At 37.0% G+C, this 71,711-nt stretch overlaps 7 protein-coding genes and 1 pseudogene across 9 annotated transcripts; 5 read left to right on the top strand and 3 right to left on the bottom strand.

The window, feature by feature from the left end:
• The first annotated feature begins 10,234 nt into the window (after window positions 1-10,234).
• On the top strand, window positions 10,235-10,897 carry LOC140809525 (monooxygenase 2-like; annotated as a pseudogene).
• Window positions 10,898-13,035: 2,138 nt separating this feature from the next.
• Window positions 13,036-15,063, top strand: LOC140809524 (monooxygenase 2-like). The gene is made up of 6 exons (XM_073167179.1): window positions 13,036-13,228; window positions 13,352-13,501; window positions 13,577-13,645; window positions 13,779-13,938; window positions 14,042-14,267; window positions 14,383-15,063. Exons 1-6 carry the CDS (start codon window positions 13,155-13,157, stop codon window positions 14,922-14,924), a joined length of 1,221 nt encoding a protein of 406 aa, XP_073023280.1. The 5' UTR covers window positions 13,036-13,154; the 3' UTR covers window positions 14,925-15,063.
• A 736-nt stretch (window positions 15,064-15,799) lies between these two features.
• Window positions 15,800-16,926, top strand: LOC140809080 (probable 26S proteasome non-ATPase regulatory subunit 3). Its single transcript, XM_073166562.1, has 2 exons — window positions 15,800-15,905; window positions 16,574-16,926. Exons 1-2 carry the CDS (start codon window positions 15,800-15,802, stop codon window positions 16,924-16,926), a joined length of 459 nt encoding a protein of 152 aa, XP_073022663.1.
• A 299-nt stretch (window positions 16,927-17,225) lies between these two features.
• On the bottom strand, window positions 17,226-19,246 carry LOC140810005 (uncharacterized). Its single transcript, XM_073167794.1, has 5 exons — window positions 19,106-19,246; window positions 18,888-18,984; window positions 18,102-18,180; window positions 17,915-17,996; window positions 17,226-17,617 (listed from the first exon to the last, which is right to left on the bottom strand). The coding sequence occupies exons 1-5, from the start codon at window positions 19,136-19,138 to the stop codon at window positions 17,477-17,479; spliced, it is 432 nt and encodes a 143-aa protein (XP_073023895.1). The 5' UTR covers window positions 19,139-19,246; the 3' UTR covers window positions 17,226-17,476.
• A 417-nt stretch (window positions 19,247-19,663) lies between these two features.
• LOC140810003 (uncharacterized) lies at window positions 19,664-23,949 on the top strand. 3 transcript variants are annotated; one of them, XM_073167791.1, is made up of 6 exons: window positions 19,664-19,816; window positions 19,963-20,117; window positions 20,351-20,553; window positions 20,704-20,944; window positions 21,836-21,972; window positions 22,059-22,459. In XM_073167791.1, the coding sequence occupies exons 2-6, from the start codon at window positions 19,994-19,996 to the stop codon at window positions 22,284-22,286; spliced, it is 933 nt and encodes a 310-aa protein (XP_073023892.1). In that variant the 5' UTR covers window positions 19,664-19,816; window positions 19,963-19,993; the 3' UTR covers window positions 22,287-22,459. The 3 variants fall into 3 exon arrangements, with proteins under 3 accessions (XP_073023892.1, XP_073023893.1, XP_073023891.1); XM_073167792.1 differs by adding an exon at window positions 23,018-23,949 and having other exon boundaries at window positions 19,690-20,117; window positions 22,059-22,287; XM_073167790.1 differs by having other exon boundaries at window positions 19,691-20,117.
• A 3-nt stretch (window positions 23,950-23,952) lies between these two features.
• Window positions 23,953-25,366, bottom strand: LOC140810004 (probable aquaporin PIP2-8). The gene is made up of 3 exons (XM_073167793.1): window positions 25,054-25,366; window positions 24,683-24,978; window positions 23,953-24,530 (listed from the first exon to the last, which is right to left on the bottom strand). The coding sequence occupies exons 1-3, from the start codon at window positions 25,346-25,348 to the stop codon at window positions 24,270-24,272; spliced, it is 852 nt and encodes a 283-aa protein (XP_073023894.1). The 5' UTR covers window positions 25,349-25,366; the 3' UTR covers window positions 23,953-24,269.
• A 14,162-nt stretch (window positions 25,367-39,528) lies between these two features.
• On the bottom strand, window positions 39,529-40,020 carry LOC140809084 (uncharacterized). Its single transcript, XM_073166566.1, has one exon. It carries the CDS (start codon window positions 40,018-40,020, stop codon window positions 39,529-39,531), a length of 492 nt encoding a protein of 163 aa, XP_073022667.1.
• Window positions 40,021-52,122: 12,102 nt separating this feature from the next.
• LOC140809085 (uncharacterized) lies at window positions 52,123-53,200 on the top strand. The gene is made up of 3 exons (XM_073166567.1): window positions 52,123-52,258; window positions 52,362-52,633; window positions 52,736-53,200. The coding sequence occupies exons 1-3, from the start codon at window positions 52,123-52,125 to the stop codon at window positions 53,198-53,200; spliced, it is 873 nt and encodes a 290-aa protein (XP_073022668.1).
• The last annotated feature ends 18,511 nt before the right edge of the window (window positions 53,201-71,711 follow it).

A 71,711-nucleotide genomic window follows, 5' to 3' on the forward strand; every position in this document is an offset into this window, starting at 1 on the left:
AATCTTGTTTGATTTACTGGATTGTACAGATGAACAGAGAGTTAAAATGGTGCCTTATCAGTTACAAGAAGCCGCCAGGAGTTGGTGGATTACCAGTAGAAGAATGTGGGCACAGAGGGGTACAGTGATTTCGTGGGACATATTCAGAACTGAATTTTATCGAAGATTTTTCTCAGCGTCATACCGAGAGGACAAGAAATTAGAGTTTGAGAATTTGAGCCAAGGGCAGCTCAATATTGACGCATATATTGCTAAATTCTCTACTCTACTGCATTTTGCTCCTCAGATAGCTGGGAATGATGAAGCTATAGTAAATCAATTCATCAGAGGGTTGAATTCAGAGGTAGTTGCATTTATGAATCTGCAGCGACCTTACCATTTTGCTGATATCTTGAGTAGAGCAAAGAGAGCTGAGGCGAGTCTGATTAGACAACTGACGAGGTTGTGTGTGAAACAACCCCAGACACAGCAATCCCCTCTTCGATATGATCACGGCAGTACGAGTGGGAAGCAAGATTTGCTGAAAGCTCGGAAGAAGCCATTCAAGAAGTTAGGAAGTGGTTCCTCGAGTTCCAGTAGTTCTAGTCCGAGCTATACTGGAGTGTATTGCAGGAGTTGCGGAGGGAGACATTTCACCGAGCAATGCCAGGAAGTGACTGGTAGATGCAATATTTGTGGACAGCCGGGACACTTTGCTAAAGTCTGTCCCCAGAAGCGTTCCCGAAGAACGTAAGGAACAGAGTTCACTTGAAAACACAGATCCAGAATTCACAACAGGTACTATTCGTTATGATTTTATTGCATATGTATTGATATATACTAATGCATTTGTTACGAATATCTTTGACTGAGTGGCATGGAGATATGTTGTATCTGTTGGGTTTGGTTGTGCTGTAGTATTGATTTCCTTACTGTTTGGGGGAAATATTGATATCAGAGATTTCTGTATATATTGTATACTACAGTAAGATGAGAAGGAAATAGAGATAGATTATGATGTACTTGTGTTTCCTGATTTGAACGCATTATTGATATGTATATGCCGAACAAGTACAGACATATTGTAGAATTTGTCCAGAAATGGTAAGAGTCAGACCAGAGATGACTGATCAGTGGAGATACCACGATAAGGACTCTAGATTTAGAATTCCTTTGATATTTGTATTGTATATGACTCGATTAATACAGAAAGGAGCATATTGCATCCCTATGTATTCAGTAGATCTACTGAAATCGAGCCTAGCATTGACAGATATGTCAATGATGTATGAGTTGACTGATGTTGTCAGATAAGATTTTAAATTTTCTTTACATCAGAAAGATAGATTTCAGAATTGAATTCAGATCAGAGACTGATTGTTGTTTTAGAATTCAGTACAGAATGATATTGAATGTACAGAATGATACAGAATGAATTGAAAGATCAATAGAAGGATATCGACCAGGAGTTACATCTGATTTAGTGTTTCTCTTTGGCATGTTTCAGTATATTCAAAGATGTTCTGTTGATTTCATGCTTATTATATCTATGAGATTTTGATATAATTACAGTATTTGATTGATTGAATAGAATATTTGAAGATTTATTGAATATTCTGAGAATTGTGATAATTGTATACAGAAATTGTTCAGATAAGAATCTTGCTTGAAACAGATTGTATTCAGAATATGTGTTATCTGAAGTTAGTATACAGATTGATTTTGATACAGTTGAGATTTCGATCAGTGATTGATAAGATACCGAGATCAGAAAGTTCAGAAATGTCAGAGATATATTTTGTCTGATTTGGCAGATTATGTTATACGACGGTTGCTTTATATCTGCTGAGTATTGTGATTGTTCTAAATCAGTATTTGAGACATCTTATATTGTTTTAGGGAGCATATTTTATTTGCAGATGAGATATAACAGTTGATCAGAATGACATGAAGACATGTTTGATTAATCAGAAGCAATCTTATTGCCAGAGATTACCGTTTTATGAGTTCAATGAACTCACTAGATCTATATAGGATATTGATATTTCGTTTCTGATTTGATATTACTGTGTTTTGAATCCGTATATGCTACAGATTATTGTGAACCAATGAAAGTATATACAGTTCCAACGGAATCAGAGTTGAATTCAAGAGTTACAGTAATTCAGAAATGTGATCAGAATGTTCAGAACTAGATTTCAGTAATCAGAGCCGAGTAACAGATATGTGATTTTGTGTTTTGTATGAGACTGATTATCTTGAAATGTCAAAATGTTTCAGAATTGTATAACAGAATTGATATTGAGAATCAGAGCCGAATACCAGGTAGGCATTTCTTCCTTAATTTCTTTTATTAACTGATTGGTTGGTACCGAATAGTTTGAATCAGATATCACAGATAGTGTCAGACATGCACAGTGATGGAGTCAGTTTTCATTCGGATAGCAGACAGTTTTGATATAAACAGGTTAAATCAGTTAGAACAGAATTTGTACGAAAATGTTGGCAGAAATCATACTGATAAATCTGAATCGCTAACAGAAAAAGACAGAAAGATTGAAATCAGAAGATTCTATGGCTTTAATAATGACATTACCGCCATTTTTCTTCAGATGGTAAGATGAGATGATTATGATTGACAGATTGCTCAATCTATATCTATTAGTTTGTACCAGATAACGTACAAACTGAACCAGATGACACAGATTGATGTCAGAGGAATTATCAGAATCAACAGAATGTTGAGATAGAATATATCAGATTGTGATTTTCTGGTTAATTTTGTACTTGTGATAGAGTATATCATGAGTCTCTTCTTAGATTGTGTCACAGACTGACAGACAGTCAGAGTATATTTTATCCAGATATTGGAAGACTTTGGTACAGCTTTAGTGCTGGATGTTAGCACTAATGGATATGACTTAGTATCACTATGTGACAATACCTATCAGCTTATCAGATTGGTAATGGGATAGTTGTAGTCAAGACAGTTTATAGTGAATACTACAGATTTCTATTTCTTTTGAAGAGAATTCAAAGGAAGATGAGGATAGTTCAGAATGAACAGATTCAAGAAACCAACGTCGGATGATGACGATTGGTCTTTGGAGCTAAAGACTGTATAAGTCCTTAATTGGGATAAACAGATTGGATAACAATTACTAGTATTGTTTTGCTATGGACGGTGATTGGTTTATACGGATGTTGTATAACCAACATGGCAAGATTGATTCAGTCAGAGTTAGTTTGAGAAGTATTATGATAGTATACTTCATGAATTCTCATTCCAGATTTGAAATCAGAGGTTGGTACAAGAAAGAGATTTCAGAAATGGGTTCATTGAGATGAGCTTTGATTTAAATTCTATATACATTTCTTCTGAAATATCTGAATGGATTGCTTGTGAGTTCGAGGACGAACTCAGATCTAAGAGGGGGAGAAATGTAATGACCGAAATTTAATCATTTTAATCAGACGTTGATTAATTGTCATGATTGAACTCAAACGAACCAATATGCCGAGACCGAGCGTCGTTGCATAATTAGCCAAGGATTTGGGCAGAACCTCCGGCGCTCGAGCGGTAGAAAACAACCGCCCGAGCGCCAATGTTTCGGTAATTCATCGTTCGGGCAGAAGGTTCGGCGCCCGGGCGGTAGATTTTGACCGCCCGAGCGCCAAGGGTGCGACTTGAAATTTCTGGACAGAAGATACCGCGAAGTCACGAAAAGTAAACACGTTTCTTCAACATGCAGATGGATATATATAAGTATATTACGTTGCAATCCTCAGAAAACGAGAAAGAAGAATCGAGAAAGGGTCGAGAAATTCCTCCAGAAAATCCTTACGCCTTTTGTGAGAAATCCGTCCGTCAGATTTTGAATCCGACTTCAGTACTGTGTTCCTATCAACACAGGCTACAACTGGACGTAAGTTTTGTTACGTTTAGACATGATTTGAAATTATGATATTGTCATAATTGAATAGGATTCATATATGATGTTCTTGTCATGTTAGACATCATAGAATCGAAGTCAGATCGAGAAACAGACTGCTTATGTAATTGTTATGAATTTCAGAAGATCTTGACTAAGATTTAGCACTAGACTTGTAGTGTTCTTGATTTAAGAATAGAAAGATGATTATTTCTATGAATTCCAGTATTATATTGGTGATGTTCAGATTGACGGGGTTATTCAGATTGTATTGTTATGCCGTCGAAACATCAGTTGATTTAGATTAATCAGATTCAGATATGATTCAGATTGTATTGTGATATCGATGACATGAATTGAATGGTATCTTGTTCAGATATTGATCAGATTATGTACTGAGTTGAGTATTGATCAGAACAGATTGTGTATTGAGTTATTCACTGACACAGCGTATTCGATATTGTCATTTCAGATTTGATATGGACAGAGTTGAATACCAGACTTCGTCTTCGTCAGACAGGGACGACAAAGGTATAATTCATGTGATATCTGGGAAGATACAACTCAAATCAGATCTAATTTGAGTTTCCCAATAAAATCACATACTTGATTATTGTTTGTCTGTTGATATCATTATGATTTGTTTATAGACTTTATATTCAAATCTTTTGGAAATGAGCATGCTTTGTTTACAGATTGTTATACATTGCATTTGAGATAGGAAAGTTTGACAGATAGTCAGACTTCTAGACGTTCGGTGTATCGTACATAGGAGCAGACACCCTCCGATTGTAGCACCACGATACAGCCATGGCCGAAGTCTAGGAATAAGACGTACAGTTACCACGATCGGTTGAGTAGGTAACAGCCATTGACGTCTTATTCATCACGGGATCCCTAGAGTATAGTTGAGTCGAGTCTAGACATGATTTGACTAGAACTGCATGTGTTTAGAGATGTGGTTTCATAGACTATGAAACCCAGATTTATTGCTTTCAGTATGATAGCATGGTTATATGATTTGAGTTGAATTGCATGTTTATCTGATTGAGCTGCATGCTTATTTTGAGTAGATTTCATAGAGTATGAAATCTATTACTTTTGAATATGTTCATGATAGCATGTCTTATGATTTAGATTAATTATATACATGCTTACCATGTTTTATACTGGGATTTATTCTCACCGGAGTTATCCGGCTGTTGTCTTGTTTTGTATGTGTGCATGACAACAGGTGGGCTGGATCAGGGTCAAGATGAGAAAGAGGCTGGACTAGATAGCGTGGTGATTCCGGACTTACTGTAGATTGGGTTTATTACTTGAACTTAGTAACCGAACCTTAGACTTAGATTGTACAGTATTGTACTTTTATACTGAAATGTATTTTATACTGAGTTGTATATTATTTAGATTCCATTACCTTCCGCATTTACATTTTAAAAAGAAAAATTTTTAGACCCTGTTTATCAGAACTGATAATTAAATCCCAACGACGATTAAGAAGATGATTAGCGTCCGGGTCCCCACATCGACATTGTCACACTATAACTTCATTGGAAATGAAGTGTTTCTTAGCATGATTATATGACCAACTGTATGTGGTGCTCGATCGAATACATATTGTACTCAATTCATGTGTACTGTGTGCTCGATTGGTATTCAATCATGTGTACTGTGTGCTCGATTGGTATTCAAAACAAATTTTCGTAAAGTTTTAATAAGTCATGTGATATATATTGACTTTAAAAATCCTATAAAATTCGAGATATATTAAAATTTGTAGTAGAATTTTGATAACTACATAAAATTCAATAACATACAAAAAAGAAAGTTTAAGTCACTTTAGTGTTTGGCGTACATCATATCATGTGATACTACTAAACAACGATAAATATTCGTCTACTTTACTTGTGAAGTATTGTATCTCATATGGATTCATCTATATTGAACTTGTTGTGTCAATACCATCCTGATTAGTTTGGAGGTTTGATGACCATGATTGTGTACATATATTATATTATATGACTAACTCTATGTGGTGCTCGATCGAATACATATTATACTCAATTCACGTGTATTGACGCGTCAAAAATATGGAGTCCAATTTCAGGTCCAAGTCAATTGGTTGACCACTATGATGTAGGCCGAGAACAACAGAGAAATCAGATGACTTGAAAGGGTTGATAATGTCATCACCAACAACAAAAGAACATGAATCAGCCTGAAATCTGTTTAGAAAATAATAAATCCGGCCACTAATCACAAAGTCTGTCATATCAATCCATTTAGCGAAAGGAATCCGACTCCTCTATTGCTCGTCTAGGATTGCCTTCAATTTTCCCATAACAGTTTTAAAATAAGGAGGGAAAATTCGTGAAAAATATTCCTTCACTCTCTCCTTCTTCTCATGATAACATTAACTGGTTTGTCTTCTACAATATTTTCTATATTAAAAACAAAAAACAAAGTTATACAAATAATTAGTATAAACACAACTACGGAAAAAAAGAACCTAAGTGTATATCTATATGCAACAAAAAAATTAGCTTTAGACCATTGTCTTTCATCTACAAATCTAGCCATGGTATTATTTTGTCACATCATATATACCATAAAAAATTTGGATCGTACATTCCAAATGTTGATTGTGCTACTAATAAAAATCGTTTTGATTTTGAATTCATTGAGTTTGCTTTTCTCCACTACAAAAGCCAGCCTAAAAAACTCTAATTTTTCTCGTACCACGGTCATTAGTAGCCGCTCCAAAAATTAAATAATAAATACTCACCCCCTTCTTAGCTCGGCCGGGGAAGGGGAGAGTGGCCAAGAATGGACGGCAGTGGTCCGCCGGCAAGCTCGTTTTGATCTTAGATTTAAGTGTACATAACACAAGAAATTTGGAATAATTGCCTCAAAATAAAACACTAAACCTAATTTCTGAATTTCAGCAAAGTTTCAGAAATTCATTCCCGTAAAACTAAACAATCTATTCAAAAGCAATACAAAGAACAAACCCAAGAAATTAGGGGAAATCGGTTGCCAATACCTTATAAAAAACAATAACAGTTTCAAAACCCAAAAAAAAAAAAATAAACAAATAACCAACCATAGAAATCAAGGAAAATGGGGTTCTCCTTCGTATCTTTCTTCGATTTCTTCTTATTTATAGTTGTTTGGCGTTTCTTCTCTGTTGTATCTTCTATCGATTTCTCCACTTTTTTCCCCTTTTCATGCGTCTCAGTCGAAAGATTCTTTCTTCTTTGTCTTATTCTTCTTTCACTTCGTTGAAATCGATTGTTGAGAAATGGGGAGATAAATAATAATAGAGATAATATTATAATAAATACATGGTTATTACTGGTTTTTAATTAAAAATAAGGGCAATTGAGTATTTTCATCTTCATTATGGAGTTAACAATTTGCTGATATTAAAAACTATAAATATTATTTAAATTTATTAATAATATAAACATTATTCATAATTAAAATATATAAAATAAAATATAATAATTAATATATATAAAATAAAAAAAATATTTCGAGAATATTTTTGTGTGTGTAAGATTTGAATTAAATATGTTTGAGATGAATGTTGTATTTGGTGAGGAAATCGCACTATTTTAATGTAAAATTTGTACCAAAATAGATTTTGTGGTTGGAGATTACCTTAGGAACCCGAGATTTTAACTAATAAATTCTTTAATGCATGTGTGTGTGTTCTGGAAAAGTTACTCAAAAATATCATAACATTTAAGCACGTGATAATCTATACTATATTATTAAGTATGAGAACAAGATAATAACTACTTAGAGACACCAATTTTTTTTCCCAATTTTACACTTAGTGATTGTTAGCGTTGGAATTGCTGGCCAGGTATCTTAATTTTCAGAAAATATATAACAATATAAAATGAATCACGGGTTCTACGAAAAATCGAAACTTTTTGCGATCTATAACACCTTTTGTGCATAATATATGTTTGATCAGTTCACAGGTTGGTTATCCGGAGTTGGTGTTGGAATCAGAAGAGTCCCTGAGAACGACCGGAATCTATCTTGGATTGTGGCCGAATGCTTGGAAGGCAATAGATGCACTTGGTGGCATTGGACAAATTCTTCGTGCAAAACACAGGCAGCTTACTGGGTATATATAGCCAAGTGTTAATTTTCCAAACTCGTTCAGATTGTTTGCCTTGTTGGTTTCTAAAGAATCGTGTGTTTCCTTTTGTACAGCATCATGACCAGATCTATAATTTCTGGGGATGTCACTGCAGACGTGCATATTAAACCCGCCGACTCACAATAATTAGTGCTATATGTGGCTTTTCCATCGATGGATTTCCACTACAACAAAAATGGTTTTCCGCAGCGCGCATATAAGCTTTCCGCAGCGCGCATTGCACGCTACAAAGTTACAAGCTGTTAAAAGTTCAAGATTATCCAGCGGCGTGCATTGTACGCTGTTAATACTATTATTAACGGCGTGCATATGGACGCTGTTAATACAACTTTCCGCAGCGTGCATGCGTACGCCGTTACTAGTCATAAAAAAACAAAATATTAGCGACGGTTTTGGATCAAACCGTCTCCTATCAGCGACGGTTTATAAATTAAACACCGTCGCTAAAATAGCGACGGAATTTTAAAAAAAAGACGGTTAAAACTTCGCGACGGTTATAAAAGCCGTCGCTAAATTTTGTGTAAATATAAAAAAAAATTAAATTATAATTTAATAAATTTTAACAAATAAAAATTAAAAAATTAACCAAAAATGGAAACAAAACCAGGTATCTAAATCGAAACTAAAATCATATAAGTATAGAAAAATTTTAAGTGTTGTTAAATAGTGTGGAGGAAATGAAACGGAGATCGGTTTAAATAGATAATATGCGTTTTGTTGCGACGGTAATTTATTAAACCGTTGCCGATTTATTTCTTTTAGCGACGGTTATCAGTTAACCGTCGCCGATCTACATCGGCGACGGTCGTAGATAACCCGTCGCTAAATGTGGCCTTAAATCGTGTAAGGCGGCGACGGTTATAGATCAACCGTCGCTAATTGTGACTTTAAATCGAAATTCGGACTCATTTTCGGCAGCGTGCTAATAATATGCATGCCGTGAATAATACTATTAACGGCGTGCGATTAATGTACGCCGTTAATATCTGAACACGAATTTTTTTTAAAAAAATGATTTAATTTTAACAGCACACATAAACTTGCACGTCGTTAATAATTTTATTAACGGCGTTCGTTTATTGTGAGCTGTCGTTTATATAATTTATTAACAGCGCACAAAATTGCAAGCTGCAAATATTACTATCCGCAGCGTGCGTTTAATGCACGCCGTCCATAGTAATATCCGCAGCGTGCTTTTAATGCACGCTGTTCATAGTATCAAGTTACTATCCGCAGTTTGCTTTATATGCACGCCGTCGATAGTACTATCCGCAGCGTGCTTTTAAAGCACGCCGTTAATAGTATCAAGTGTAACACTATTAACGGCGCACAGGTCGGTGCACACCGTGAAAAGTCGTATTCGCAGCGTGCTTTTAATGCACGCTGTTGATGACGTGCTGCGGAAAGTCATTTTTCTTGTAGTGTTCATATGATTATCTTTCAAGTGTAATCTAAGTTGTATGGATTTGTTCTATCTATGTAAAGATAATATGCAGGGGTGATTCGGGCTTGTACGTGGCAAATAGAAAGACGCTGCTAGAAACACTGGAAAATGAACTTCCTAGGGGAACAATCAAGTATTCCTCCAAAGTAGTTGACATTCAAGATTCTGATTTCCACAAGACTTTACATATAGCTGATAGTACATATAGCTGGTAGAACCATTCTAAAAGCCAAGGTAGGGATCCATGTTATTGTGTGTGTTTGGGGGATGACAAAAACGTTGTTACAATCTGAGAATGAAAGGAAACACTAAGCCGCGTTATGTTATTTGTGTACGTAGGTGTTGATTGGGTGTGTTGGAGTGAACTCAGTTGCGGCAGAATATCTAGGCCTAAGTAAAGCTTCTTCTGCAGGCCGATCAGCGGTTAGGAGCTTCGTAAAATTTAAGAACGGTCATGCATGGCTTGGAACCTAAGGCTATGCTATTCTTCGGAAAGGATGCCTGATTTGGTGTCATACCATGTGATGATCACATCATTTACGGGTTTTACTCCTTTCGTCCACCTCAAGGTCTAATATATATACTCATGTTCCCTCGAATGAAAATTTATGATTGAAATTATTTATAAATCTAAGAGATTTCTTTTGTTTCTTGATGGTTTTCTGAAATTTTATATTTTCCAAAAACAATATTGCAAACAAAGAAATAGTTGAAGATCGGATGAAGCTGAAACAGCATATCATCAGCACTCTTGGAAAAGTTCCTGATAAGATCAGAAGTGTGGTCAAAGAAACCGATGGAATGCACCCCCATAAGATTTAGACATCCTTGGAATATGTTGTGGGGAATCATCAACAAAGAAAATATTTGTGCCGCCGACTATGCTTTTCATCCTATGACACCTGATTTAGCCCAAGGGGGTAGTTCAGCACTTGAAGACAGTATCGTTTTGGTCTGGGTTCTAGCCGCTGCCTTGCGAGGAGATTGGCGAGAGAACGAGCAGAAAAGAATCCAAAGAGGGTTGGAAAATTATGCCAAGGAGAGGAGATGGAGAAGCATTGATCTTGTTTGGTCAGCATTAATGTTAGGTTCAATATAGATGAGAGATGGGGTTGTGATGAGCTTTATTAGAGACCGTGTATTGGCTAAGTTCCTGGGTGGCCTTTTCCTTAAGAAAGCTGCTTTTGATTGTGGCAAACTTAATTAGCGGCATCAGCTACAAATTTTGATATAAATGGTCTTTTCTACTTCCATGTGAACAACAAACATTCTCAGGAAATGTTGATTTCTTGTTTTGTGAAAAGAGGGAGAGGGGTTATTGTCAAAAGCTCGGCTGATTATTTACCATCGCAATATACAAACAATAAATCAATCACATACTTCAAAAATGTTTTATCACCTTAATGAATACTTCATTTAGAGTAGATTTAGTCAAATATTATATTTTTTATGTCAGCTTTCTTTAATAATAATGTGAAGAGATGTAACAAAGTTTTTTTTTCCCAACGAAACAAAGTTTGATGACTGCTTAATCAATTGTAGGGATGGTATCTAATGGTCAAATCAAATCAAATGTCCTTGCTGATGCCCACAAATTCAAATCAAAAAATAAATTGTCGGTATAGTACATGGTGGTAAAATCAAATCCCCTACTGGTCAAGACCCGTGAAATTCCAATCAAATAATCAATTGTCGGTACAGTACCTAGTGGGAAAATAAAATCTACCTACTGGTGGAGTGTAATTCAAGACCCGTCTGCGGTAGGGATATCACTCCCACGAGTTCCAATCAAACTCCATTTGAAAAGGAAGGAATGTCTTTTAAACAATTTCTAATTATAATTAGATTTTCTCAATTAATAAATACTATTTAAAATATCACATATCTCTAACATTATTTAATTTCCTTTAAATTTTGGTCAAGAAAATAATTAACTAATTTATTTAATCTGACGTCAGATTCTAAAACTTAATTTAGTGTTTATATCTGTAAGGTATATATTTTAGAATTTCATCTTATGTAATGAAACACAACTTTGTTAAGTTTATTGTAATTATTAGGAGTTAGTCTCATGTGAGACCGTCTCACGGGTCATAATCCGTGAGACGGGTCAACCCTACCCATATTCACAATAAAAAGTAATACTCTTAGCATAAAAAGTAATACTTTTTCATGGGTGACCCAAATAAGAGATCCGTCTCACAAATACGACCCGTGAGACCGTCTCACACAAGTTTTTGTCAATTATTAGACACCCTCCAAAGCGTCTCAAGACACTGCCAAAAACTCACCATGTTGTTCGAATGATGGAGAGTAAATGTCAGTATTGTTATATAAATCTCATCACTCGTTATTTTACCCAAAAAAAAAAATGTATTTAATTTTATGTTATGTCTCTAATCGATTTAAACACTTTAAATTGCTAAGCCCGTATAATTTTAAACTATTTAAAAATATAAATAAATCAAATTCGGGGTATAGAAATTAAACACTTAATTATATAAATTAACATTTAAATTTTGTGCGAAAAATTTAGATATTTTATATTAAAATATAAAAGTTGTTTGTATAATATTTTTTATATTACGGATGATATATGATAATTTTAAATTTTAAATGTATAGATAAAGATTAAAAAAATGTTTTATTATGATATCATAGATATGGATAAGATGCACATTTAATTAAATAGGTTTTATGATTTTTTTACTAAATAAAATGGAACTTTTTTGTAATTTGAGAAAAAATATTTTTAATTTATAAAAAAAAAATATCATAGATCAAAGTTAGTTACTCTAATTTTTTCAATTTTAATAATACGGTATAAATATATCTGTGAACGTGCACACACGGCACACCAAATAAAATAGGCACAACAGGCAATATTCCTAAAAGGAAAACAAAATGTCGCATGCATGATGCATCGTGCCAAAAAATAATTCAACATTCATCGTGGATCACCCATCCAACAGTACGTGGTAATTCACGAGCCACAAGAAACAAGCATGCAATGTGAGATAACAACTTAACAAGGTATAATTTTTAAAAAAAAAACTGATTTAATTATACCAATAAAAAAAATTTGTAGTCTCCCTCCTTTTACTAGAGTACTACTGAATTTCTCAAATTCAGATGGATGACGTAGATTTCCTAAATCAAACTTCGGTTACACGTACATATAAATTTTACGTAACTTTTTTTATGATATTATCTTACAAGTCAGTTTTGTAATATAAATCTCTTATCCGACTCAAAGCATAAAAAAATATTAATTTTTGTCTCATAAAATACCTTCTCTAAATTGGATGTGCATCATATATATATATATATATAATCATCCTACGTGTTGAAGATCTAATAATTTTCTTTTCGATGCAAATTAAAAGTAATTGGATAGGAGACCGTAGAACCAAAAAAAAAAAAAAAAAGAAGGCATGCTCTTTGCAATAGATAGTCTTAAGATTATAAAGAACATATATATATTCATAATAAAATAATATAATATAATGAATGGAAACATAATATAACGTAGACTCCTTCTCAAGCGTATATATATTCTGGAAGAGTGAGACTCAAACATGATCGAATTTAATTTGTGCACATAAATAATAACGAAGATATGGAAGCTGTGGAGGATGTAGTGATTGTTGGCGCTGGAATTGCTGGCCTAGCAACAGCCTTGGGCCTTCACAAGTATCTTAATTTTCAGCAAATATATGCTCTAGAACAATATAAAAAGAATCATGGTTTCTACAAAAAATCGAAACTTTTTGCAATCTATAACCCCTTTTCTGCATAATATATTTGATTTCACAGGTTGGGAATCCGGAGTTTGGTGTTGGAATCAGCCGACTCCTTGAGAACGACAGGATACTATCTTGGAATATGGCCTAATGCTTGGAAGGCAATAGATGCACTTGGTGGCGTTGGACAGATCCTTCGTGCGAAAAACATAAAGCTTACTGGGTATAGCCGAGTACTAATTTTCCACATTGTTTGCCTTGTTGGTTTCTCAAGAGTCGTTCATTTCTTTTTGTGCAGCATCATGACTTCATCTCTAATTTCTGGTGATATCACTGCAGACATACCTATTAATACCGCGGGCTTGAAGTAAGTATTATGGCTTACTAGTCTTTGCTTGTAGTGATGTATTTCAAATTATTATATTTAAAAAGTCATCAATCAGAGTGTAATCTTGACTGTTGCAATGATTTATTCTTTCTATATAACTGGTAATATGTAGGGGTGACTCGTACTTGGTAAATAGAAAGACGCTGCTAGAAACACTGGAAAATGAACTTCCTAAGGGAACAATCAAGTTTTCCTCCAAAGTGGTTCACATTGAAGATTCGGTTTACCACAAGTCTTTACATCTAGCTGATGGAACGATTCTAAAAGCCAAGGTAGGATCCATGTTATTTTGTGTGTTTGGGGATGACAAAAATGTTGTTACAATCTGAGAATAAAAGGAAACACTAAGCCGCCTTATGTTATTTGTGTATGTAGGTGTTGGTTGGGAGTGATGGAGTGAATTCTGTGGTGGCAAAATATCTAGGCCTAAGTAAAGCTTCTTATGCAGGCCGGTCAGCGGTTAGGAGCTTCGTAGAATTTAAGAACGGTCATGGATTTGAACCTAAGGTTATGATGTTCTTCGGAAAGGGTGTTAGATTTGGTGTCATACCATGTGATGAACACAAAGTTTACTGGTTTTACACCTTTCGTCCCCCTCAAGGTGTAATATACATACCACATGTTCTTTCAAATGAAAATTTATGCTTAAACGCAATTTATTTTGTTTCTGGATTGATGGTTTTCTGAAATTACAGTTTGCATAAACGATATTGCAGACAAAAAAATAGTTGAAGATCCAATTAAGCTGAAACAGCATATCCTCAGCACTCTTGGAAAAGTTCCTGATAAGATCAGAAATGTCTTCGAACAAACCGATGCAACAAATCTGGAACACTCCCCCATAAGATTTAGGCATCCTTGGAATCTGCTGTGGGGAAACATAAGCAAAGGAAATGTTTGCGTTGCTGGCGATGCGCTTCATCCAATGACACCTGATTTAGCCCAAGGGGGTTGTTCGGCACTTGAAGACAGTGTCGTTTTGGCCAGGGTTCTAGCCGCTGCCTTGCGAGAAGAATCACAAGAGAACGAGCAGCGAAAAATCCAAAAAGGTTTGGAAAATTATGCCAAGGAGAGGAGATGGAGAAGCATTGATCTTGTTTGGTCAGCATATATGTCAGGTTCAATACAGATGTGGGATGGGGTTGTGCTGAGTTTTATCAGAGACCATATATTAGCCAAGTTCTTGAGTGGCTTTTTCCTTAAGAAGCCTGCTTTTGATTGTGGCAACTTAGTTAGCAGCAGTAGCTACGAAAATTGATAGAAATGGTCTTCGTTACTTTGAAATGTAACCAATAAATTTTGTTGTGTTTGAAAATGGGCTTTGTACCAATTAATATTCAAAAAATAATTGTTGTTTGAATAAAAAGTTGAAATTGAATGAAAAATTGTATTATTTATAGGTAGAGTAGTTTTAAAATATTTATATTATTTATAGCAATTAATGAGGTTGTTTTTTTAAAAAAATATTACTTTTGACAAAAAAAAATTTAAATTTTATGACGAAGTGACATATCTATCACGTAACTTATGATGGATCGTGAAACTTCCTTTGTTTATTATATTATATAAATAATACTAGAATTTTTTTTGATATCTTCATAGAGACTGCACCATACCAAAATGATTTTTTTTTCGCTTTATGAAGTTCACACACTGGAAAATGAACTTCCTAGAGGAACAATCAAATGTAGCATCTATCGTAAAAATATCATAAATTCATCATAATAGTTTTAAAAATCATTTAACATGTTTTAAAAATTCGATACTTGTGTGATATTCAATGTTTCAAAGATACAACTAGTCGTGGGTTCACATCTCCATGTAATTCAAAATAACATTTATTCTTATTCGTGTCACTTCAATTAGCCCCCTCTTTTCATTAACATCTTGATCAATAATGTCTGAAACCCATTTCTGATTGCACCCATCGGATCATGGTAAGAGTGTTTAGTAAAATCGCATCATCATCCCCTAGGTATCCTTGATAGTGCCTGCAAGAATCTTAAGTTATGTTAGTATACAATACATTTCATTCAACTCATATATCCCGATCGAATCTGCAATCATTGATATATCGAGAGTTGCATATAAATTCGATAATGATGTGATGTATATTTGAATAATAATAGTGACATGGTATTTGCAACTGAGAAAACACTTTTCCAAATGCACATGTCTTACTCTGACCAGAGATTTCTTGCACTGTTAACTAATCAGACTACATATGATAGTTTCGCACGTAGGCAAACAGTTAATCCCCGAGTAGAATGAAGTTGCTCCTACGTATTTTGAAACTACACATAACTTTGTCACATGATGACCCTCAATGTAGTTAGTAAACGGAGCAAAGTGCATGCTGATACATAAAACTTCTACATTGTCCCGGGTCAAAGAACTAATGGTGTACAACCATAACCACAGAATATTCCACTTGATAAGTGAGAACCACTTGGACAGTCTGAAGGAGGGTTTTTTAGTGTATCATCATATGATCACTCATCTGTATGAATGGACATCTTCATGTCCTTACCAATGAAACATGACGTTTCCATCACAGATGCTAATCTCGAGCTCAAGCGACATTTATCCTTAATTTAGGCGGTTGATTCGACTAGGAACATATTTAGAATATATGGTACACTTCCTAATGCGTTTTATGATTATGTTGAGAAGCAAACCTCGTGGTACCTATTATATATTCAAAGATTTTATCCATGCAGTTTGTATTTGTATATAGATAAAATTAAATGTCATAATTGGATAAACTATAAAATATTGTTAATTTTTTTTTCTATTAGAGTTAATAAAGCTCAAATCACAAATTGACTCGTTGAACACTTACTCTTGCAACCTTCACTTCTGATCTAGCAAACAATTTAATTGTTCACCTATGTCACAATGTTATAGGGACTGGTTTACGCAACATTCGTATGTCGTACTCGAAGATCTCAACTGCCGATGTAGCTAAGAAGCTAAGATTGGAGTCTCCAAATCCTGTTGCTCATGTGGAAAGCATCGTATCTAAAGCAATTCGAGACGGTGCAATTGATGCTACAGTAGATCATGGAAATGGATTGATGGTATCAAAGGAGACCGGGGATATTTACTCTACAAACGAGCCGCAAATCGCATTTAACTCGAGAATTGCTTTCTGCCTCAATATGCACAGTGAAGCAGTTCGTGCCCTTCAATTTCCACCTAATTCTCACAAGGCAAAGGAAAGCGTGGAGAAGAGGAGAGAGGGGCAAAGAAACACGTAGCTGAGGAAGATGAGGATGAATTCTTACTATAACAAGGTTGAATAAGGTTCTCACTAAAAAATTTAAATGAGACCCAAATATCAAATTTTTGCAAGGATGTTTCATTTTCTAAGGAGATGGCTTTACATATCTTTCTGTAGCCTTTTCATTCATTATTTATTGCTCTGAGTTCCTGTTTAGGCTCAGATTTTTGTTATTTCTTTTACACCGTAGTCCTATATTTCTTTTATGATCTCAACAGCAAGATTTGTTTTTCCACGTTAAACTTCAGTATTTTCCCCAAAGTTAATACACATGGATGATATGCATGACTCGACTTACTTGAAGAAATATTAATTCAATACTCGAATAACAAACAACTTTAGTCAGTTGGCACACACGAGGCATCCAGTATGATATCCATTTTGATAGGATGGCAAGCTCGGTTAAACCAATATAAGATGTATTTATCCTGAAACTCAGATGTGATTCAAATGTAAGTGTACCAAATGGAACTGAGAGCGGAGAAATTAAAAAGGCTTCAAGGTAGGAGAAAACGAGCAGTGGCATTTCAACCAGCAGCACTTGTTCCGAATGATTTGACAATTGCGCTCACTCTTTCAGCAAATATTTTGGAAGTTATCTTTTTACCAGGGACGTGAAATGGATTTGAAACTGCATCAACATAAGCTGTATGGAACCTCCTGAAAAACTGCACCAATTTTCATGCCAAACACAAATTTGATGACATATCATGGATTCCGAACAATTGCGATAAAACAATTCCAATATAAAATTCTCAAATGAGTCAAAAGTTATTAGAGCTTCAATACAATAATGAGAACAAAGATGTCCCGGCAACAGAAAGATAGAGTTAATTGTCAAAATTTAAGAGAAAATTTGAGATTTTATTTATGATGTGTTTTCTAAGCTATATGCATGCTACCACAATTCGATTAAATGAAGAATATTTTTTGCAGATAATCTCTGGATTATATATAACACTTACATTTCTCACATCTGCATCACGTACATCAAGATCTGTTGTCACTAGAATAAACTTCACCTTTGTATTGGTCAGGTAGCCGTACCTGAGAGCATCAGATCATGAGCTACAAAGTACTTGCCAGGCAAGAAGAAATATACCCGCATCATGTTCACTCGCAATCAGAGAAAAGAAGGAACTTCATACTCACACTTTGTAGTTTTCGGTTGGATACAGCAAACCAAGAAATGTCTCATTTAGTGTTGGAGCAGCCTTTTTCGGATTGTTCACTGAGGTACAAAAAAAAACCGAAGTCGACAAAGAGAAGTATCCATTTCGACCATGATAAAAACACGTAAAAGGCCAAATGGACGATGAAAAAAGGTTAGGATTTCCTTTAAGCAAACATCCCGACAAAAGGATAATCTATTCCAAAAATGCATTTTTAACGGAATATTGATTGATGAGGTCTCGTATTATATTTTGGGTTCAGCTGCATTGATCTGAGATGGGTCAAAAATCCATTGCAATAACTATTTAATACCAAGTAGTTTTAGGCTGCATCATCTTCGTTTCAGCATTCTCATCTCAATTTGGCCACTGATACAAAATATGTTTCACATTTATTTAAAATAAAGTCTGGCACATGAAATTACCATTGCAACTTTTCTCTCAAGAAAAATGATAAATCCTAATTGTCTGACGCTAAGACACAAAGCAATTAGAGCAACTCAACCTTATTCACTACTTCAATCTTTACTCCACAGATTTGACATCTACTATAACGGCTCGTCGAATTTAATAGAAATTACCACGTGCAATACAATTTAGGGTTCCGAATGCAAATGTACTCAGATGTTCCTCTTAGTCATAGTCGCCACCGGTACACTGACAGGCAGCCGGAATAGGAAAACTACAGGTTTGGCCTATCTCTAAGCAGTAATAACGAGGTTTCACCTGAAAAAAAGAAGAAGCGAGATCTAGCAAAGAAATCCACCTCTTTCATCGACGACGTCAAGAGAACAATGAACAATGTGATGAAGCTTGAGCGCATCATCTGCCTCGGTAAAACTCTGTATATACAACGGATTGTTCTGACAAAAAAGAAAAGAAATCGAACAACAGTAACGAATTGAATCGATACTCATCAGCAGAGCCAAAGTCAAAGATCGATCGAATCAATAGAGAAGCGTAAAAAGAGGTATAGCGGGGTACCTGGTGGCCGACGACGGCGACGCAGACAATCATTTCTCCGATGAATTAGGTGATAACGCGAGCAGATGCTTCTTTTCTTCCTCCCCGTACTGAAAAGGCCAAGGTAATATATTTTCCTCGAAAAGAAAATTTAGATATTACAGTTTAACTGATCGGAAATTCGACTCCTCGGAAAATTTTTGTGGTCGCTCGTTATTTAATAAATAATTAAACTATATACCATATATATATATAGAAGAATAAAGTCATTGAATTTGCAAAGTTTGAGGTAACAAATATTTTATTTTAGATATTAAATATAGTTATAATTGAAATATGGTTTTTACGTTTTCCGATAATTGTTTCAAATCTATTTTTGTTGCCTTGAGGAGTTGGTGGCTACTATACTCGAATCCAAATTTCAAATTTAATCTCAATTGAAAAATACTCCCTTCCATCTTTAGCTTATCTATGATGATTGAATACTCCACGGAAGAAATTAGTTTAAATTTATTTCACAAAATTTTTTTTAATTTTTTTTTTATTTTTGGTTTTCATCAGCAATCAAATATGTGTCGAGCTCTTCATTATAAGAAAACAAATTGTTTCAAAATCTCAAAAAGAACACTCGTCTTTATCAAATTGTGCCTGGCCCGAAATCTACCGTCCGATTCCTCATCTTCCCTGAATCAGCAGGAGCTTCCTCCACCTTCTTCTCCTTCGAGACTCCAGGCATGCCCATTTTTTTCAGCGTTGATTTCACATCAACGTTGTTTCTAACAGCGACGTACAGCCCACTGATTGACGCTGCGGAAACTGAAATTTTAATTTTTCTTGTGCTAGGGTAATTTTTTCTATTATTATACTTCTTTTTCTAGGTATTTATTGGTTTTCCGGAGTTAGTAGACGATGGCGAAAGAAGGGAGGGTTCATCCAGGTTGCAGAAATGCATCAAACCCGTATCATGAATGTAGTGATTTTTGCTTCAAGATTATTGCTGAAGCGAAGAAAAAGATGATTAGCGGAGATGCAGGTATGCTTCTGAATACCTTAATAACTATTTCTTCAGATTATTTTTGCTGAGGTAAAGGGCTGATCAAAGGAATTCTATGAATTTTTTGGGTTTAATTTTACGATTATTTACTTGCAATATGCTGATGCTTGTTGAACATGTGATGTTGCTGTTAATTTGGTATGTTACACTACATGGCTGCCTAGATGTCGTGTATTGCAAGGTTGGTCATTCTTGTTCGTGTATCTTCCTAGGGTTACTAGCTGTTGATGACCACATACGGCCTTATGTGGACTCTAACCAGAATCAGGCAGTAGTCTCGGGTGATGAAAGAGATGTAGGTGAGGATCATTCTGATGGGGAGGCTGGTGGTGATGATGAAGATGATGCTGCAAATGGGTTGGCTGCTAATCTTACAGGGAGGCAGAAAAGGTTGTTTGAGTTGAGGTTGAAAATGGTGAGGATCAAATGTAAATTGTAAACAGTCTATTTTTCTTTATATAGACATTTTGGGATTGATGCAGATAAATACTATTCTTTCTTAAGTTCCTTGCCCTTTTAGTCTGTACCTTTCTGTGTCTAATATATCTTTCATTTTTCTTTATAGAATGAGGCAAGAAAAGCCAATCAGACTGCCATGGTCACAGAGAAGAAAAAATCTGAAGCTCCAACGGAGTCTAGAGGGATTTCCAAGCAAAAATGGTTGGACGAGAGGAAGAAGAAAATTGGAAAACTTCTAGACTCCAATGGCTTAGATATGAGTAAAGCATATATGCTGGATACACAAGATATGGCAGAGGCAAAGTATAAGAAATGGGAGAAGGACCCTGCTCCGGCTGGTTGGGAAGGTAAGTGGCCAGTCTTTTCTTTCTAAATGTAACCTCTATTTGCTGCACGGCAGCTTTTGACATGATTTTTTCTTACCCAGGCTGTTTCTTATATATGTTTTCGGGCTACGGTTAATTTGTTTATCAATAGCCATGCTGTTTGGAACCTGAATTTATCAGTTCATTTGAATCTTTAGCTAGTTTATGACATGTTTCCAATCATTGAAATGTCTAAAAACTCACCATACCTCCAGTTGAATTAAAAACATCATTTGAGTTTTCAATTAGCAGCAGTAATCGAGCACGACCCACTCTGCGCGCACTTTACACTGAAGAAGTTTTATTCACCAAAACCATGGCATCATCTATATGTTAGAAAAACTGCACTGTGACCGTGGAAAAAAAATTTGGTTTCAGCTTTGTTTTGGGTTGTTTAATTTCAGAAACTTCCAATATAGTGTTTTGATAACATTTGGAAATGATATGAGTTTATCTACAAGTGGCAAGCGCTCAATAAACTCTCTTTTTCATTTTTTCAGATATGAGAATCTATAAGCGCGCTATAAACTTTCTGTTTTTCATTTCTTCAGAGCTTTAGCACTTCTCCTGTTGTTTTCTGCGCTGCATCTTTGTGATGGTTTTAACAATTAAACAAAGTATGTCGGAAACATGCTCAGTAGGAGCTCGAAACTGTCACTTTCCATGGAAAACTAGGAAACGATTACTGTGTTACTGAATTTTAGAATAAATGTTGAACAGTGATGCTGGTGTACATCTGCTGTTAATTGATAAGTTTTCCCTTTTTATATTCACGAATTTGTGTTTTGCTGGTGTTTCTTTGGACAGTAAAGTTTATGGCATTTCCATTAACGTGTTGTTTCTTCATACAATTGACCTCATGATCATATACAGTTTTTAATCAAAAAACACTCTACAATGCATACAAGAAAAGGGCTAAGAATATTGACGTAGATCTTGACGAGTACAACAGAATGAAAGAAGCTGATTCAGAGTTCTATCGAGGGGCTTCAAGTCTACAATATGGAAAAGTAATCGTCAACTTATGTTTTGAGCTGAATCATGTTTACTTCTGTTACCTATCTGGAGAGATTCTCATTTTATTTTTATTTATAAGGCACCGAAGATCTCGGAGAAAAAGGTTGACAGAATGGTCAAGGAACTCAAGGACAGGGAAGAGAAGTCACGGTCCTTCAGCAGGAGGAGAAAGTTCCGGGAAGAAAAGGATATTGACTCAATTAATGACAGAAATGAGCACTTCAATAAAAAGATTGAACGTGCCTTTGGTAAATACACATTGGAGATCAAGAACAACCTTGAAAGAGGAACAGCTTTGCCAGATTAAGGTACTGCTATATCATTGAAGCATCCTACTCTACTTTATACCCTGGAAGCCTAAGTATCCTTTGAAAGCTGGATCATGCCCTTTTTTCTGCTCTTCATGTATAAGTAGACCTGGGTTGAGATGTACAATGACTCATGGTGCTTGATTTTATGAAAGCTCACTGGTTCTTATGACCACAATATAACAGAAAAAGATAATAGAAAAATACAGTATGCCACCAAAACTGGAAGCGATAGTTATATATTGATAATACGAACCAAAATTAAAAATGTTAGCTCATCTAGTCTCTCTCAGTAGAAAATGATGATTGAGGACCGACCCTCAAGGCCTCAACAAACTCTCCACTCCTATTATTCCGCTCCCTTCGCACTGGCAGCCCCCTTCTTCTATAATATGGTTGTGATAATGAGCCCGATTTCTTTAGATCCATGACAATACCACCATCTTGATTCATTCAGCCCGGTAGGTTTGAGCATTGTATGCTCATAGTTATTGTAAGTGCAATGATCGCTACGATGCATGGGTATGACAATACCAGACACGTACGAGTGCTTCTAGAAACCCATGCTCTGTCACATAGGATCAGTCGGGAAAAAAGAAAAGAAAAAAGCAGCGCAAACTAAGCTGGTTCTTCCCCTTATTTGATTCAAGTATTTAGTCTCCCATTTTTTCTTTTATTGAATGCTGCTAATTGATCACCCGAGCTTGTAGCGTTGTCATGATGGATGCAGGTTGGCGAGCATGTTCTGGAAAATAATGTGTATGGGACACCCCGATGACGATTTGTGATCCAAAATAAGAAGACTTTCGATTTTGAAAAATGAGTGGCCGGGCTATGTCCCGTTAAAACTGGATCAGTGTCTGTGCAAGGGCTTGACGACAAATTTTACCATTTTTAATTAAATCCGCCTATCAAGCCAACCACGCATCACGTCCCTCGTGCCAATCTTCCTTCCTTCACATAAGCATAATTATGCGACTAGTCCACATCTTTCCAGCCCGGAAATTTATCCATATTTGGTGAAATCCCATTCTTATAGTTAACTATCTTGGATAATTTGTTTTCTTTTAGTTATTCTTTATATGGTTTTATATATTTAAGCATTACCCGTATTTGCAACTAATGGTCTAGTAAAGTTTTGTAGGTCGATGCTTTAGTTCATTCGTGAAGTAGACAACATACCCGAAAAGTTGTTTTGGCCACGGAATTCGCTTGAATTGACACTTTTACTTCTAATGGTATTATTTCAATCAAGATAAAATTCTCTTAGCTATAATATATCTGCATCCCAAGCGAAGATGCATATTTCGTACGATACTAATTCTTGCCCGAAGAAAAAGGTATATTTTTCCGTTACCCAACTTCGAGGTTTTCAAACACCAGCTCAAGTAGAAGATACACAAGCTATCAAAACCAACACAAACCAAACAGAGAATGAATATAAAAAGAAAGTGATATATCCTTCTCGGGTAAAATTTATAATTCCTATATTTTGAGGTCCAAAGCTCTTATCTGACCGCCACACTGTGTCAGTGAAGTGAACTGAAGGGAAGGGAAGCGAAGCGTGGAAAAAGCCAAGAAAATTGAGATTGGGGGTTAGGTGTCTTTCCTGTGGATCTCTTTCGTACAAATAAATATTTTACGATACTTGTTAAAAAAAAATAGTAAATGTAATAAGAGACACCTCATCATACAGATAATAAAGACAGAAAACACCAGCACCACTGCCTCTGTCGCCTTGCCAGCCACAATTCAGTACATTGCCAAAACTACTCACTGAAGATCAAAAGAAACTTTACCAAAAAATTTAAAAAAAGAAAAAGAAAGAAAGAATTTTCCCATGATAAACATTATGCTTCCATTACTACACACAGACGCCAAAAAGATTAACAAGAAATAATATGGATGTGCAGATATCCACTAGGAAACAACAGAGACTGATTCAATTGCATGTTCAATTGTTGGAAGAGTTTCACATTCTCCTAGTTCTTGGGGTTGCTCCTGAAGGATCCCAGAGCTTTAATGGCGGCAGCCCTCAGGATAAACTGGTGGTAAATCGCCGCTGCAAGGGCTCCCACGAACGGCCCAACCCAGAAAATCCACTGGTCATCCCAGATTTTTCCTTTATTGTAAATCACAGCAGCTCCAAAGCTCCTAGCAGGGTTAATACCAGTTCCAGTAATTGGAATTGTCGCCAAATGAACCATGAAAACCGCAAATCCAATAGGAAGTGGCGCCAAAACCTGCCCATAAGTGCATTTACTTCACGGATCGAATCTCAAGAAAAAATCAAGAAAAACTACAAAAATTAAAGTAATCAAGAAAACCCATGTGTGCATATGAATTATGAAAGAAACTCGTTGGAGCACGCAAGCAAGCTGCTGCATGTGCGTACCGGAACATGAGAATCACGGGCGCTGCGTTTGGGATCGGTGGCGGAGAAGACGGTGTAAACAAGCACAAAAGTGCCGATTATCTCAGCACCCAGTGCGGTGCCCTTGTTGTAACCAGGTTGCACGAAATTAGCGCCGCCTCCGAGTCTGTTGTAGAAACTCTTCATGAAGGCTTTTACCAAACCAACACCACAGATAGCACCCAAACACTGTGCCACCATGTACGCAACAGCTCTAACCAGGGACAGCTTCCTCGCCAAGAACAAACCCAACGTCACAGCCGGGTTGATGTGACCCCCTGAAAATTCTCAGATTAAGCCAAATTCTATAGATACATACAAGGAAAATCAAAATTCAACCTTTTTTTCTGTACCTGAGATGCCGGCAGTGCAGTAGACAAGGATGAATATCATCCCACCGAAGGCCCACGCAATTCCAAGGATACCCACGCCGTCACACTGGTCTGCATTATTTAGCTTTACGTGGCCGATGACGGTGGCGACACCAATATAGAGGAAGAGCAGGGTGGCGATGAACTCAGCTATGAGGGCTCTGTAGAAAGACCAGAGCCTGAGCTCCTTTAAACCGAATAGCGGCGGCGGCGGCGGATCCACGTAATCCTTCCCCGTCTGCTGCACCGGTGCTTCTTCAGTCACTTCTTTCGCCATTGTTTGAACTTTGCTAGAAGGAATTGAATTTAAATAGAATCATTTAGATAAGGAAAGGGTATTTATGGGAAAGTGCCTTTTTGGTGATTATTATTATTATATTAATTATATATTCAATTATCTATACAAGACATGAAATTTATGTTGGAATATATTCACTTCACTTTTGTGAATTGAATCGATGCACTTATCACAGATGAGTTGACGAAATTTTAATTCATGCAACATGTTTTATGAGTTACATTAAATTCATTTAATTGTTTAAGTCATGAAACTAGTGCATTGAATAAGAAAATATGTTGAAGCTATAAATATGTGTCTATCGATGTAAACAAGCTGAAATTAGTCGAACACCATCATGTCCGGTCTCAACTCGTTTGAGATATATAGACTCGAGTTATATTTTAGCTTTTATCATTAGGCTCGAGTTCGTCTTGGCTCGGCTCGTTTTAAAATTATGAAACCACAAGTAGCTCGAGCTTGGTTCGTTAATAGCTCGTTTATCTTGTTTAACAACTCTGACTCGAACTCGGCTCGTTAAGCACACTCGTTTTCAAGCTCCTTAAAAAATCTCATTTTCGAGTTCATTGAGCATTCTTACCCAAAAAATCAACTAATATATGAAAATTTTGAATGGTGGGTTTTTCGTTTTATTGCATTTATGTGTCACCTCTTTCACTACAACTTTAATGTGAGAACAAATAAATAATATATATTGCTAAATTCACGGCCAATAAATTATCCCAACAAAATGGTTAAGCTTGAACTCACAATCTAACGAGCCAAATACCATTAATTTCGTTATCGGTTCAATAAAATCGTCGAACTCAAAATCAAACTCGAGTTCGGCTTGATAAGATTAAAAAACGATCTCTAACGAACTTTTTACCGACCCGAGCTCCAAGCAGTCGCAAGCGACTTAATTCTTTTACATCCATGTATGTGTCCAATTTTATTAGGAAAAACACTCCAAAAAATTAATTAAACTAAAAGTATTCATTCTTGCTTTCTGGTCTTTCTCAGTTTTATAGCTTTCAAAGAGTAATTACGATAAATCATACTTTCTGTTCGTCGGAGTAGCATTTTGTGTTTATTTGCTACTGGTATTGTCGTCGTATCCTGAGAAACAGACGTCTATCCGATCCTCAAAGCAACATCGATGAGGGTGTGAATTTGTTTTAGAAAAAATATTTTTTCACAGGCCTCGATCACTTTCTTGTTCAACTCATCGAAGCGTACCACATACTTTTTTATTTTTATATATTCAATATATATTTCAATATGATTTATTCTTCCTTGTATATTAGCCAAAAATCTTAATACATATTAATTTCAAAAATATATATTAATGTATGCTTTGTGTTTCAGATATGACTACTGATTCAAACGATGTTGTTGTCACTCGCGCGTTTGCCACTGTTGTTTCTATACCATCAAATCATGGGGAAAAACCATAGAAATTCAATGGGGGTGGACTTCAAAATATAGTTGCAGGAAAAAATTTTCTACTTGAATACTCTGGATTTAGGTAGATTTCTCAATGAGGATGTTCTTAAACTCAATGAGGGTGAGAGAGGTGTTGAAGCCTTAAGTGTTGGGGAGATCACATCGAATCATTTTTATTTCCTATGCTAAAATTATGTTGTTGAGTTTAGGTTTACCACATGTGGGGTAAACCTCTTTTAACTATAAATTACCTTTTAAATAAGGTGTGTCTCGAAAGAAACAAAATAAAAGTTCATTTGATTTATAGAAATGAAGAACTTCTTCGAACCAATACTTGCAAGTATGGGGTGTCTTGCCAAAGTGGTTGTACCTGCGAGAATGGTAAAAATATTACAAAAATTATTGATGTCATTTTCATTAGATATGCACAAATTAGCATTGCCTATCGTTTTCTTATGCATGAATATCAAATATATGATATTAATAAGAATACAATAATAGAATCAAGAAATGAATCATTCTTTGAACATAAGTTTCACGCAAATCTAAGGAAGAATCAAGTTTCTTCTAAAATTTCATATGGATAATGAAACAAGAAAAAGTAGTTGATTATGATATTGAAATCATACGTATCAAGAAAGCTAAGGTAGAAAAATTCTTTGGTTCGGATTTTATTACTTTTATGTTATAAAGTGAACCTCAAAGTTTTAAAGAGGTGTGATGTGGGGACTCGGACGCTAATTCCAATTTTAATCATTTTTAGGAATTATTTAATCAATTATAATTAACAGGGTCTAAATTTTTTTTTTACAATACAAAGCGGAAACGTAATGTAATTTACTTCAAATTACATATTAAACATAAACATACGAATCTTGTGTTATCTACAAGAGTTCACTAGGTTCAGCTATATGTCAGTGTTGAATCCTAAGTTGCTTCGAAGCCGGATCTCCACGCTATCTAGTCCAGCCTCGTTCTCTTCTTGACCCTGATCCTATCCCACCTGTTGTACATGCACACATACAAATAAGACAACATCCGGATAACTCCGATGAGAATTACATTCTCGGTATAAATCATGTATACATGCAATAATATAATCAATATAAACGCATATAACAGACATTCATAACATGTATCCAAATCAGATTATAAATCCATATCAAGAATAAATCCTATTCTAAACATGTACCATCATCAGGAACATAAATCAACATGATTCAATATAAACGCTCAATCGTACTCGTGACTTCACGACTCAGACTAGACTCAATCCTAGTCTAGGGATCCCGTTTCCAGATGTTGGTATTCCTATATCGACCAACAGTAATAGAAAAGACTCTAGTTCTATTCACGTCGATATAACCACACATCTAGTGTCCAGTTCTATCCACGTCGATATAACCAAACATCTAATGCCCAAGGCCCGCGCATATGCACCGGAAGCTTTATCCGGAAATTGCTACTGGAGTGCTCGCGCATATGCGCGCCCCATCGTCGCGCATATGCGCGAGACTTACTGTCTCGTGCACACACCCACTGGCGCATATGCGCGCAAGGTTCTAGACATCCCGCGCATGTGCGCGCTTACACGCCGCGCATGTGCGCGAAAGATTCTGCCTACTTCGCGCATGTGTGCCCGTCCACGTCGCGCAAGTGCGCGAATGCACACCCTCGCACATGTGTTTCGCGTCTTTTCTCACCTTTTCCGGTCTAATCCGTTCCGTCGATAAACACATTTCAATTACCAATAGATTATAATAATTATCGTCAAATCATTTCAGATTACGACAATCAAATTCTCGGGCCTTACATGTGAATTCATCTGAAGAACCTCAATAAAAAGAGACCATTAATTCTGAAATTGAATCCATTTTGCATAAACATACTTTGGAATTAGTGAATCTTTCTTCTGGAAGCAAACTAATAAAATATTAATAGATTTTTAAAAAGAAAATGAAATCAGATTGAACAATTGATAATTATAAAGCTCGACTTGTAATAAAATATTATTGTCAATGAGAAAGGTTTGATTGCTTTGACATTTATTCTCTGATAATGAGAATAACCTCAAATCGAATTATACATGTGATTTTCTCTTTTTGGAATCTAGAAGTACACACAATGGATTTAAATTAGATTTTCTGAATGAATATTTAGAAAAGGAGATTTACATTGAATAACCCAAGAGATTTTATGAGGCTAAGCAAAAATATTAAGTCTAGTAGATTGGTAAAATCTATGTATTGCTTAAAACATGCACTAAATAAATTGCACGGAAAATTTGATAGAGTCATGATACAAAATGAATTCAAAGTTAATGAGTTTGACAAATGCATCTACATTATAGACATCGAAAATGGCTATGTTATTTTATGTGTTTACATAGATCTCGTACTTATAATTGGGAGCAATAACAAGATAGTTAAGTCCACTAAGAAGTTGTTGAACTCGATATTTGACATGAAGAACATGGACTTAGCTAATATGATTCTTGGAATTAAAATTCAAAAAACATTGAAAAAGAATGTTTTGAGCCAGAAGCATTATTTTGACAAAATTCTTGAGAAATTCAACAAAAATGTTTTTGTATTGGTTGAACTCCAATAAAGTTAATTCAACATCTCTCAAAGAATTAAGGTTAGAATGTGTCTCAATTAAAATACTTTCGGATCATTGAAAGTCTGATGTACTTAATGTGTTATACAAAGCAAGAGTGTCCTTAAATACATCAGCAATCTCACAAATTGCATTCCAATGGACTCCAATAGACTTAAATCAAATTCTCTCGAAGAATTGAGGTGAGAGTGTGACTCAATTATAATAATCTTGTATACTTGAAGTTTGATTTACTTAATGATTTGTGCAAGATCAGACATTGGCTATGCACTAAGAAAAATTGAGTAGATTCACAAATAATCCGAGAGTCGAACACTAGAAAAAATTTGTGAGAATGATGAGATGTTTAAGGTACACTCATGTCTATGGAATAAATAATACAATATATCATCCAGTTATTGAATGATACAGTGATCGGAACTGGATATTCAAGATGAAAGACTCAAATTCTACCATTGGATTTGTATATACACTAGAAGGTGCGGAAATTTCAAGAAAATCTTCTAATCAGAGTCTAATAGTCAGAAATACAATAGAATTTGAACTTATAGCCCTTGAAAATTGTGGTGAAGAGGCTGAGTGGTTGTCACTCCCCGTGCTCGAGGTTAGTCTACACCCGCATTATTTAACAACCACACAATTGAAAACAACGAGTGTCTTATATCAAAGTCTAACCAACCAGTTTATAAATCATAATCGACATTTTTTTCTATGTAAAAATTCCAAAACATAAATAAGGTCGTGGAAGCATCTTACAACTTGAGTTGAAATAAAAATTTATAAATAACTTAATTAAACTAAACTCCAAGGATCGTCTCTATCACCAGCCCCAAAAATTCTCTTGTTCCTCGTCCTTAACTTGTTCTTCAGGCTTATCTGGGGAGTGCAGAGTAAGAGGTGAGTGATATAGTCGTCTCTATCACTAGCCCCAAAAGTTATCTTGTTCCTCGTCCTTAACTTGTTCTTCAGGCTTATCTGGGGAGTGCAGAGTAAGAGGTGAGTGATATAGTCGTCATTCAGCAAGTGAATGTCATTTGATCATATACATAACAAATATTTATGATTCTCGAAAATAATATATTATATCATAGTATATTTAGTGTAACATATAACCTAGGCATAAACATGAGCACTGAAATTTATCTATTTTCCATGATTTACTTTTATCAGTTCCAAATTTTTACTCCTTTAAGAAAGAGAGGTCATAACAACAGTTATAATTCCGTCGTATAAGGGTCATAAAATTATCGTAATTTAGAATTTTCACCCATATATATTTGAATCATCACAATGCTAAAAATGTATAATAGTTTTTTATCGTTACCAAAAAGAAAGAAGCATGATTGAACAAAACTTTCAAAATCATCGAATAATAATCGAAATAATAATTTCAAAACAAGCTCACTTACCTTAATCTTTACAAGAAACATGAATAAATAATTAGTTTGGCTAGAAAATTACTGCCTAAATCCTAACAGCATTCGAACAGAACTTTTTCTTGAAAATATATATCTTCGAAAACTTGACAGCATTTGGGAGAAAAATTCTTGAAAATTTTAGAGAAATTCAGGTGATTTTCGAGAGTGGGTGCTTGGGTATTAATATAGGTTAATGAAAATTTTAACACAACTCGGTTGATATTTCTTCCATTATTTCGAGATTTTCTTCCATACATTTTGTCTTGCCATTAATTTGAAAATTTGATCATCAAGTTGAATGAATTTCGAAAATATTTTGTAAGGTCCAAAATGTGATATCGTAATCCAATTGTATACAAATCTAGGAAAAAGAAAAATGGTTAATTAAAAATTTTCTAATTGCATTAATTAGATGTGGTAGGCATGGTTACATGTTTAAAATATGATTTTCTATTAGAATACATAAAACTGTGTTTTCAAGGGTTATTCGAGACACGACCGAGGAGCGAAGACGGGAACCAGTAAAGGGAAAATATTTTTATTAAATAATTATTTTTTAAAATATTTAATATATGGCATATTTAATAGGTGATTTTCGACAATGGTTTCTTGAGAGGTTTTTACATGCCGAGTCTTATTTTAAACCGGTAATCGATTTTTGAAGAAAACAAGGACTTTTTGGAGGCTCAGTTAAATTTTCGAAAACTTTCCTAACAATATATTTTTCCTACATTCTAATGGACCTATTATACTAGGGTTATTGGGCTTAATTAGCTACCACATTATTTATATCAAAAGATTAAATTTCTAAAGCCTAAAACTCTTCATAACTCACGCATAAAGCATTAGAAACCTAGGGTTTCTCTCTACCACCCCACATGAACACACAACACATATTTAGAAGCAATTCACGTCAGTTTTAAAGAGGATAAACGTAAGAAGGATCTTCCCCGTCTTTTCGACAACGTTCCCTCGTGTCAAGGCTTGAATATTCGTGCATGAATCACGCAAATGAACGTCTTATTCCTTCTTTGCTTATCGTTCATGTGTGAATTTATATGTTTGCATGAAAAATATGATACCCTCTTATTTATTTCCATTTTTATGAAAACGGATGGAAAACCTTGATTTTCTTGCATGAAATTCATGATTATGATATGCACAAAGGGGCCGCTAGGTTAGGGCTATTATAATGGTCGATTTTCAAAGTTTTTAGGGACCCTTAGATGCATGTATAAGGGCTGGACAGGAAGGGAGAGGGGCTTCACGAATTATTGGTTCTTGAGGGCTAGGGCACGGTTTTGGGAAGGAGATAGAAAGAGGGCTGTGCGGGGTGCTTTCCAGGTGAAGGGCCGGGCTTGTGAGGGCCCTAGCCGTGAGCCATGGTCGTCCGCGGATGGTTGGGTGGTCCATGAATGGGAGGCACACGGCTAGGACCCAATCTAGCCATGCACGTGAGTTCTTCGAGCGAAGCATGCACGTCCTTGTGCATGGCTTGGTAGGCTGCAGGTCTAAGAGGGGTCGTAAGTGTTCGGTCTAGGTCCTAGATGGCTGGTTAGGGGATGTACACGTTGGTTAAGGGCTAGGGTCGAAGGAGCACATGGTTTGTGAGGGCTAGGTTTTGGACAAAGTGTGCAGAAAAATTCAGTAGCATTCTAAGCGATTCCGATGGTTCTAAATTGTTTTATATGAGCTGAAATGGTTGGTTAGTTGTTAGTAAGATATGGTCAATTGTTGCGTATTTTCACTACCGCAAGTATACGGTGTCAAGTTTTAGTACTGGTTTGAGTATAGATATCGATCCCACGAAGAGTAATTATTTAAAATTGTATACTAAGTACCATAATTGACATAGTTCAACTTTATTTAGAAAAATCAAAGAGTTGGTGTTTAATCAATTCAGAGAAAATAACAATTCTTGTAATTTAGCACGCAGTCGAATTTCAATGAGTAAATAAATATAGAGATATGATTTCATCTGGTTTCTCTATGCTAAATTAAAATTAATTAACATGTTATTAAATTGCATCGTGTTTACTAACCAAGAACTCGCAATTTTCCTATTTCCTTTTTCAAGTGTTAAATAGAATTGTATTACCTATTACCAATTTTATTATGTCTACTCAAAATCAAGCAACACGTAATAAATGCAACCAAGGTCCTCTTATGGATTCGTTAGAGTTATACGTCTTTTGCACGTTATAATTATCTAACGATGTTATTTCCCTGTCCTAATTTCAATCCCCTCTCTCGAGTGTTAGATCTTAATTATTTGATCAATCGAATTATGACCAGTAATTCAAAAGCATTAATGAAAAGAAATCACAAATAAACACGATGAATTAATTCATGAAAATTCAAAACATCAATAACATAGGTTCAACCAAGACTACATCAATCTCTAAAATATAAAATTAGTTCATAGCCGAATTTAAATCAATACAAAACCTGTTTGTAATCATTAAAAACGTAAAAGTAAATAACCGAATTAGGAACGTGTTTAGGAGAGATGAAAGCGTGTCTCCATGTCCGGATTTAGCGTCTTTTATCTCTGTTCTTCGCGTCCCGTGCTCCGTGCTCTGAATTTTACTCTCCTTTTCCCAATGATATGTCGTCTGCTCTAAAATATTTCAGAACCCCTTTCAAAGCTCACGTTGAAACCTATTTATTTCTGAGATTCACGCCGCGCGCATATGCGCGTCCAAGACTCGCGCATATGCTCGGGTGCTTCTGTGTATCGGCCTTCTTCTTGCGCGCATATGCGCTCCATTGCCTTCTGCCTGTGTCGCGCACGTGCGGGCCTTGAATGGCGCATATGCGCAAAACTCACTGCCATAGTCGCGCATGTGCGCGAAAATAAGTCGCGCATATGCGCGATGCACTGCCCTTAGCTCTTGCTTTGCTCACACTTCTTCTCTTAAGCGCCATTTTAGTTCATTTTCACGCTTATGTCGTAGTCGTACCTAAATTCCTGCAATCACACAAAAATAACAAAAAACGCAGTAATTCTGCCCAAGAAAACTAACAATCTATATGAAATTTTAAGGATAATTTAAGTGCACAAAATGCACTTATCAAACCCCCCAAACTTAAAGTTTGGCTAGTCTCGAGCAAAATAAAATAAAATATTAACTAAACTAGACTCAACACATCCTAAAGAAAATAACTGAACGAACAAGAATTGTGGAATAAAAGGATAACCACTAGCTTGAGAGATTACAGTCCCCATCATATTGAATCAAACACATGCCACATTACTCACAGTTCACGTGCGTGTGTGTTCTGCTATTCTCGTTTACCCACTCCAAATGCCAAGATAAGTTCATAACTTTTCATCTCATAAAATTCTGGACTCCTCGACACACATGTAATTAGCAAAATCATTGAGAAACACATTTACCTTCACCAATCAACAGGACTTATAGGGTAACATTTGGCTAAACAAAATGACAATCTGAAGATAATATTAACCAAACAAAGTCCAATATCATGAGATGCGTACATGTACACAATCAACTTCTATGTCTATCGACGGCATTTTTCAAGTGTCCATACGCTTAACTTTGGCAACTCTTCTCCACTAGTATATTGGGTACGTGTGACTCGGTTAATAGATCTTTTAAGCTTATAACGTTAGGCTATGGCTAATCGCTACAAATGAAGATTGGGAATCAAAAGTGAGAGAAACAAACCAATTTATTTTTCAACACGCTTCTCCTTATTCCTCTTGTATCACATCAACTTGCTTTGCCACACCATATTCGCCATTTTGTCCTCTTTTTCACATCAATACGTCATACTCTTTTACTCATCATTCAACTTTTTCCTTCTCCCTTTTCTCAACAACATCTTTTTTTTTCATAGAAATTAATTTATTTTCTTTCACCTTTTTCTCCTTTTCAACGATATTTTTATACGCGCACAAGGGAGGAGAACTTTGTAGTGATATACAGGTTCGTTTTCTCTCATTTTTCTGTAGGTACTAGTGTATATGCTCAAAAGTTGGTAGTTGACGTAGGGATTTAGAATTGATACGAATGGGGGCTTTTGTATGCCTTGGCACACTCCATTCCATTTTCATTAAGCTCAAACATGGGACACTATGTTATAATATGATGTTATGGATAGGCTTGAAAGGCTCAAACGTTCCAAGAATCGCCTAAATCATCCCTAAGTTACACAATACCCGTATCTCGCCTCGAAGAGTGCCAAACCAAGTTCTAAACTACTTTCAATTTACCAATTAACAAACACAGATAGATCATGTTTTCAGGTATTCAAACAGAACAAATCACGCATCTCATTCTCATTTAGGCTCAATGGGCTAACAAATGAAAAATTATTCAAGGAAAAACAGGCCCAACATATTTCAAAGACTGCCTGAATCATTTTTGTGTTAGTGAACATGCAACTCAATAACAAGTAATCAACATGAATGTTTTGAAGTCCATTCATACATTCCAAATCACAAATCACATGAACACTCTCTTAGCATCGGATGTATCAACAATCATAGCAATCGTCAGTTAATGTGTAAACGGTTAAGTAAAGATATCATGCATTTAGATTCGTAATCATGGGACAACATGTGTTTCGGGTCAACTCTCATCATTGTTTGGTTATCACCTTAATTCCACAACTCTAAAAAAAACAATTTAACGATTAAAAATGGACATAAAGATAAAAGTAAAATTAAAAGAAACTTTTTTCGAATTTTATTTATTTTTTTTCAAAAGCATCAAAATTAAATCAATAAAGCTCGCTAAATCATCAAATCAAATCACCCCCCCAAATTTAAAGTATGCATTGTCCTCAATGTATAAACAAGAAAGAACGGAATAATCATACCTCCCACGATGAGCGTCATTGCTCGCCGTCACCATCGTCGTCATCCGCATCCATGTTCTGGGGTGGGGTTTGGTAAGGGGCTCCAGGATACTGGGGTGGCCAGGCAGGTGGCTGGGGAAACGTCGGATCCTCTGGACCTATAGGTGGGAACCGCTGAGTATCCACTCTTCATGGTATAAACCCCACCTATTATCATCAAGACAAAACCAATCGTCCTCACAATTATATCGGCTTAGAAGAATGGATAGTATTAGCCTTTGATCTCTGAAACGCCTCAGATTTGACGACTCTCATCACTGTACCAAGACGAGTCTTTCCAGCGTGCTTATGTCCTCCCTCACACGCACCATATAAAACTTCCCAGAGGGTCACCCATCCCAAAATTGCCCCAAGTCAAGCACGCTTAACTTTGGAGTTTTATGTGATGAGCTACCGAAAAGAAGATGCACCTTCTTGATATGAGAAGTACATATCAAATCTTTTAAGCCCTCTTCAAATGTGCAGTCCATTACATTGAACAGTCTCGGAATCGCTCTCATTCCGGTGTGGGATCTGTTCATTGGTTTTCCCTCCATCTAAAAGCCGGCCAGGAGCCGCTCATTGTCCGTGCAACCTCATGGCACCGACGATCACCCCCCGCCCTCTTCGGCCCCGGGCCTCACATGCCCACTAGCTTCCGCTTGGTTCGTCCCCGAACCACACCGTACTAAGAAAGGTCGGCTCTGATACCAACTTGTAACTGTCCTCACTGTATCAAGAAGGGTCTTTCCAGCGTGCTTATGTCCTCACTCCACGCACCCTAGGAAGACTTCCCAGGAGGTCACCTATCCCAAAATTGCCTCAAGTCGAGCACGCTTAACTTTAGAGTTCTTATGTGATGAGCTACCGAAAAGAAGATGCACCTTCTTGATATGAGTAGTACATATAAAATCTTTTAAGGTCTCTTCAACTGTACAGTCCATTACATTGAACAGTCTCGGAATCCCTCTCATTCCGGTGTGAGATCGGTTTATTCATGTTCCCTCCACCTAGAAGCCTGTCAGGAGCAGCTCATTGTCCGTACAAGCTCATGGCACCGACGATCACCCTCCGTCCTCTTCGGCCCCGGGCCTCACAATCTCGATCGGTGGAAAGATCCTTGACGATATCAATATCCCAAGACTCATTCGCAGAGCTTCTCAATGAGTCCACGGTAGGGTTTTTTAAAGCCCGAGGGACACACTGATTCCATATACATGTTAGTTTGGTCCGACAACCACAGGGTATTCCAAAACTTAACGTTCTGACTCGACCCGATTCGCCTCCAGCCCCTTGTCTAAGAAGTCCTTGAGTGTCCATAAACATTATCATATCATTCATAACATATTAAAATTAATTTAAAAATTAAATTTTAATATAATATATCGAATTCACAAAAAAATTTATTTAATACCAAAAAAAATTAATATTTATGCGCATGTATATAGCATGTGAAGACAATAATTATCATGTCATTAAAGTCGAGGGGCTTAGAAAATTTTGTGTCATGGTTTGTTTTTTGATAAACCAAAAATATTATTTTTTCGAATTACAAAATATATATATTTTAGTGAATAAAAAATTTATTATACATATTTTAAAAATATTTAAATCTATCGTATCCCAAAAAATTAAAAAATTTATTATAGAAGTTTTACATTTTAATATAATATCTCGAAATTCAAAAAAAAAATTAAATTAACATGAATTTTTTTTAATATGCATTCAAGTGATCACTAGTTCTAATTAATCGTCAAAATCCTTATTAAAAAACCACCTCTAGAATTCTTAATCTTATTATAATCTCCAAAATCTTTTATATAAACATTACTTGTCGATATAAATATTATAATAAATAATTTATTTATATGTACAAAACGGGTCGGATGATCTTGTAATCTAGTTATAATTATAACTAGCATATCTTAACACGCGATATATGCATACATATTAAACTAGCATCTCTTAACACGGACGTGAATTCCATCATATATTCCATGAAATGATCGGTGCGGTGCTGAAGCGAATCCAGCACCTGGCGCTGCTCTACTAGTAACCTCCTCTGATCCTCTAGCTCTGTCTCAAGTCTACGAAATCAGGTCTCCCCTGCGCTGTCTGGCTGCCTAAGGTGGTGGCGGCGGTTGAAGCTGTGGATGTGGGAGCTCCTCGTCATCTAGATTCTCGTGGGGAATATAAGAGGCAGCTCCAAAGAAGGTAACAATGAGAGCCTTCAGGTTAAGCACTTGCTCATCAGGCGACAAAGACACGCCGGCCTGTCTGCATAGCTCGGTAACAATGTGAGGGCATGGAAGGGAAACCGTGGCTAATCCTGTGCCGGCTCTCATGATTGATCCATAAATTATTTTCCCCAAGTCGACAGATTTTCCCATCAAAATAGCAAAGACAAGTGCAACTTTGTCTTTGGTTATATCATGGTAGTGCGAGGATGGGAGAACTCGGGCCAATATGAACGATGTCCACGCACTTGCATTGGGGCCCATATAAAATTTATGTAGGGAAATTGGACCACTCGAGCTCATTTTCCATGTAGCTCATGCCTGACATACGGTCCGAATGACCTCTGAATAATTAACCCAATCTTCTAGGAATTCACTGTACTCGTCTTCTTCGAGGCTTGGCATTTGATATATCATATTTATCGTTTATGAATCAAACGATACCAATTTACCTCGCACCAGTACTTTTGACTCGTCATGCCATATCCGCAGATTGGCATAGAACTCTCGCACAACAGAAATCACAGCATCTAGAGGAGGATGAGCAAATTCAACCCATTTTCTCTGTTCTAGTTCGTTCACAATCATACCACGCGCTATCGATAAATTAAATCCCCTCTCCGGGATGATAGACCGAGTCATCGAGCTCTCATACACTTGTTGGGCTTCGTCATTCCAAAACCGGTGCTAATCAAAGCTCGCAGAAGAAGAAGCACCCTTCTTTGACTTCTTTTTCGGTGCCATAGAATCAATAATCAAATCCTTCACAACCACACACCAAACTCAAATAATCTAGTGGCAAAGAAAATACATTTGCACCACACCAACAGATCGGATTAGCAACACAACGTATAGCCAAATCACGAAATGATTTATAACAAATTGAAGTACCCAAGTCACAATAACAGAAGTTCCCCAAAAGATCGAACACCAATTCTAACTATTACGACGGATTGAGCAAAATTTGGAGAAAACCCCTTACTTGAACCAGGGGATGACCGGAATTAGGAGTGTGTCGGAACTTGTGGCGGTGCTTGAAGGCGGCGGTTGGCTTTCAGAGAGGGGCGGCGGTCGGCTGCAGTGGAGAGCGGCGCGGCGGTGTGCGATGAAGGCAAGGTTCAGTGCCTTTGGTGAGGGGGAGCGGCTGTGTTGTTTTTGGAGAATTGATCACGATCCTCGATTTTTTTTTCTTAAATTAGGTCGCGCGCATATGCGCACCTCAAGACGGCGCATATGTGCGCCATTTAATGTCCAAAAATTCTTCGAATCCGGATATCGCGCATGTGCGCGCCTTGAGTCGCGCATGTGCGCCGAGTCCACTGCTTATAGCGCGCATGTGCGCGAAAATAAATCGCGCATATGCGCAGAACATCCTGTCCATAAGCTTTTCGAAATTTTTTATTTTTTTATTTTTATAAAAAAATACCTGCAAAAATAAAACGATTCAAATTAATACTTGAATAGAAAAAATTAAAATTAATAACTAAGAAATTGAAATAAATTAATAAAAACAAAACGAATGCAAAAATAAATAAATGTGGGTTGCCTCCCACACAGCGCTTGGTTTAACGTCATCAGCCTGACTTTCTCCTGTCTACTTTGGTTCTCCAAGTGGGATGTTGTCCATGTGTCGCACTTCATTTCCAAAGCAGTACTTGACCTTTTGACCATTGACTTTAAATGTCTGACCATTGTTGCACTTTAACTCAATTGCACCATGTCGGTACACTGTTTCCACTGTGAATGGTCCAGACCATCGTGATTTTAACTTACCAGGAAACAACCTCAGTCGAGAATTGAATAATAACACCTGTTGCCCTGGTTCGAAGTCTCGTCGAAGAATCTGCTTGTCGTGCCATGTCTTGGTCTTTTCTTTGTATATCATTGCATTTTCGTATGCATCATTCCTAAAGTCCTCCATCTCATTCAACTGCAACAGTCGTTGCTCGCCTGATGCTCCCATATCAAAATTGAGCTTTTTCACAGCCCAAAATGCTTTGTGCTCTAGTTCCAAAGGTAGATGACAAGCTTTCCCAAAGACCAACCTATAAGGCGACATCCCGATAGGTGTCTTGTATGCAGTCATGTATGCCCATAAAGCATCATCTAGCTTGATCGCTCAATCCTTCCGGTTTGTCTTCACTGTCTTTTCTAGTATCTGCTTGATCTCCAGGTTGGATATTTCCGCTTGCCCATTAGCTTGCGGGTGGTATGCTAGTGTCACCCTGTGCTTCACATCATACTTAGCCAACAGTGAGTTAAAAATTTTGTTACAGAAATGCGTACCTTCATCACTGAAAATGGCTCTAGGCGTTCTAAATCTTGTGAAGATGTTCATGTGGACAAACTTAACAACAACTCGAGCATCATTAGTACTGGTGGCAATTGCTTCCACCCATTTGGGCACATAATCAACAGCAAGTAAAATGTAAGATTGACCAAAAGAGGATGAGAATGGACCCATAAAGTCAATACCCTAGACATTAAAGAGTTCCACCTCCAAAATATTTGTTAGTGGTAATTCAAGTCATCTAGAAATATTGCCAACTCTTTGGCATTTATCACATGACTTAACTAAAGTATAACTGTCCTTAAATAGATTAGGCCAATAAAAACCAGACTGTAATACCTTAGTTGCTGTTCTAGATGCTCCAAAGTGTCCACCGTATGGTGAGGAATGACACTGCTCTAGAATTGTACCCGCTTCTTCCTCTGCTACACATCGTCTAATTATCTAATCAGCGCATCTCTTGAACAAGAAAGGATCATCCCACAGATAAAACTTGGCATCATGAAGAAATTTCTTCTTTTGGTGATAAGTTAAATCTAGTGGTATTTCTCCTGCAGCAAGAAAATTAGCTATATCTCCAAACCTAGGGATGTGTAACATTTACCTTGAAGAGTTGTTCGTCTGGGAACGACTCATTGATAACTCCACCTTCAATTATTTCTTCCAGCTCTAGTCGTGACAAGTGATCTGCCACCTGGTTCTCACAACCTTTCTTGTCTTTGACTTCAAAGTCCCTTGAAGTAGGAGTATCCATCGTATCAACCTGGGCTTGGCATCATTTTTGGCAAACAAGTAACGAAGAGATGCATGGTTAATGAAAAAAGTTACCTTGGTGCCAATGAGATATGTTCTGAACTTTTCGAATGCAAACACCACTGCTAGCATTTCTTTCTCAGTAGTTGTGTAATTCTATTGTGATGCATTGAGTGTACGACTTACATAGTAGACAGATTTGAACATCTTGTCTCGTCTTTGCCCCAATGCTGCTCCCACAGCATAGTCACTAGCGTCGCACATGAGCTCAAAGGGCTCCTTCCAATCAGGCACTATCATAATGGGGGCAGAAATCAGTGATGTCTTGATCCTGTTAAATGCCTGCAAACAATCATTGTCAAAAATAAAAGTAGAATCTTTCTATAATAAATTACATAAAGGTCTAGTAATTTTAGAGAAATCTTTAATATAACGATGATAGAACCCGGCATGTCCCAAGAAACTTCGGATCCCTTTCACATTCTTCGGCGGTGGGAGATTTTCAATTGCCACAACTTTGGCTATGTCCACTTCTATTCATCTAGCCGAAATTTTATGCCAAAGCACAATACCATCTGAGACCATGAAGTGACATTTTTCCCAATTCAACACTAAATTCTTTGCCTGACATCTCTGCAAAACAAGTGTTAGATTTTTCAAACGATGATCAAATGATGAACCAAATACAGATATGTCATCCATAAAAACATCCATTATTTCCTCGACCATGTCAGAAAATATGGCCATCATACAACTCTGAAAAGTAGCAGGTGCATTTCAAAGACCAAATGGCATTCACCTGAAAGCAAATGTACCGTAGGGGCAAGTGAAGGTAGTCTTCTCTTGATCCTCCGGTGCTATGACAATTTGATTGTAACCTGAATAACCATCTAGAAAGCAATAATAATGATAACCACATACTCTATCAAGCATCTGGTCAATAAAGGGGAGAGGGAAGTGATCTTTCCTAGTCGCATCATTCAATTTCCTGTAGTCTATACACACTCGCCATCCAGTCACTGGACGAGTTGAAATCAATTCGTTATTCTCATTTCTTACTACAGTTATTCTCCCCTTCTTAGGCACTACTTGTACTGGTGAAACCCACGAACTGTCAGATATAGCATAAATAACACCAGCATTTAGCAATTTTAATACCTCAGATCTCACAACCTCTTTCATGGCTGGATTAAGCCTCCTCTGATGATCAACATAGGGTGAATAGGACTCCTGTATCAATATTTTATGCATACAAACAGTAGGGCTAATTCCCTTTATATCAACAATTATTCATCCCAACGCAGATTTAAATTCTCTCAACACCCTCAATAACCTATCTTTCTCATCAATAGTAAGAGCAGAAGATATAATTACCAGATGTGACGAACTCTCGTCTAGGAATGCATAGCACAAATGACTCGGTAAATCCTTCAATTCAGGAGATGCTTTTGGTACCTCTTTACTTGCATCTTCAAGCAACTCTTCATGCTGAGCATCACTCTTTTCTTTAGGCAACACATTGAGAGCAAGTAATTCCTCTCGCACATCCCAGTTCTCTTCCTCCACTATAGAAGCTGACTCCAGCAAGCATCTCTCCAAAGAGTCTTTTGTCAACTTACATGCACCAACATGAGATACACATGAATCAATTATATCAATACTATTACAAGTACTTACCTCATTTGGTCCTTTGATGCTGTTGTAGATGTTGAACACGACTTCATCTCCACCTACTCTCAGTGTAAGTTCGCCCTTGTGCACATCAATCAAGGCTTTCCCAGTGGCCAAGAATGGCCTTCCAAAGATAAGCGGAGTCTCCTAGTCTTCTTCCATATCTAAGATGACAAAATCAGCAGGAAATATGAATTTGTCTACCTTTACCAGCACATCCTCTACTATCCCTCGTGGATAGGTAAGTGATCTGTCCGCTAGCTACAAAGTAATAGTGCTAGGTTTCACCTCGCCAAGCTCCAAAGTCCTGTAAATAGAAAAAGACATTAAATTTATACTAGCAACTAAATCACATAAAGCTCTATTTACTCTAGAACCACCAATAACACAAGGAATAGTAAAACTCCCTGGATCTTTAAGTTTTTGTGGTAGCTTCCTTTGGAGTATGGCACTGCACTATTCGGTTAGCTTCACGATTTCAAATTCTTGAAGTTTCCTCTCTTGGACATCACATCCTTGATGAACTTAGCATAATTGGGCATTTGCTCCAATGCATCGGTAAATGGGATGTTGATGTCTATTTTCTTGAAAATTTCCAGGAACTTCGCAAACTGATCATCCAACCCTTTCTTCTTGAACCTCTGTGGATATGGAAGATTTACCTTCGGTAAAAGCTGCTGTTCAAGCACTCTCTTGGGTTCCTGTACTTTCTCTTTTTCCACACTTACACCCTTTTTATCAGCATCCTCAACAAGAATCTCTACACTCTCTTCAGTGGACTCTGGGATACCAATTTCCTTGCCACTCCTCAGTGTGACAGCCTTGCATTGCTCCCTAGGATTCACCTCCGTATTGCTTGGGAACTGTCTTTATTCTGATCTTTCAAAGCATTTGCTAGTTGCCCAATGTGTGTTTCCAAGGATTTCATCGTAGCACCCATATTGCCCATGTGTGTCTCCATGTTATCAAGACGAGACTCAGTTTTTGCCATTCTTTTCCCAAACTCAGTCACAAACGACCCAACTAAATCTTCAAAAGATGGCTTTCCTTCCCCTTTCTGTGTATTGAACCCCGGTGGAGGATTCAACACGTTCTTGTTGTTTGCATAGGAAAAATTTTCGTGATTTCTCAAACCTGGATGATAAGTATTAGGGGGAGGATTACCTCGATAACCTCCAAAGCCACGATTGTTGATGTAGTGAGCTTCCTCCATAACTGGCTCTTCCTCAGCAGTCACTAGTGCTACTTCAAGCGTAGATTGGCCTGCTTTATTCATTGCTGCAATCTGTGTGGTCAATGCCAAAACTTGTGCAGTAAGTGATGTGATTAGGTCTACGACATACACTCCAGCAGGTTTCCTTAATCCAGATCTCTCACTCGGCCACTGATAACTGTTAATGGTCATCTGTTCAAGCAATTCATAGGCCTCATCAGGTGTTTTTAGAAAAAATAGTACCTCCGACGGCTGCATCCACATTTCCTCTGGTTGGCCCATCCAAAACATTGTAAAAAATAACTCGATTTGTACCCAATCTGCATATCCATGATTCAGACACTTCCTGAGTAATTCTTTGTATCACTCCCAAGCCTCATATAACACTTACGAGCTCTCTCTGCCTGAAGTTGGTGATCTCTATTTTCAGCTGAGCGGATTTAAGCAGGAGGAAAGTACTTTGATAGAAACTTCGTAACCAGATCTGCCCATGTAGTAATACTCCCCAAAGGTAGAGATTGGAGCCAACTCCTTGCGTGACCCGTAAGAGAAAACGAAAACAGGCGCAATCGAATAATTTCATCATAAACACCATTAATTTTTACCGTGTCCGTGATCTCTAGAAAAGTTCGTAGGTGAAGATGGGTGTAATGCCCGAGATTTTGATTCTGTTAATCTTAGATTATTGATTATGAACTGATATGATTATAGACGGGCCATTCGAGACCAGATTGTGCAAAGCATATGAATTATGAAATTTTTGGACAGAATTGTTGGCGCCCGAGCGGTAGTTGTTGACCACCCGAGCGCCAGTGTTCATCAAATATATGCTTCGAGTAGAAGGTGTGGCGCCCGAGCGGTAGTCTGTGACTGCTCGAGCGCCAATGTGCCATAAAAAAAGTGCTTGGACAGAAAATGCCGACTGGAATTCAAGAAAAATGCGACACATAGCTTAACATGCAACTATGATATATATATACTTATCTTTCCTTGCAAATCTTCAGAAGAAAAGCTCCCGAGAAATCCTCGAGCTTCTTTGTAGCTTTGAATTGTGATTGTTCGAGATCCGTCCGTCTGAATTTCAATCCGACTTCAGTACTGTTTTCCTATCGACGCAGGCTACAACTATACGTAAATTTTATTGATTTCTATTATGATTTGAAATGATGATATTGAAAGAATCGGATATGATTCATATATGATGTTCTTGACATGTTAGACATCGTATAATAGAAATCGGATTGAAGAACGGATGCCGTATGAAATTGTTATGAATTTCTGATTGAATATGATTGAGATTTAATATCATAATGGTGTCGTTATTGATTATGAGTTGTGGTAATTGATATTTGTTGATATTGTATTGACGGAGATATTCAGATTGTTCCGTTATGTCGATGATTTTGAGTTAGATTCAGATTGATCAGATTCGATATTGATTTGGGCAGTATATTGATATTGTACTCCTTGATATTGTTATTACCAGATTGAGTATTGACAGACTTTGAATTCCAGACTTGAACGTTGTCAGAACCGCAACTAAAGAAAGGTATAAGTCAATGTCGTACCGGGAGAACGACTCGAGTATGATATACTTGAGTTTCTCTAAATCACATACTTATTGTTATTGTGTGCATTGATTTGAATTGATATGCTTGTTCTATTGATTTATAGAAAGCATGTATTAGACGAGTGATCTTGTGAAATAGGTGCCAGATAGTGATGGAATCGTCACTGGCACATTTCACATTGTCACGGGATAATGAATTGGAAAAAGTGCCAAAGTTTGTGACGGATAGGTCAAGACACCGGATGTTTGGTTATATCTATGTTGAATAGAATTGGAGTTTCTTCTATTACTGATATTCGATATGGAATGCCAACGTTTGGAAACCGGGATCCCTAGACTAGGAATGAGTCTAGTCTGAGATATGGAGTCATGAGTTGATTTACATATTTATATTGAATTATGCTTTCAGATTTTGATTCATATTACTGATATCGGTCTCCTGCTTTATATTGATTATATGATTGCATGTATCGTTGATTTATACTGGGATATAATTCTCACCGGAGTTATCCGGCTGTTGTCGTGTTTGTATGTGTGCATGACAACAGATGGGACAGGATCAGGGTCGAGGAGATGAAGAGAGATCGTGATTAGAATGGAGACTACGTACTTGGATTTTAGATAGGGTTTGAACATTTGATATGTAGTCGTTAAACCTTAGTTTTAAATAACTGTATATTGTACTGGACTTGTACTTGTTTTCGATGTATATATTCGAATGAGTTCCTTTATGTTCCGCAATTGACATTTGTATAAAAAGAAAAATTTTAGATCCTATTTATTATAATTGAATTAATTATTCTCACAGACAATTAAGAAATGAATTAGCGTCCGGGTCCCCACAATGGGGATCTGCAGTGGCTGCTCCTCCAAATTGGTTCTGCTGAACCATGTTAATGAGCGCGGGCTTTAGCTCGAAGTTGTTAGCCGCAATGGTTCCGCGAGCTATTCCAGAGTAGTGAGCGTTAATGAAAGGGCGGAAATGTTCTCGGATTGGCACCTCTCTCGGGAGTTCATTCTGATTATCTCTGTTTTCAGCCATTGCTTTAATTTCGTCTCTCCTTGCTTCCTTAATCTTCTGGCAGTTCTTTCAATTTCCGGATCAAAAATCAGCAAGTCGGGATTTTGAAATCTTCGCATGCACTGTAAAACAAAAAGATTATAAATTAACAAAGTAATTAAAATAAAATACAGTCTAAATTAAAATCAGTACTACTTAGTAATGATATCAATATGCAATTAAATACTTTACTCTCCCGGCAATCGGCGCCAAAATCGTGTTGCGTATTTTCACTACCGCAAGTACCGGTGTCAAGTTTTAGTACTGGTTTGAGTACAGATATCGATCCCACGAAGAGTAATTATTTAAAATTGTATACTAAGTACCATAATTGACATAGTTCAACTTTATTTAGAAAAATCAAAGAGTTGGTGTTTAATCAATTCAGAGAAAATAACAATTCTTGTAATTTAGCACGCAGTCGAATTTCAATGAGTAAATAAATCTACAGATATGATTTCATCTGGTTTCCTTATGCTAAATTAAAATTAATTAACTTGTTATTAAATTGCATCGTGTTTACTAACCAAGAACTCGCAATTTTCCTATTTCCTTTTTCAAGTGTTAAATAGAATTGTATTACCTATTACCAATTTTAATATGTCTATTCAAAATCAAGCAACACGTAATAAATGCAACCAAGGTCCTCTTATGGATTCGTCAGAGTTATACGTCTTTTGCACGTTATAAATATCTAACGATGTGATTTCTCCTGTCCTAATTTCAATCCCCTATCTCGAGTGTTAGATCTTAATTATTTGATCAATCGAATTATGACCAGTAATTCAAAAGAATTAATGACAAGAAATCACAAATAAACACGATGAATTAATTCATGAAAATTCAAAACATCAATAACATAGGTTCAACCAATACTACATCAATCTCTAGAATATAAAATTAGTTCATAGCCGAATTTAAATCAATACAAAACCTGTTTGTAATCATTAAAAACGTAAAAGTAAAGAACCGAATTAAGAAAGTGTTTAGGAGAGATGAAAGCGTGTCTCCGTGTCCGGATTTAGCGTCTTCTATCTCTGTTCTTCGCGTCTCGTGCTCCGTGCTCTGACTTTTACTCTCCTTTTTCCAATGATATGTCGGCTGCTCTAGAATATTTTCAGAAACCCTTTCAAAGCTCACGTCAAAACCTATTTATTTCTGAGATTCACGCCGCGCGCATATGCGCAGGTGCTTCTGTGTATCGGCCTTCTTCTTGCGCGTATATGCGCGGAGCCTTCTGCATGTGTATCGCATGTGCGCGCCTTGACTATCGCATGTGCGCAAAACTCACTGCCATAGTCGTGCATGTGCGCAAAAATAAGTCGCGCATATGCGCGATGCACTGCCCTCAGCTCTTTCTTTGCTCACACTTCTTCTCCTAAGAGCCATTTTAGTTCATTTTAACGCTCATGTCGTAGTCGTACCTAAATTCCTGCAATCACACCAAAAATAATAAAAACGCATAATTCTGCCCAAGAAAACTAACAATCTATATGAATTGTAAGGATAATTTTAGTGCACAAAATGCACTTATCATCAATGTTTGGTAAAATTTGGTTAAGTTTCGAATTGATTCGGGTTAAAACCGGGACTTCGGTTCATGTTTTAAAACAAATTATGAATTTAGTCAAGGAGCTTAAGGTTACATCTAAGATATGATCGTGGGTGTGTTTTATGGTGTTATGGTAAGTTTATATGGATTCGGGTCGAATTTTTAAGGTCCAGAGTTAAAATGGGTAAACTAGGGTTTCAGGGGAAAACGTTCATTTATACCTGAAAAATATTAGGAATCCTTGCAGTGCCCTGAATTCTGCAATAAATGTTAAAATGTTTATTTGAAAGAACAAGGAATTTTATGATGGAAAATATTAAATATTAAAAGATGTGTTGCATGCTTGGTTTAAAAGAAAATGATATCATGCATGTATTTTTATAAAGTGATGAAGATGCTAAAAATATTTTGATTGAAATGATTTAATTGTGACTATAAGAAAATGGGGATAATGAGGGACTAAGCCCCAGTGGAACACGTTTACGGGACTAAGCCCCGTGGGAACCCAATACCGAATTTTCATAGGCCAAAGCCTAGTAATGGAAAAGTGATTGCTGGTGTCCCTGCCAACTATATGTCGAGGCACATAATGAAAAAGTGGTTACTGTTTCTTTGGGGCCCTTAATGCCTACTCGTTAGCACAATGCAATTTTATTAGAGTTAATTAATTACAGTGGAAAACGAGTAAAAAATTTCTTTATAATGAGCTCAAAATGTGTCAACTATAATTATAATACTAAGAGTAGTATATAATATAGTCTCGTCTACACATATCACATCATAAAATAAGCCCACACATGACCGAAATTTACTACATACAAACAATTCATATATTCGGGACATGCCTCGGTATATAGATACATATATACACTGGGATAGATTACTAAACCTCAACTCAACTGTGACTCCCTTCAGAAGTACCCTCTCCAGTCTCTGGATAACCTGGAATACCTGTCATTGTCCACACACAAAGACAATAACATCCCCTCTTGGGGGTGATCAAACGCTCCGTATGGAACAAGCATAATATATACAACATGTATCTACACAATGATATATGATATGCAATGCATGCATGTCGTGGAGATATCATGTCAAATTCTCATCCACCGAGCAAGTATCAGAACCAATCGAATCGCTATCAAATTAGTGCTCGAGCTGGCACACCAGTCTCAATCAAGTATAAGGTATCATTTGTATGATAGCGGCAAAGCGCCATCAAATCTCCATTCTCAATCAATCAATCAGAGAGGCCACGAATGACTATGTTTTATGGGCCACATAATACCAAATATAATATCATGATCAAAATCCCAGAATCAAAATCCAATGATATCAAAGTATATAAGGATCATAGCTCAATGTGCATATCATGTATCGATGTATGTATAAAATGGTGTGTGTGTTAACAAAATATTTATTTTATACATCTATCTACCAATCATGAATGCCGTGTATGCCACATCAACTCAACAAATAAGACATATAGACACATATTTTCAGTCAAATCAATCAAGCATATATCATATATACTACTCGGTCGCAACATACCTTAATTCTTCGTTTCTAGCTCAATGTAGATTTAGGATTTCAGTAAAGAAAATTTATCTACATAATCAAAATATTTATTTCAATCAATAACTTCATTCAAATGCAACACTAATTGCGTATTTGAATGTATCAATTTGTTCTATGCTATACAGTTTAACCTTTACGTTATTAATATATTTATATCGCATTTTAAATCCTAATAACTCGTTATTATACCATCATTATTATACATCCATTCATTTACAATCAAAATTCAAGTTTCAAAATATTTTGAAACTTTGAAATTTCATATAAAATTGAAAGCATAATATAATTAAATTTTGACTTTGAAAGTTAGTTTCTCTTCGGTTATTCTAGTGAATATATTGAGTTTGAATTCAAATACATGTTATTCCAACAATTAAATAAATAAAAATTCTGAATTGGGAAGAAAATTACCTCAACAGAACGCTATCTACACGAGGACTTCGAATATATACTTTGTTTTGACAACGTTTCGAGGTAGATTCAGACGATAGAACTTGATTTCCTTCGAAATTGGAGCGAAAAGGGAAAAATAATAATGAAGAAACCAAGATTATCGACCTTAAATGGTGTGCAGCTAAGGCAGTGCGCGTATAGGTGCCAGAACTAGCGCAACCGTGCGCCCAATTTTGTCTGGAAGATGTTCTACATAGCTTCGCGCGTGGGTGCGCGCGGTATTCTATCCGAAACACTATTTTAGATTTCGAATTAGCAAAAGTGGTCAACATGAAAATTGTAGATCTATCTCTTGAATTTCATTTTCCACCAACCTCACTCAATTTTGATATCAGACGCTAGAGTTATGCTCATTCTCCCAAAATGTGTCCATACAGGAACTTTAATGCACACGATTCACTTTGGGATGAGTTTGCCCCTATTTTCAAATGAACTTGGACAAAACTCAAAACATGAAATTTTTAGTATATTAGATTTCTAATGAAACTGGCTTCATTTCATTTGAACTAATACTCAGATAATTATGCTGAAAACCGTAACATGTATCACTTCTCCATTTATTACTATGGTGAAATGGTTAAAGTGAATAACAATCATATAGCTTTTAATTACTCTTGTGCATTATAAAATGAGTGGAATAACACAAATTATTCTTACAAAGAATGGCTTATATGAGATAGAAGTGGGGCCACTTCGAAGAAATTTCACGACTTAATTCTAGATCCTCTCGCGGAATCAGGTGTGTGTTCTTGTTCAAAATTAACACAATCATGAGAACGAAAGTCTATCAAGGACATGTGTGAGGTATATCATAGTTTACACAAAACAACATAATTGTTCAAAGACATTATATTTACTGGTCAGCCAATAAAGTAATATACTTTCACAAAGGAAGATTCAAGATGTAACTCCTACCTATCATATATGCAGGATTCAACTAGTGAACATTATCACCCAATTTATTAGCTCTATCAATTTTCATTTATGTGGAAGATCGTCAAAATATATTCATTATGCATTTACTATAGATGAGTTAATGAGGTTTTAATTCATGTAACAAGTTTATGACTTAAATTTTATTCATTTAATTGTTTAAATCATGAAACTAAAAAGTATATTGATACTCTAAATATGTGCCCAATTTTTTTAGAAGAACACTCCAAAATAATAATTAAACTAAAAGTATTTCATTCTTGTACTTTAGATTGTCTCGGTTTTCTGTATTCAAAAGGTGATTACGATCAGATATACTTTATGTTCGTCGGAATAACATTTTGTGCTTATTTGCTACTGGATTCCTGTTGCATCTTCACATAAAGTCGTCCATATGGTCCTCAAAATACCATCGGTGAGGGGATAAATCTATTTTAAGAAATTGTATTCTTCACAGATATCGGTCACCTTCTCGTTCAACTCGTTATACCTTATTTTAATGATTACTATATATTCCAAATTTTATTTTTAATAGATTTATTTTTGCATGTGTTAGAGTATTGTTTTCTGCACCTAAAATGCATTATAATTTTAAATTTTTTGTTTTTGACGTTCATCAACTTAATATCAAAACTATCAAAACTGGATAACATAAAGGCTCGGATAAGTGCCTCTCAACTCCAGACAGTCAATTCTCGTCATCACGTTGTATCGATGAAAACTAGTGAGATACTTTCTCGACCACCAATTCCAGAGATAGCAATAATATATATATATATATATATATATATATATATATATATATATATATATATATATATATATATATATATATATATATATATATATAAAGTGACATGCATTAAACTTTAATGTATATTAGATGTCATTTCCTAAAACACGCTTTAGTAGTCGCATTTGTCCTCCTTTGTCATTAGTATAAATAAATTGACTTGTGGTAGTTGAGTTTTCAGTTTTTCATTTTATAATACAGTTTGTTGTATTTGGGAAAAGCTTGCTTGCTCATCAATGGAGTTTTGTTTCTACGATGTGTCTCGCTTTTCTTCTAATATGGTATCAGAGCAATAAAATCCGATTGCTACTCTGTTCTCGCCATGGTGAAAGCTAATACGCCACATCTCCAAGCTAAGACTTCGTACAATGGGAGAATTGTTGATGATTCGAGCAGCCCCTATTTTCTCCAAAATGGATATCATCATGGTCTAGTGCTTGTATCTCACTCCCTCGCAGGTAACAATTATAATACCTGGAGTCGTGCGATGTTTGAGGCTCTTACTGCTAAAAATAAGCTTGTTTTTTGTTGATGGAACGTTTATGCATCCTCCTCTCGAAGATTTGTTGTATGGTGCATGGGTTAGATGCAATAGCATGGTGATTTCGTGGATACTTAATGCTGTGAGTCGAGAAATAGCTGATAGCCTTATGTATATGGCTACCGCACATGAGATCTGGATAGATCTCCGTGAGAGGTTTCATCAAAGTAATGCACCTCGAATTTTTCAAATTAAAAGGTTATTGTCTGGTTTACAGCAAGGTTCAATGGATGTTAGCACTTACTATACTCGTTTAAGAACCTTGTGGGATGAATTGAAGGATTTCCAGCCGGTATCAGTGTGTAATTGTTGTTCTATGAAGGATTGGGTGAAGTATCAAAATCAAGACTGTGTTATGCAATTTTTGATGGGACTCAATGAGTCATATGCCTAGATTCGTGCTCAGGTACTGATGATGGATTCTATTCCTGTAATTTCGAAGATCTTCTCATTGGTGGTGCAGGAAGAACGTCAACGATCCATACATTCTGATGTTTTTTGTTCATCACTAGATCACTCCTCACATTCATGTCCTAATCCGAGCACTGCATTTGTCAAGGGATCTTCATATGGTAAAGGTGATAAAGGCAGAAAAATAGATTTGCCAACATGTTCTCACTGTCATTATCCGGGTCATACTGCTGATAAATGCTACCAATTGCATGGATATCCACCAACTCATCCCAAATACAAGCCGAAGCAACATTCTGGATCTACCAGAAGTGTGTCAAAAGTTCGAGCAAATCATTTTAGGGGTGCTGACACTCCAACAAATTCGCAACCGACCAGCAGTGCATCTGATTCACTAAGTCCTGAGCAATGCAAGCAGTTTCTTGCATTCTTGAGTACTCAACTGTAGCTTGGCAATGCATGGATTCTAAACAGCTTGAGGCATCTACATTATGTCTCAATGGTATCTCTTCATTGTCTTTCTATGACTCCTCTATCCTTAATGATCATTGGGTCTTAGACACAGGAGCCACACATCATATTTGTTGTTCTCTTACGTCCTTTCACTCTTATAAATCCACAAATTCCACAGTCACACTACCTGACAACTCCACAGTGGCAACAACACATATAGGATCTGTTTTGTTATATCCTAACTAATACCACAAAATGTTCTTTTTGTTGGCAGCTTCCATTTCAATCTTATTTCGGTTAGTTCTCTGACTGAACATCTAAACTGTTATGTGTCCTTTTCCTCTGATTCTTGTGTTATTCAGGATATCACCAAGGAAAGGAGGATCGGGATGGGTAGTCGCGTTGGTAACCTCTATGTTCTAAATTCACCTAACACTCTTCTTGCAATCTGTAATGTTTCTCTTACTCATAGCCAATTATGGCATTATAGAATGGGGGCATCCATCTTCATCCAAGCTATCTGTACTAAGTCAATTAGTTCATGATGATTCAATAACTCAAAATGTTGTACTTGACTGCTCAGTTTGTGTAGTATCCCGATGCCTAAATTGAGTAATTATTGGATTAATTATATTCTGCGAGTTCGGAAGGAACGAACCAGGATCGGACCGTCCGAAGAGGTTCGGATCGTCCGAAGTGGGTTCGGATGGACCGTTCGGTTCGGTGTCAGACCGAGTCTTGTCAACAGTAGACCGTGTCAGGGTTCGGATCGTCCGAAGAGGTTCGGATCGTCCGAAGACAGGTGGCTGGACACGTGGAAGACATGCAGAGTTCGGAACGTCCGAAGTGGATCGGATCGTCCGAAGTGCACAGGATCGGATCTTCCGAAGTGGATCGGATCGTCCGATCGTCGTCTATAAATAGAGGCGCGAGGCTTCACTTTTCAATTACCAATTCCGAGAGTTCCAGAGCGTTTTAGTCGTTTCTGATGGGTTTCTAGCTTTTCCCGAGGTTCGGGCACTAGCAGGGAGCTACTGGCTTTGTAGCGGAGCTGTGCTCTAGTTGGGAGCTAGCGGCATCAGTGGGCTGACTACGGACGCAGGCTTGATTCTAGGGCTGATTACTAGGATCTACTGGTTTGAGGTACGGAAGTACTATCCGAGATATCCTGGTTGAGTATGCTTTACTATGTGTTGCATGTTTATGTGTTGCATTATTATCTGACATATGATGCATGGTTTATTATGCGGCATTTGCATAATCATGTTGGGCCTGTTTATCTTTTGAGATAGCCTGTTCAGAGGGTGCTCAGCCCTCGGTTGTTGTGGATGGTTGGACCCCGTTGGCCGACGGTGGTCAGGATACCGGTATATCCACAGGTTTATGGTATGGGAGCCACCTCCTGGTGCGACGGCGCAGAGTGCTACATACCTTGACGTCATTTGCCTGAGCAGTTTTTCGTTATACCCAGACCCTGGTATCCAGTACATTTTGCATACATGCATGTCATAGTCTTGTATACTCATTCTTTCGGTACTGAGCGTTTTATGCTCACGTCCTCGGTTTATCTCTGTTTTGGACACCCTATTCGATGGGGCAGGTCTCAGGTTGGACGGTCCAGGAGGGAGAGGACAGGGAGCTAGCAGGGGTTGACCTGTAGTTGCTGGTATTTTATTCTTGGGATTTAGTTTGATTTGGTTGTTTTAGTATTCGTACTTACTGATTCGATCGGGCTGTATATGTTGTTTTTCCGCTGTTTATCTGATTCAGTTTTATTAAGTTAATTGCATGCTTAAGTTCTGATTAGTAGGTGATTCTGGAACGGGTCACTACATTTATGGTATCAGAGCATGCATTAAGATTTTGGGATTTAGAACTGTTCTTTTGGGTCTAATCTCTGGTGACTTTTTGTAGAGATGTCTGGTTTTGACGACGATGCTAGTAGTCATGGCAGCGTGGGACGCTGGGGAGACCGCGACGATCGGGAACGTCGTCGAGAGCATCGGGAACGTCGTCCACACCGACGAGATGAGCCTCGGAGTTTCAGTATGCATAGGTTCTTGCAGATGGGGCCGAAACCTCTTTCGGGCGGCGAGACTCCGGATGTTGCGGAGAACTGGCTTGAGAGGATGGAGAGCTGTTTCAAGTCTTTCCAGTGCTCGGCGGAGCAGCAGATGGATACCCTTGATTTCTTGCTGGAGGGCGGTGCACGTAAGTGGTGGAGGTCTACCTCTGCACCGATAGTTCAGCGTCAGGGCCGAGTTCTTTGGGCCGATTTCCGAGCTGCTTTCATGCTGCTTTACTTTCCGCCAGCTCTTCTGCAGACCAAGGCGATTGAGTTGATCAATCTGAAGCAGGGGAGTTTGTCTGTTGATGAGTATCAGCAGAAGTTCTTTGAGTTGCTCCCATATGTTCCGCACGTCAGTGACAATGCGGTGGCCAAGTATAATCATTTTCTTCAGGGCCTCAATCAGGAGATTTATGATCGGGTCGTGGTCTGTGATGATCCGACGTCGTATGAGGGCCTTGTGAACCGTTGTCGCCAGGCAGAGGGCAGTTTGCTGAGGGGTCGAGCCATGCAGTCTGCTCGTCCTACTAGTTCTTTGGGTCCCCGTGCCCAATCATTTAAGAAGGCTGGATCTACTTCTTCTTCCTCTGGATCTGGAGGAGTTCACCATTTTGGGAAGAAGAAGGGCCCGTGTCAGCATTGCGGGAAGGACCATCCGACAGAGCGTTGTCGCAGAGTTGCGGGTGCTTGTTTCAGGTGCGGTGAGATGGGCCACATGAAGAGAGATTGTCCACAGATGGGTGGAGGATCAGGATCTGGTTCTCAGGCTTCAGTTCATCAGAGGCCACAGCAGGGACAGTCTACTCAGGGCTCTAACCTCCGACCGCGTACTCAAGGGCAGGTCTTTGCTCTTAACCAGGATCAGGCTGCTGAGGAGAACGAGAGAGTTATTGCAGGTATTTGTAATTTATGTGGATTACCTGCTTACGTTCTCATTGATACTGGTGCATCGCATTCATTTATATCTGCGAGGTTTGCTAAGAGTCATGCTTTACCTTTCACTTCTTTGGACATTGTGGTATCTGTTTCCACACCGATGGGTCATTCGGTGTTAGCTAAACGTCTAGTGATGGGTTGTCCTCTAGAGTTTGAGGGTAATATCTTAACTGCTAATTTGATGATTCTTGCGATGGAGGATTTTGATTGCATTCTGGGAATAGATGTGCTGACTGTGTATAGAGCTACTGTGGACTGTTACCAGAAGTTCGTGCAGTTTCGTCCAGTGGAGGGCGACAGTTGGTTTTTCTATGGAGAGGGAGCGCGACCCCCGATGCCTGTGGTTTCTGCTCTGAAAGCCTGTCGTGCCTTAGAGTCGGGCGGGGAAGGCTACCTTATCTATGCTATTGATTCGTCCGCAGACAGTGTCGGGGTCAGTGACATTCCAGTGGTTTGCGATTTTCCGGATGTTTTTCCCGAGGAGATTCCTGGTTTTCCTCCAGTTCGGGAAGTGGATTTCAGCATTGATTTAGTGCCAGGCACGGCACCAATCTCCAGAGCTCCTTATCGTTTAGCTCCATCAGATATGCAAGAATTGAAACAGCAGTTGCAGGATCTTCTTGACAAGGGGTATATTCGACCCAGTGTGTCCCCGTGGGGAGCACCAGTTCTTTTTGTCAAAAAGAAGGATGGTTCTATGCGGCTCTGCATAGATTATCGGCAGTTGAATCGTGCTACGATAAAGAATAAGTATCCGTTGCCACGGATTGATGATTTATTTGATCAACTGCAAGGTACCTCTGTGTATTCCAAGATCGATTTAAGGTCTGGTTATCATCAACTTCGAGTTCATCAGGGAGATATATCAAAGACTGCATTCAGGACCCGGTATGGGCATTATGAGTTTCTGGTTATGCCTTTTGGGGTGACGAATGCACCAGCAGTTTTTATGGATCTGATGAATCGGGTATTTCGAGACTTCTTGGATAAATTTGTTGTGGTGTTCATAGATGATATCTTAATCTATTCGCGTGATCAGCGAGAACACGTACAACACTTGAGAATTATTTTACAGATACTTCGCGAGAATCAGCTTTATGCGAAGTTGAGTAAATGCGAGTTTTGGATTGACAGGGTTGTATTCCTTGGTCATGTTATTTCTAGCGAGGGAGTTTCAGTTGACCCGAGCAAGGTGGAGGCGGTATTGAACTGGTCGCGTCCGACGACAGTAGCCGAGATCCGCAGTTTTCTGGGATTGGCTGGGTATTATCGCCGCTTCATTGTCAACTTCTCTCAGATTGCTAAGCCACTTACTCAGCTCACTCGGAAAGATGTTTCATTTGAGTGGACATCAGAGTGCGAAGAGAGTTTCTTGGAGCTTCGCAGACGGTTGACATCTGCGCCTGTTTTGGCCTTACCGGCTGGATCTGGTGGTTTTAGTGTTTACACCGACGCCTCTTTGCAGGGTCTAGGGTGTGTTTTGATGCAGAATGAGCATGTGATTGCTTATGCGTCGAGGCAGTTGAAGCCTCATGAGGAGAACTATCCTGTTCATGATCTGGAATTAGCAGCGATCGTTTTTGCTTTGAAAATCTGGCGCCATTATCTGTATGGTGAGCGATTTGAGATTTTCACCGATCATAAGAGTTTGAAGTATCTGTTCACTCAGGCAGAGTTGAACATGCGTCAGCGTCGCTGGATGGATCTACTCAAGGATTATGATTGTGAGATCAAGTATCATCCAGGATCTGCGAATCTCACGGCTGATGCTCTTAGTCGCAAGGTGAGATTGTCTGCTCTTCAGACTTGTGCTGTATCTGGGATTATTCAGGATTTCTGTTCGATGGGATTCAATTATAAGCATCGGAAGGGATCAGAGAGTATCCGTGTGGCTACTATTTTGTCTGAACCAGTGTTGTACTCTCGGATTAGAGATGCTCAGATGTCTGATTCTAAGGTTCAGAAATTAGCTCGGTTGGCTGATGGAGATAATACTTCTGGTTTCCACTATCAGTCTCAGGGTCTTTTGTGCTTATCTGGTCGTGTTGTTGTACCGGAGGATGACACTTTGAGGGAGGAGATTTTGTCCCAGGCTCATCGTAGCAAGTTGAGTGTTCATCCGGGGAGCAACAAGATGTATAAAGATTTAAGGACTCGATTTTGGTGGAAATGTATGAAACGCAATGTTTATCAGTATGTCTCCAAGTGCCTGGTCTGTCAGCAGGTAAAGGCAGAGTATCGACGACCTGGAGGTTTGTTGCAGAATCTTCCTATTCCGGAGTGGAAGTGGGAGCATATCACGATGGACTTCGTGACTCACTTGCCTATGTCTGTGGGGAATAGAGATGCTATCTGGGTTGTAGTAGATCGGCTTACCAAGTCTGCCCATTTTCTTCCGTATAACAGAGATTTCACTTTCGATCGGATGGCACGGTTGTACATTCAGGAGATTGTACGGTTTCATGGTGTGCCTGTGAGTATCGTTAGTGACAGAGATCCTCGATTTACGTCTAGATTTTGGGGTAGCTTTCAGCAAGCTTTGGGCACTACTTTGAGTTTGAGTACTGCGTATCACCCAGAGACTGACGGACAGTCAGAGAGGACTATTCGTACGCTTGAGGATATGTTGAGGTCTTGTGTGATGGATTTCGGGCCAGCTTGGCAGGATCATTTGCCACTGATAGAGTTTGCATACAACAACAGCTTTCATAGGAGTATTGGTATGTCTCCGTTTGAAGCGTTGTATGGTCGACGTTGTCGTACTCCTCTGTTCTGGGAGGAAGTCGGAGAACGACAGGTCGAGGGTCCAGAATTGATTCAGCAAGCCAAGGATAAAGTTCTTGTGATCAAGCAGCGGATTAAGACTGCTCAGGATCGACAAGCGAGTTATGCGAACACCAAGCGCAGGCCTCTTCATTTTGATGCAGGCGAGAAAGTGTTTCTCAAGGTATCACCTTTTCGGAGGATTCTGAGATTTGGACTCAAGGGTAAGCTATCTCCGAGATTCATTGGTCCTTTTGAGATCTTGGAATGTGTGGGAGATTTGGCCTACAGATTAGCCTTGCCACCGTATCTGTCTAGTGTTCACAATGTGTTTCATGTGTCCTTGTTGAGACGATACGTAGCGGATGAGTCCCATGTTTTGCATCCGACAGAAGTTCAGTTGAATCCGGATTTGTCTTTTGTAGAAAGACCGGTTTCGATCTTAGACCGGAAGGATAAGGTACTGCGGAATAAGACTATTCCTCTTGTCTTAGTGCAGTGGCAGCGCCGAGGTACTGAAGAAGCTACTTGGGAACTAGAGAGTCGCATGCGGTCAGAGCATCCTGAGTTGTTCTAGTTGTAGCATTTTCAGTTATGATTGTAATTTCAGTTGGGCTTTCAATTTGTAATTCATTCTTGAGATGAATGTATTGATTGTTCAGAATTGTTATTCTTCAGACTCGATTTCGCGGACGAAATCCTTTTTAGAGGGGGAGAATGTAGTATCCCGATGCCTAAATTGAGTAATTATTGGATTAATTATATTCTGCGAGTTCGGAAGGAACGAACCAGGATCGGACCGTCCGAAGAGGTTCGGATCGTCCGAAGTGGGTTCGGATGGACCGTTCGGTTCGGTGTCAGACCGAGTCTTGTCAACAGTAGACCGTGTCAGGGTTCGGATCGTCCGAAGAGGTTCGGATCGTCCGAAGACAGGTGGCTGGACACGTGGAAGACATGCAGAGTTCGGAACGTCCGAAGTGGATCGGATCGTCCGAAGTGCACAGGATCGGATCTTCCGAAGTGGATCGGATCGTCCGATCGTCGTCTATAAATAGAGGCGCGAGGCTTCACTTTTCAATTACCAATTCCGAGAGTTCCAGAGCGTTTTAGTCGTTTCTGATGGGTTTCTAGCTTTTCCCGAGGTTCGGGCACTAGCAGGGAGCTACTGGCTTTGTAGCGGAGCTGTGCTCTAGTTGGGAGCTAGCGGCATCAGTGGGCTGACTACGGACGCAGGCTTGATTCTAGGGCTGATTACTAGGATCTACTGGTTTGAGGTACGGAAGTACTATCCGAGATATCCTGGTTGAGTATGCTTTACTATGTGTTGCATGTTTATGTGTTGCATTATTATCTGACATATGATGCATGGTTTATTATGCGGCATTTGCATAATCATGTTGGGCCTGTTTATCTTTTGAGATAGCCTGTTCAGAGGGTGCTCAGCCCTCGGTTGTTGTGGATGGTTGGACCCCGTTGGCCGACGGTGGTCAGGATACCGGTATATCCACAGGTTTATGGTATGGGAGCCACCTCCTGGTGCGACGGCGCAGAGTGCTACATACCTTGACGTCATTTGCCTGAGCAGTTTTTCGTTATACCCAGACCCTGGTATCCAGTACATTTTGCATACATGCATGTCATAGTCTTGTATACTCATTCTTTCGGTACTGAGCGTTTTATGCTCACGTCCTCGGTTTATCTCTGTTTTGGACACCCTATTCGATGGGGCAGGTCTCAGGTTGGACGGTCCAGGAGGGAGAGGACAGGGAGCTAGCAGGGGTTGACCTGTAGTTGCTGGTATTTTATTCTTGGGATTTAGTTTGATTTGGTTGTTTTAGTATTCGTACTTACTGATTCGATCGGGCTGTATATGTTGTTTTTCCGCTGTTTATCTGATTCAGTTTTATTAAGTTAATTGCATGCTTAAGTTCTGATTAGTAGGTGATTCTGGAACGGGTCACTACAGTTTGTCACTTAGCTAAACAAAATAAGGTGTCATTTTCTCCCAACAATTTGACTCGTGATATTCCTTTTGAATTAATTCATATTGATATTTGGGGTCCCTTTCATCCTTTGAGTGTTGAAGGATACAAATATTTTCTTACCATCGTGGATGATCACACACGATACACTTGGATATATTTGATGAAATCAAAATCTGATGTCTTGTGCATCTTTCCTGATTTTTGCAAGTTGGTACATACTCAATTTGGTTCCAAGGTCAAATCCGTTCGTTCCGACAATGCTCCAGAATTGTTTTTCTCCAATTTTTTCAAGACCGAGGGAATTGTCTCGTATCATTCATGTGTTGAACGACCACAACAAAATTCAGTTGTGGAACGAAAACATCAACATATCTTGAATGTAGCTCGAGATTTGTTGTTTCAATCAAATGTTCCTTTAGTCTATTGGAGTGATTGTATCTCCACTTCGGTTTACCTTATTAATCGAACTCCCTCTCAACGTCTTTCTGATAAAAGTTCTTTCGAGTTGTTGTTTCAGAAGCTGCCAGCTTATTCTCACCTTAGATCGTTCGGGTGTCTTTGCTATGGTTCTACACTTTTGAATCAACGCTCTAAATTTTCTCCTCGTGCCATCAAATCCGTGTTTCTTGGATATCCCAAAGGATATAAAGCCTACAAACTTCTCAACATTGACACAAATGAAGTTTACATCTCTCGAGATGTTGTTTTTCATGAACAAATTTTCCCATTCACCGAACAATCATCCTCACCCGAATCTTCTTCTCATTTTTTTTTTCTGAAAGTGTCCTTCCAACACATATTCATCTTCCATCACCAATTGCTGACCCACTACCTCAACCTCTTTCCAAAAGAGTCTCTACCAAACCTAGTCACTTGCGTGACTATCATTGTTTTGCCACATCCTTGCCTCCACCCGAGCCATCTACTGCTCACCTTTTGTCATTAGTTCTTAGCACTCATCGGCTATACCCTTCCTACCGAGTTTTTGTTAACAATATTTCTTCCATTCATGAAGGTCACACGTTTTCTCAGGCTGTTCAGCACCCGGAATGGTGCCAGGCCATGACTGATGATTTGTGTGCTTTAGAGAGCAATAACACTTGGACTATTGTTTCCTTGCCCCCTGGGAAACACGTTGTTGGCTGCAAATGGGTCTACAAAGCCAAGTTTCTTGCTGATGGGACTCTTGAGCGATATAAGACCCGCTTAGTTGCAAAAGGGTATACACAACAAGAAGGGGTGGATTATTTTGAGACATTCTCTCCTGTTGCTAAGTTGATCACAGTTCGAACTTTGCTAGCTTTAGCAGCTATTCAAGGTTGGTCACTAATACAACTTGATGTAAACAATGCATTTTTGCATGGTGACTTATTTGAAGAGGTTCACATGTCACTTCCTCCTGGATATGACCGAAAGAGGGAATCTTTGCCACCTAATGCTGCTTTCAAGCTACAAAAATCCTTATACGGACTCAAACAAGCCTCTCGGCAATGGTTTGCTAAGTTCTCTTCTACTCTTCTCAAGATTGGTTTCGTTCAATCCCCTGCAGATAGCTCTTTATTTGTTCGTACACATGGTGATGTGTTCTTGGCTTTGTTGGTATATGTGGATGACATAGTAATTGCCACAAATAATGTAACTGAAGCTGAGAGTTTGAAACTTTTCTTGAATATGCAATTCAAGCTAAAAGACTTGGGCGACTTAAAATATTTCTTGGGCATTGAGGTAGCCATATCTTCACGAGGTATATACATATGTCAACGTCATTATGCACTTCAATTAGTTGCTGAAGCTGGGCTCATTGGGAGTAAACCTCGCACCACTCCCATGGATGCCAATTCGAAACTTAGTCAAGATGATGGTGAGTTATTAGCGGACCCGTCCCTGTATCGTAAGCTTGTAGGAAAGCTACTTTACCTCACTATCACACGTCCAGACTTAGCTTATCCAGTGAACAGACTTATTCAATTTGTCTCGGCACCACGATCTGCTCATTTGCAAGCTGTATATTCAGTTATGAGATATGTGAAGGGAACAGCGGGACAAGGTTTGTTCTATAGTTCGAAAACCGAAGCCAAATTACATGTGTTCTCGGATTCTGATTGGGCTGCATGTCCTGATTCACGCCGTTCAGTTACTGGATTTTGTGTGATGCTGGGCAGCTCATTAGTCTCATGGAAATCAAAGAAGCAACAAACTGTATCCAAATCTTCTGCTGAAGCCGAGTACAGGTCCATGGCGAATGCTACTTGTGAAATTGTCTGATAATTTCGTTGCTCAGAGATTTGTGCACGGTAATTTACTTACCACTAAAGTTGTTTTGTGATAATCAAGCAGCTACTCATATAGCATCCAACCCTGTATTTCATGAGCGTACAAAGCATATTGAAATTGACTGTCACATTGTGCGGGAAAGAATACAGTCAGGCATCATCCAAGTTCTGCACGTTGCCTCTCACTTACAACTTGGAGATATGTTCACCAAAGCTCTCCTTCCTGCAAAGCTTCGAGCTATGATGGTCAAGATGGGAATTGAAAATATTCACTCCCCATCTTGAGAGGGAATATTAGATGTCATTTCCTAAAACACGCTTTAGTAGTCACATTGTCCTCCTTTGTCATTAGTATAAATAAGTTGACTTGTGGTAGTTGAGTTTTCAGATTTTCATTTTATAATACAGTTTGTTGTATTTGGGAAAAGCTTGCTTGCTCATCAATGGAGTTTTGTTTCTACGGTGTGTCTCGCTTTTCTTCTAATAATGTACAAAATACACTTCCTCCAACCCAATAATAACACAAGTTATTTTCGAAAATTCCTGAAACTTTAAACTTCAATCATAATATCATATTAAGCTAAACAGTTAACTTTTCCTAAAAAATGCCTAGAATAAAATCCCTCAAATAATTTATGAAATGTAGCTCAGAAAATCCTTTCAAATCAATAATCATAGTCGTTTGACTAAACAAAAAATATCATGGATCTAAGTTTGGCAGATGATGTACGCCCAAATCTCGTAATCAGTCAAGTTGGCAAAGCAGCACCGACCTGAAGACCGACGCCCAAAACTCATAATGAGTCATAGCTGATAGAGCAACAGCGACCCAAAAACAAACATCCAATTTATATAATAAGAATTTATGTTGTGACAAGGTTACGAGTGTTTTAACTCAACTCACGCACCCTACACTCTAGCGCACGCAATTTCAGAATTCATTCTCGCACACAAAATACATACACAACACACCCAATCACAACACCACACATCCACACATCACGGCACCACACACACACACACATCCCGACACATCACGGCATGCCACACGACACACCACGGACACACACCACACGACACAAACCCGTATATGTATTTATATTATTTTTACGCACGCACGCACTCAAATAGACTGCCGAGTGTATGCACATATGTATTCATATATACACATCGATATCCACGTATATATACCCACAATCATGCATCTATGATACGGTTGGAAGGGTTTTCATGGTCATAAAAATAACCTCAATGTTATAATCTACTCAAACTTTAAATATAAACATAACCGATTAAAAGCATAATATGAATTCATCGATGCATCAAACGAACGGGTTTAACTTGCCTTAAAATTTAAGTAGGTGATTCAGAGACGATTCTAGCTAATGGAGACACCACGAAGACGATCAAAATCTTCAAAACAATTGTCAATTTTTGGCCCCTTGGATAAAACTCAACGGGAATACAAAATCCGATATTTGAGTGACCCCTCAATGGTTCAAAGATACAACTACGTGGGTTCAAAACTTCATGTGATTCATAACAATATTTATTCTTATTCGAGCTTACCTTAATTAGCTTCATTTCTTTCATCAACCTTTTGAGCAAGAATGTGACAATTTAAATCTGATTGCACCCATCAGATCATGGTAAGAGCGTCTCTTAGCATCGCCACATGATCCTCTAGGTATCACTAATTGTGCCTACAAAAACATTAAGTTATGGTTAGCGTATAATACGATCCATTCAACTCATATATCCCTATCGAATATGCAATCATTGATATATGGAGAATTACAACTGAATTTGATAATAATGTGATATAACTTTGACTATTAATAGTGGCATCGTACATGTAACTAGGAAAACACATTTCCCTCAAACAAATGTGATAGGATCAATTAGGGGATATCAATGAGATACAATAACTCAGTTATTGAAATATTGAACAACGATTAACTAAATCGAGTTTGGTTTTCAATCCAAACGGAAAACACTCAAAATAATTCTTTGTAGAAATCGATTAAACATTTTGGCAAAACATTTAATAAATAGTTGAATGTATAAAACGTTTTTGATTGAAGCATTTTATCAAACATTTGGTGTTCAATATTTTGGTATTTCAAATACACATAAAATGATTGAACAATGCATATTAAATCAATAGTAATAGTTAGTAAATGCGATAAATAAATAGACACAAATTTTTTTATAAATGTTCGGAGATTAACAACTCCTACTTAACCCCTTTTTCTCCTTGTGCAGGATCCACTAGAAGACTTTAATTTATATAACTCCTTGTACAAACCAATTTCAACTTAAGACCCATCTCTTGTATAATTGAAACTCCAAGCACACTTTCGATTATAGGCCGCAACATCACAATCCGGATAATATTTAACGTCCTTTATGTCAAGACTACAAACACAATTTTTAATGTATTTATGTGTAAACTCACACAACTAAACTTAGAAGTTCAAATCTCATGTATATATGATTGATTGTGTGTGAGGATTTTTACAATGTATATATATATATATATCAAATGTATCTTCACACTTGGGTTTACTCTCGCTCTAACTAATTTTGCATGTAGACTGCCCATTCTTTGAATCTCCTTCAAAATCTTGTGTTTGATATTCAAGATGTCGCATTTCTAGGCTCCAATAAGGATATATATGTTAGACACAAGAATATGATCGTTTGGAAAGTTTATGTATTGTTTCTGATATTGAAACAATCATTTCCTTCTTGCTGTCCACTTTTCTCGAGTCTAACTGAGATTGAGGTCCGCTGCCAATTCAGCTCATAAACTAGACTGATCATTCAGTTGGACTCGTCAGCTAAACTGAACCAAATTGATGAGGTCCGCTGAAATCAGCCTTGTTAATTTCAGCATGCGCAAAACTAATATGCTCATCGTCTTTTATAAGCATCTTGATTCAAAATTTGACTTTTGAATATGATTTGTATATCATCATCTTATCTTAGTAACGCATACTAAATCGTTTCATTTGGATAAACGATTATCAAGATGACCAAAATATCGTTACTGCTCATGTCCAACTTATTTTTGCTGATCACCCAAGCTGATGAGTTTTGATGTCATCAGTTTGCCTATATTACATTCGATTAACCCAAAGCAGGCTCGAAGACCTCGGGTTTTGGAAGGAATAATGTGAAATACAACTTGTCACAAATTGACTTTTCTATTTAGTAATTTTTATGGATGGTCAATTGCAACAATGAATTATGAGATATCATCAAAACACTGTAGCTCGCCAGATTTTCAGTTTGGCTAAATTCGAGATTCAGCTTTCATCTTGAGTTAGCAACTTCAAACTTGAGTAATTATATTAGAATTACAATAAGAAATTTTGTTATAATCAAAATCAATATTTTTAGAGTTTCTAAACCTAACAATCTCTTCATTTTTTATGATTACAAAACTTGTATAAATGAAGATTTCAACTAACATATTTCTCCCCATTTTTGTGTGAATCAAAAATCATATTCTCAAAAAAATTTAAGCACAAATTTTTTCTCCCTAAATATTTAAAATCAATATCTCCATTATAATAATAATGCCCCATATATCTCTGAATTTTTAAATTTATAAAAGTAGATAAATGATTAATCAAATTTCTCTTTAGCCTTTTTTTTTTTTGCAGCACATATGGTCAGACTTGAATGAATTAATAGTTTTTCCTTGTGCATGATCAGATTACATATTTTATACCGCTACAATCTTTTACAAGTTTAGTTTTCAATGCAAAAAGTGATTTATTATTTTGACACTTGAGCAAGAAGTTATGCCATTTTTCTACTATTGCTGCAAGCTATTAGAAAATTCAACTATGGAAAAAGATGAAATTTCAAATTTTAAAGATCAAAATCAGTTTCAAATACTTTTTCAATAACAAGCTGCTCTGATACCAATTGATAGAATCGATTAAAGGAAAACTTTTAAGATACAATAGCTCGGTTCTTAAAATATTGAACACTGATTAATTAGATAAAGTTTGGTTTTCAAACAAATAGAAAGACACCAAAATCATCTTTCATAAAAATAGATTAAACATTTTGGTGAAACATTTAAAAATATACATTTTCAATGTGTAAAAATGATTTTGGCCGAAACATTTGATCAAACACTTGGTATGCAATATTTTAGTATATGAAATACACATAAAATGCTTCAAAAATCCATCTTAAAACAATAGCAATAATAAGTAATTTCAATAAATAAATAGACACGAATTTATTCATGGATGTTCATATATGATAAACTCTTATGTCACCTCTTCTTATCCTTGGGAAGAATCAATTAGAAGACTTTAATTTATACAACTACTTGTACAAATTTATTTAAACTTAGGACTTATCTCTTGCATAAGTGAAACTCCTAGCACACTGTTGATTGTAGACATTAACCTCAAAATCCGCATTTATTATCAATTATGCGAAGACTACAAAACAATCTTTAATGTCTTTATATGAAGACTCACTCAACTAAATTTTGAAGTTCAAATCTCATGTATATGTATGGTTGATTGTGTGTGATAGTATATGTATATATCAAATGTATCCTTACACTTTTGGTTTGCTTTCAGTCTAGCTAATTTCTTCATGTATGATGTTCATGCTTTGAATCTCTTTCATAATCTTGTATTTGATCTTCAAGATGTTGTATTTATAGGACCCAAGAATGATATATATGTTAGACAAAATAATATGACAGTTTAGAAAGTTTTTGTACTATTTCTGATATGAAAGAGTTATTTCTGCATTGCTGACCACTTGTCCCACGCCTAAATGATTTTGAGGTCTGCTGCCAAATGGGCTCGTCTGCTAGAATGATCATTTAGTTGTGCTCGTCTGCTAGACTTAACCAAACTGATGAGGTATGTTGAACTAGTATATTCATCGTCATTTATAAGCATCTTAAACTCTGATTCAGACTTTGACTTGTGAATATGATTTCTAGATTAATTTGTTAACTTTGAAACACATACTGAACTGTTTCATTTGGATAACCAAGCTGATCAGGCTAACCAAAATATCGTAAATGCTCATGCTCAACTTATCCTTACTGATCAACCAAATTGATGGGCTTTGCTTTCATCAATTTTCCTAGATAAAATCTGATTTAGCCCACTGACGTGAAATACAACTTGTCATAAATTGAGTTTTATGTTTAGTAAGTTTTGCGGATGGTCATTTACATCTCCGAGCTCTAAGATATCATCAAAATATTGAAGCTCGCCAGATTTTAAGTTTGCTTAAATTCGAGTTTCAACTTTCATTATGAGTTAATAACTTCATACTTGAGTAAATATGTTAGAAACACTTTTTATCATCAAAATCAAGATTGTTAGAGTTTCTAAACCCCACGACATGTCTGCTCTGAGCTGAGACTCCTTGTACTAATAACTCATCAGTACACATAGGATATCTTCACTCGTAGGCGAGTGATAATCACTTGGAAAGTCTGAAATAGAGTTGTTCAGTATATCATCTTGTGATAACCTATATGTATGAATGGACATTTTAATGCATTTACTAATGAAACATATCATTTATATCACATATGCTAGTATCAAGATCAAGTGACTTTTATTTTTTTTAAGACGGCTGAATCGACTAGAAACTGTTTAGAATATAAAGTATCCTTCTTAATGAGTTTCATGATCTTACTTTGAAAGTCAGACCTCATGGTCCTATAGTATATTTAAAGACTTTATCTATATATCTTGTTTGGATATACAGATAAAAATAAAGTAAATATTATAATTGGATAAAACAGTAAAATATAATTAAATAAAGATTATTTTTACATAAAAATGAATAGGATTCAAATCACAAATTAATTCTATCACACATATATCATAAGAGCATGTATATCGACCAACAAATTAAATTTTTATGTGATATCAAAAGGGGTGAGGACGCAGTTTTGCTAAACTTTTAGGGGTTTCAAGAAATGTTAAAAAAAAAAAGATATGGCATAGAATCGCAATGATGGTGCTTTTTGTCTTATATTTTAGTTTCCATTTAAAAAGTACTTTTAAAAGCTTTTTTTATTGAAAAAATTTTCAAGTACTAACTCTCAAAGCAATTCATGCACCAAGTACATTTTAGTTGGAACACTTTAAAATTGAATTATATTCTTTTATTAGACTTTGGCGGAGGTATTTGTGACAACTTCGTATCCATCATTTTGCAGGATTAGGCTATCATGATCAGATTTGGATTGTTTAATAAACGAACTTAATTCAATCAATTTCTTGTAGGGATGTAACTAACAAAGTTGCTCACGAGTTATTCGGCGCTTCCTTCAGTAAAAAAAACTCGTTCAATATTATTCGTTAAGCTTATCGAGTCAAGTTCAAGCTTGAAATTTTATCTAGCCGAGTTCGAACTTAAAGATATTCGTCTTGAAAGCTAGCGAGCATGTTCACGAGCTCGAGCTCGGCTACTTTGTTAGGCTGAGTGTACAATAACTTAAACATTGGAAGACAACTTGCATTGTTCCACATCGATAACCGAGTGAAAAAGAATTGATTGAAAATCACTAATATGATAAGCATGCTCGAAAAAAATTTGTTTAAAGAACTCGAAAACGAGCTATTAACGAAACAAGATAGAGCTACTTGTGAGCTTAATAATTTCAAAATGAGCCGAACTTTAGCTTCATGATAAAAGCTTGAATCGATCTCGAGCCTGATATTATTCAACTCGATTCGATTCGTTTACATTCATATATGTATTTTTCATTATTTCTGGTCGTATCCAACCAAATTTACGAAATTAGTAATAAAAATGAGAGATCCAGGCTGCCAAGCATATACTTTGAAACGTTAAAAATAAAAATGACAGGTTTAAGTTTATTACCATCATCAATATGTGTGTTTCATGAAAGTGGGCCCAATAAGACAGCATTGGCATGTGAGGCCTAATCATCTGTTACACTATGGGCTTTACGTTTGTAGGGCCCATTAAGACAAACGTTTAGCTCAACGATTACATGTCTTTTTCCTCTGTCCCACATTTGTCGTTTTGAATTTAAATTATTTAAGAGATATATTTTGTCTCACACATTACAATTTAGTTCACTATAGAGATATGTTCAATTATTAGGAAATATTTAAATTAGATATCCTAAAGTATATATATATATATATATATATATATATATATATATATATATACATATATATATAAGAAATCCTTGCTCAGGTTAAGTTAGATATATTAATTAGGGAAAATAAATTTAGTTATGTTATTTTATTATGCGTTGAAATATTTACTTAGGTCATAGGACACTATGCGTGGGACATATTTTTTAGAAAAATAAAAAGATAAAAACAAAATAGAAAAATTTATAATTGGAATTATGTTAATTTCATTTATATTATCCAGTTATATTGTTTTATCATTCATACCATATTTTATGATTATATTCCACGAGTCAACTAAAGAAAAAGAATTTTTATTAATATTGAGAGAAGACCAACATTCATTCTAAATTAATAATTAATTCCTAATATGTGCAACTTATCAGGTAGAGTCACAGGTGAGAGAGATGGTCGTGGCATCGTATTTCTCCTTTTGTATTTATATTAGTATACATTATTATAATAGAAACCCCGCCTTTTAATTTTTTATAATAAAAAAATAAAAATGCAGTAAATAATGTAGCAGATGCTTGCAGTAAATTATCTTTATTCCAAATTCATAAACGACAATTTTTTTTTTTATTTGTTCCATTAAAATCTGTACATCATCGTATATTTATGATTCTGGTGACATAATTATTATATGTGAATTTAGCTAAGAATATTATTTAAAATTCATATATGTCGTATCAGAATGTTTCTCATGCGGTATGAATTAATCAAATCAAAGAAAAATTCAAGGTTTAAACTCAAACCCGTACCTTTCAATGTTAGAAGTAGTAGCTCTTTTGTATCAGAGTAGCGCTTTTGTATCAGGATAGAAATACATTGACCAATATAAATAGTAGGAGTTGGTTAGTCAAATGTAATTCAATTCATTTTCTGTTCTTGTACAGATACACAGCAGCTTTGAGTTCTGCTTTATCAATCGATGAACCTTTTTCTCTAATATGGTACCAGAACAAAATTTTTAGCTCCTTTCGATCTTCAATTCGTTGTTTGATCTTCAATTCGCCTTGAATCATTCACTCCACATCTCGATCTGTTCATTTTTCTCTCGACGATGGTGAAAGGAGGTGGTCAAGCGATTAACAACAATCCAAATTATGCTTCCGCAAATCGCATCCTTGCTGAGGATTCGAGCAATCCATATTTTCTGCAAAATGGAGATCATCCAGGTCTTGTGCTTGTATCTCATCCGCTATCAGGTTCGAATTACAATACCTGGAGCAGAGCTATGGTCATGGCCTTAACCGCTAAAAACAAACTTGGATTTGTGGATAATGTTGTGCCTTGCCCTTCG

The sequence above is a fragment of the Primulina eburnea genome, chromosome 13, assembly GCF_022965805.1.
Source record: "Primulina eburnea isolate SZY01 chromosome 13, ASM2296580v1, whole genome shotgun sequence".
In the NCBI taxonomy this organism is placed as follows: Eukaryota; Viridiplantae; Streptophyta; class Magnoliopsida; order Lamiales; family Gesneriaceae; genus Primulina; species Primulina eburnea.

Excerpts from the sequence above, each read along its gene's own strand:
- LOC140809524 (XM_073167179.1), top strand. The coding sequence starts at position 13,155 with ATGGAAGCTGTGGAGGATGTAGTGATTGTTGGCGCTGGAATTGCTGGC. Across the intron at positions 13,229-13,351 it reads ACAGCCTTGGGCCTTCACAA|GTTGGGAATCCGGAGTTTGG; the intron begins GTATCTTAATTT and ends TTGATTTCACAG. Across the intron at positions 14,268-14,382 it reads CACCTTTCGTCCCCCTCAAG|ACAAAAAAATAGTTGAAGAT; the intron begins GTGTAATATACA and ends ACGATATTGCAG.
- LOC140809080 (XM_073166562.1), top strand. The coding sequence starts at position 15,800 with ATGGTATTTGCAACTGAGAAAACACTTTTCCAAATGCACATGTCTTAC. Across the intron at positions 15,906-16,573 it reads TACATATGATAGTTTCGCAC|GGACTGGTTTACGCAACATT; the intron begins GTAGGCAAACAG and ends ACAATGTTATAG.
- LOC140810005 (XM_073167794.1), bottom strand. The coding sequence starts at position 19,138 with ATGATTGTCTGCGTCGCCGTCGTCGGCCACCAG. Across the intron at positions 17,997-18,101 it reads CCAACCGAAAACTACAAAGT|GTACGGCTACCTGACCAATA; the intron begins GTGAGTATGAAG and ends TGATGCTCTCAG. Across the intron at positions 17,618-17,914 it reads GTGATGCAGATGTGAGAAAT|TTTTTCAGGAGGTTCCATAC; the intron begins GTAAGTGTTATA and ends AAATTGGTGCAG.
- LOC140810003 (XM_073167791.1), top strand. The coding sequence starts at position 19,994 with ATGGCGAAAGAAGGGAGGGTTCATCCAGGTTGCAGAAATGCATCAAAC. Across the intron at positions 20,118-20,350 it reads GATGATTAGCGGAGATGCAG|GGTTACTAGCTGTTGATGAC; the intron begins GTATGCTTCTGA and ends GTATCTTCCTAG. Across the intron at positions 20,554-20,703 it reads TTGAGTTGAGGTTGAAAATG|AATGAGGCAAGAAAAGCCAA; the intron begins GTGAGGATCAAA and ends TTTTCTTTATAG.
- LOC140810004 (XM_073167793.1), bottom strand. The coding sequence starts at position 25,348 with ATGGCGAAAGAAGTGACTGAAGAAGCACCGGTGCAGCAGACGGGGAAG. Across the intron at positions 24,979-25,053 it reads CTGCACTGCCGGCATCTCAG|GGGGTCACATCAACCCGGCT; the intron begins GTACAGAAAAAA and ends GAGAATTTTCAG. Across the intron at positions 24,531-24,682 it reads CCCGTGATTCTCATGTTCCG|GTTTTGGCGCCACTTCCTAT; the intron begins GTACGCACATGC and ends ACTTATGGGCAG.
- LOC140809084 (XM_073166566.1), bottom strand. The coding sequence starts at position 40,020 with ATGACTGCATACAAGACACCTATCGGGATGTCGCCTTATAGGTTGGTC.
- LOC140809085 (XM_073166567.1), top strand. The coding sequence starts at position 52,123 with ATGGTGAAAGCTAATACGCCACATCTCCAAGCTAAGACTTCGTACAAT. Across the intron at positions 52,259-52,361 it reads TGTATCTCACTCCCTCGCAG|ATTTGTTGTATGGTGCATGG; the intron begins GTAACAATTATA and ends CTCCTCTCGAAG. Across the intron at positions 52,634-52,735 it reads AATTGAAGGATTTCCAGCCG|ATTCGTGCTCAGGTACTGAT; the intron begins GTATCAGTGTGT and ends TCATATGCCTAG.